We start from the raw sequence: 72,089 nt of genomic DNA, 5'->3' as shown, positions 1-72,089 counted from the left end.
TTCCTCAGGTTTTTTTTTTTTCTGTTTTAGTTTGTTATACCAAATTCACTAATCAATAAATATAATCCAAATATACAAACTAAATATATTTAATGGCATTTAATGAACAAGATACAAAGAAGAAACGTACTCAAATTGCAGAAGAAATTTATAACTATAATCAGATTGAGGCCTGCACGCAGTATCCTAAAACAGAAATTTCTTGTGTACGGATCTGTTTTGAGGATACAACAATCAACCAAGATGACTACTTCTTGATTCTGACGAAATTCTCTATGTTCCTTCTTCAATGAATAAGCAAGACGAATTTGTGTAAAACTTTGTTGTGGGTATATTTGTTCTCTCCATCAATGATCCTTATATAGGAACCTGAATTTAGTCAACAAGAGCCCAAACTAGTGATTATAAACAAAGTTATTTTCTTTCTTGCTTCCGATGTGGGATGAAACCAAGTAAACAAAGTTCCAACATATTCAACCCCCCCCTCCCCCCCCCCCCCCCAAATCCTGAAACGTATAGGGTACGTCATCCATCTTTTGCAAATCTCGCAAGTCGCATCTCCTTGAATTTAATCTGCACGAGAGCAATTGAAAAATGGTATCCTCTCGATTCGTGCTACCGGGGTGAACACCTCATCATAGTCAATCCCAGGTTGTTGCATGTATCCTTTCACCAAAGGCCACCTCTTGTGTTTATTTATCAATCTGTAAGCATTCCGTTTTACTTTAAATACCCATATAAAAAACATATATTCTTATAACCGGCCTTTTGCTAATAAATGTGTTTAAGCAAATACGAGCTCGGTTCATGTTCTATTCGATACCTAGAACGAATTCTCTTTATTTTCATCAGTAAGACTCCTTTGTTGTGTTTGCCTTTCATTGATGCACAAAAATAAGGGTGTAAATAGATGAATTGAGCGTTAACGATATCTACCTATTCTAATAAAGTAAAATAAATGTGGACACTTGTCATGTTTTGGTTAATTATCACAATTTTTTCTCTCCAAAACTAATATACACTAATATATATGTAATAAATCAATAATTATTCACTTTCCTTTTACACTATATTTATATAATATATCTATTATTTTTGTAAATATAAATATTAACATATTGTTTTACTATATATTTCAAAGTACTTGGTGAATTCTAAAAATCAACAACAAATCATGTTTTTCAAATAAAAAATTATTTCGGATTTTTTGTAGAACTTAAATTTGATTTTATGGGTCAAAAGTTGGTAAATAGATTGTTTGGTACAAGTTAAATACATTTAGGTCAAAATTTATTACGGGTCAAAAATGAAAATTTTGAGTATTTTTTAAAAGTTTGAGAATACAAAATAGATTTGTCGTAAAATTTGTTATGGGTTCAAAGTGTTGACTTTAAAATGTCAAAAGTAAGAAAGTTAGAATTTTAAACATGATTCGGGTTTCAAAATTATTTTTAAGATTATTTTTTGAAATAATCAAAAGGTTCGGGATTTGATAAATTGACTATTTTTCCATCAACTATTAAAATTTAAAAAAAGATTGCGAACACTTTCGTAACACCACCCCATGCCTAGCAATGCTTATAACTTTTATCAAATATTAAATATTTATGTCAACATTATTTTTTTTTTCAATTGTGATCAGAACGTTGTATGTGAAATATGTCATGCAAAACTATGCTCAAATGAAATAAAATATTCACAAAATTGAACAGTTTAACATGTTATTTTTTATGTTGTCATTATGACAAAGTCAAGAAGCTCTCTGAAACTTATCAAAATCTTTTTTATGGTGTAGCTCAGAAAAACATAGTTCTTGAAAAATATCCATTTTTACAATTTAATATTCTACTTTTCTTTGATGTGTGATAAATTGATAAATTGAAAAATATCCATTTTTTTCATATATACTCTGTAATTATTTGTTTACTTATAATTTTATAATTTAAATTATCCCGTGTGTGACACGGGCTCTAAAACTAGTTTTTATAATATAGAAGGCGATAAACTTTATTAATGAAAAAAGTGAACTAGAAACTTGACTTTGGCCCAGCTCGGGTAAACCCCAAGAGGAAAACACCAAAATGGCAAAACCCCAACAAGATGCAACGAGACATGTAAACGAAAGGAGCATTCAATGAGTCGTTCGGCGAAACACACGTTTATATTTATTTATTCAATAAACGAACAAACACAATCACATATACTATTAATTCATTAATGGTCGTGAATGAACGTTTAGTGTTTGTTTGTTTACATTTATTTATGTTTGTCAGTTATCGTCTACTCATTCATCTATATTCAGTTATATTGTTTGTTTACATTCTAGAACTGCTTGTTTATACTATTAACGAACGAAGATGAAAACATTCATTTTCTTAACAAACAAGAAACCCTGTTCGTTTAACCGTTCGTGTTCGATCATTTGTAGACGGTTAAAGTAAATTGAATAACATGAATATTCCCTGTCGTGTTCTTTCGCTTCCTTTACCGACAAAGATGTGGGCTAACAAACTAGAAAACAAAAACACCCATAGAAGAAAGAATGCACAACAATTGCTAATCAAAATATAAGATGAAGGCCCTAAAATAATTAAACTTGTACTACCACAATTCAAAATATTTAATTGGTATTGGTGACAAGATGGATGGTTAGGTTACACACTAACATGTTAGATGGGTTCATGTCATCATGTGGAAATCGGTGACTTTTTTTGTTATGAACCTATGGACCCAATCCCCGACAAGCTCAAACAGTCGGCCGAATCCAGGAGGCCCAACAAGCTAAAGTTGATCAACAGGATCTGTAAATAGCATCTGTGAACTGGCTTATGTAATTTTCTCTTTCCCGTCTTAATTATCTCATTTTCTCGTTACTTTCTCTTGTTCATTATAGTTTGTATCTCTTCTTAACTTAATATAAAAATGTTAATTTGAGCAGCTAGATTATCAATTACAGTTCATGACTTAGCTCATTTCATTGGTGCTTTCATTGATCGTTGGCACATATGGCTAACGAAACTCTAGTCCATGAATTAATAGATTTCTGCCCTTTTGGGGAAGTAGAAAAACGGAAAGAAAGAGAGTATTTGGGAGATTTTGGAAACCTGCAGAAAGAACTACCCAACTATTATGACTCAAAGAACTGGCACTTAGCAATTAACACCTCAGTTTATATTACATCCCTTCGGGGATATACGGTAACAGTGGAGCGATTAGTTTACATTTACAGATTCCAACAGATAAGGTCCTGGAATTGCACCTTCTGGACCACAAAAGTTGTTGGAGAGTAAGACATATGTGGTTACAAAATAGATACAACAAATAGGCTGATATACATGAAACCATTTAACATATGAAAAAGAAATGATCAAGGGATTTAGCATATAAGTTCGGTTTGTTTCAGAGAGAAATAATCGTAATTATATTTAACCAATGTCGTAAAAGTGATAGAGAAGGCAGAGTACTCTCGAGTAATCGCTACAAGGTATGGCGACGAGACGACTTCTTTAACTCTTCCTAGTTACTAGAAATCGATCAAATTTGGTGAACCTCAAACAGAAACAGATCTGGTCGGTCAGCTTAGACCGATTTTAACCATAAAAGTTAAAACATAATTCTTATTTCTATAATATTAAAAACTAATATCATTTTTTTAATTACTAATTAGCAATTTTTAAAATGATTTAGTATTTAAAAATGCATTTATTTATATTGATATTCACTTATTTTATTATAAATATTAGTAACTATGATATTTGACACTATATAATATATCCAAATACTAATTTTCTTTATATTTTATAATTTCCGAGTACTCTGAGTACACCCAACTTCCTAGTCGGCTTCCTAAAGTTCGCCAAACGACTTTTACATGTATTTAACCCAATCAATTATCAAATTACTTAACACTGATCATACAACATTAATTGATATTTGTAATTGCCTAACCCTAGATATATAAACATGAAAAGGGAGTGAAAGCATATATACCCTAAATTCTGCATGCCAGCCAAGTTAGCCACCTCACTTAGTGCTACCTTTCACCATGTCACATCATCCACCTTTGATTTTGTTGGTTCAACTGTTGTTTGGTCCGAGTGTAGAGCCCAACCCAAGAATTAAAAGAGGTTATTAATGAGTTTCTTAATGACCAAGTTAGGGTATTAGGTTTCCTGTTAGCCAAGTTAGAGTTAACATTATAAATAGAGCAACCAAGTTAAGGATTGTCAAGAAGATTAAATACAACCAAGTTTTGATTAATCAAAAGTCAAACCAAGTTAGGGTTTGAGAGTTGTAATCAGTTTTTTGTTTTTATTTTCTAAGTAATATAAGCGAGAGTTATTCGTTTAATTCGTGTTTGATAAACGATCCGAGACTTGAATTGGTATCAGGGCCAAGTTCAATAAATCAATAATAGACTAAGTCATAGCCGACGACAAGAAGACCGCTGTCGTCCGCTTACACTGTCGAGATAAGCCACGTCGGAAGAAGACTGAGTTCATAGGGTCGTCGTCACCGCACGTGCCACTGTGTTCTCGTCACCAGTTCTGATTCACAATTGAACAAGAAGGTTGGTTCGATCATTGCTTTTGAGTTTTGGAGTTTAGCCGTGTCTTAGTACGATCAAAACAAAGAAGACGAAAGGTGTTATTTATTTTGAGATTAATTGTCTGCTATTATATAATAATAAAAGTGGGAGGATTATGCATTAGCCATTTGTACATTATACATCCCACTTTGTACCATGTTATATTCTTTTTATATAACTTTCATATTTTTTACTTTTGATCCCTACACTTTTTCATAGTTTACAAATATGTCACAAAATATATTTTAGTTTCAGTCGTCAACATTTTTCCACTTACAACTTTGGTGCCCTATACTTTTCATCTTTTCAATTTTTTTGTTTAACGTTTACGTTTGAATTTAATGATTTAACGCGATGCAACGCATGTGTGTGGTTGAACGTTTTTATGTCTATTTTCCCATTTAACAGCCCCATGGCAACTCTTAGATGTTAAGTTAACTTAGTTATTTTTTTCTATATTTTATGTTTCGGTCTAATTTTTGTGTGTTAACACGATGCAATGAACATGTGTGGTTCAACGTTTTTACGTCTACTTTTTGTTCGGTTTCTTAATGGTTAACGTTAGTTTCTGGCTGCGGGAGAAGGGATGACGAACGAAGGCGGCGTCAGTGGTAACTTCATGCTTTTGAGTGGACTGGATGTGTAGATAAACGATTTTAAACCTCCGCCGCAACGCGGGGGATGTAAACACTACTACAGAAAACACTTTTAACAACGATGTAATTTATTCATTTAAAACGGTTTTATAATAATCGTTTTAAAATGTAAGAACCACTATAAAAAGTCATAATCATAAAAATAAGGTCTACTATTTGAAACGTTCAATATTTAGAAGAACAAATACAACATTATATAATTTTTAAAATGGTTATTTAAAACAGTTTTCTTTTTATTTAATGAAAACGTTTTATTTGGGTAAAGTCATTTAAAACGATTTTAGTTGAATCGCTTTATTTGGTGTTATTTAAATTTATATGTATTTGAATTTAATTTAACGTGCTTATTTAAAACGGTTTAAGTTGTTCCATATTATTTGGTATACTTATTTTTAATCAGGTTTAAAGATAAGGTGTTTTATTTGATATTTTGGTTTCGCCTTTTGTTGGGGTTATATAAATCATCCCCAAACATCAGAACTTGCAGCCACTACTTTTACCTCTTTGAGTTTTTTCCCACTATCAGTAACTTCCATAAGTGCCTCTATAACAACTCGGGTTTTTAAACAAACAAACTTATATCCATAACCCGACTCGTTTTATGGTTCGGGAAATTTTAAACACCGAATAATAATCCCGTTTATCAAAAAATTATTATACGATTTGTATTTATTTATTATATTTATTTAATATATATATATATATATAAACTTTGGAAGATGTACGTTTTAGCCCAAAACTAAACTCCGATTCTCTAATGTTTTCATCTCCAATCTTTGAAGACTAAATTGAAAATTTTGCATAATCTTTTATAACACAATTAACCCAAACCCGTAACCCATGGATAAAGACCCGTTTAACCCAAGCCTTGAACCCGTTTAGTTGCTTGAACCACAATCTTCATTCTAAACTCGGAATTAAATCATGTTTGTGATTTCTCCCACTGTATTCGGCCTAAACAAGTCATTTAATTAAGAAACAAGATCCAATTTGATACGTATTGGTATAATTAAAAAACCGTCTTAACCTAAAAATCTATTATATAAACTAGGCTTGATTAGAATTCAATTCATCGTGTCTGGAGCTCCTTTACAATCCAACGACCTAAACCCCTATAGTTAATTGGATTTTTGAAGTCTAGAAACACCTCGTTCGTCGTCCTCCCCTGCCGGCGCCGTTAAGCATGAGTAACCCGTGATTTATCAACGATTCAGGTAATAGATTATACTTCCGAGTTCATCGTGATCTTCTGATCAATAACCCTAACATTAATTAATTAAACGCTGAATGAATTGATCGATTGTGTGTTCTAGGGTTTATATCAAGTCTGGTCATGTTTGCATCTGTATATAAGGTTCTGCTTCCAAACATTAATCAACTGACACCCTAGCCCAGTTGGCTAGGGTGTGTGTGTTAAGCAATGAGCCGGCCGTCTAACCTGAGTTCAAGTCCTTGTTTTTGTTATTTTTATTTTTAGCTATTTCTAACTTATTTTAATGATATTTAATACATTATAATTAGTATTAATTATTAAATAAACAATATTTTTGTTAAACCGACATCATAAAATTGAAGTTTTGTGAAAATTAATCTCGTTACAAGTTTATATATATGTATATAGGGTAAGGTTAAAATGAAAACCCACTTGAGTTGTGAAAACCCGCGAAAACCCTATGTAACATCGTTTTTTTTGTTACATGTAATATATGTTGTAACATTTAATACAAAATATCGAAACATAAAAAAAATGTTTTGCTATTTTTTAACATTTTTTTACTAATTTTTATATATGTTTTCAGGAGAGAGAAAAAGTTATATTTATATTTACATTTATTATTCACTTTAATTGTGGACCACAAGATTTAAATATTAATTAAAAACATGTGGTTGAGAATGAGTTTCTAGAGTTTTAACAACTCAAGTGGGTTTTTATTTTATACTTAGCCTATGTATATATATATATATATATAGATATATAGATATATGAATTATAAATGTATGTGTATATTAAACTAACGATTTCTTTATTAGAATTTGACATCGATATTAGTGTTTCTCGTCGTTGAACGTTTCCTTAAATTTATTAATTATGTGTGTGTGTGTGTGTGTATATATATGGGTATAACAAACGCATTAAACATGTTACCTATATTTATATTATTTGTTCTTCGTTAAAATTTACTAGCATATAAATTTCATGATAAATATATATAGTAAACGTTTATTATAATGGATCTCAATTCATATTTTTTTTTTGGGTTAATTAATTGTAGACCCGATTTTTATAACAAACAATGATCTTTATAATTTAATAATAATAAAGGTCCTTAGAAAACACTCGTTCAATCCATAACATATAATCCATAATTGTAAATCAAATCACGTCGAACTCCTAAATTCATTATACGTATTTCATCATTCGTTAATAATATTATATTATTTAATTAGGGTTCTTGTCGATAATTCTCGAAGAGAAAATTTTGAGCATATTTTATACATTTCTATCGTGTGTGCGCGCACACACACACACTTCTATAGTAAGAATAAGCTAACTCTTGTCTGTTTTAGATAATGCATACTAATTGACTAATTTGTTGAAGATGCATTAGAGAAATATATTTATGAATATTATTAACCTGGATTGAATTTGGCTCCGCTTCTGTCAAGTTTTAAAGCATGAAAGTGTAAGTCTTTTTCTTTATTCTTTATTATTCGCCATTAATATTATTAGAATAGTAGTTGCCTTTGGTGTATTTATGTTTCACAAAGGAAAAGATTGAGAATTAATGTGTAATGTAATTTGTATATCACTAAACTTGTGTTGTACAGCATGTAAAGCCATTGTGTGGTGCTATATCTTTTGCTCTTGATGTTCCACTTTAATGGTGCAAAAATTAATTTAATATATGGCTCAATCTTTCTTGAGTTTAATGATTTATAGTCTTAAACTTGGTTCAATCTAACTTAATTTGCTTAATAGTTATTATTATTTCTCTTTTTAAATGTTAAAAAATGTAACATTTGACTTTCAAAAGTCATAGTGGACTTCATTTATGTAAGATTTTATTAACATAAGTAATGGTTTATTTTTGTGTTGATTATAGTGCTAATAAATTATGTTCACGTTTTTATTTTTTTGTTTCCAGGAATAGGTGTATAATCGGCTCCACATCAGGTCAGTTATTTAAACTGTAACTTTAATAACAAAAGATATAATAAAAGATATAACTAGTATTATATAATAATAGAAAAATACCTTTCGTTATTAAAGTTACATTTTAAATAACTGACCTGATGTGGAGCCTATTATATACCTATTCCTGAAAAAAAAAATAAAAACGTGAACATAATTTATTAGCATTATAATCAACTCAAAAATAAACCATTACTTATGTTAATAAAATCTTACATAAATGAAGTCCACTTTGACTTTTGAAAGCCAAATGTTAGAGCATTCTCATCCGGTTTCATATCCCTATATCCATATATATCATATAATTACATTAAAAACACTACATTTCTCTCTCCTGTTCAATTAAATAATATTTTTTATATCTTTTTCATTACGGTTTTCTCTCTCAACCCTATAATTTACAAAAAAATCACTACCTTTTTCCCCAAATTTACCAAAAATTACTACCTTTTCTCTCTCAACCCTATAATTTACACTCACTACCACTCACAATCCTACCCTATAATTTACAAACCCTCCTCACATAATTTTAAAGGATGGGTTAGGAATGCTCTTACATTTTTTAACATCCAAAATGGAAAATAATAATAACTATTAAGAAAATTAAGTTAGATGGAACCAAGTTTAAGGCTATAAATCATTAAACTTAAGAAAGATTGTGTCATATATTAAATTAATTTTTGCACAATTAATGTGGAACATCAAGAGCAAAAGATATAGTATCACACAATGGCTTTATATGGTATACAACACAAGTTTAGTGATATACAAATTACACATTAATTCTCCAACTTTTCCTTTGTGAAACATAAATACACCAAAGACCACTACTATTCTAATAATATTAATGGCAAATAAATAAAGAATAAAGAAAAAGGCTTACACTTTCATGCTCTAAATCTTGACACAAGCAGAGCCAAATTCAATCGAGGTTAATAATATTTATAAATATATTTCTCTAATGCATCTTCAACAAACTGGTCAATTTCATATTGACTAAGGGCCCTTGTGGTATGCATTATCTAAAACAGACAAAAGTTAGTATTAGAGAGAAGATATTATTAGAGAGAAGATATTGTGTGTAAGTTATGTATATTGCATGATCACATCATTATTTCCAAATCATTACTTAACTTATAATTGTGTATTGTATATATGTTATTGGAGATCAATGAGAAAGGCAAGCATTATTCTGCATATCATTCTACATATTATTATAACTCTATCATGGTATCACCCAAACCCTAAACTGAACCGCTGCCGTCCATATATGCGGTTCTCTGATCCTGCAACCTGTCTCTCTTGCCACCTTTCAATTCCATCTCCAGTGGCTACTATCCACCCTGCCCTTACTATAAACAACATCCGCAACTTCATTCCCAAAACCCTAAATCTTGAAAACGGTCAGTATACTTCATGGGTGGGTTGAATTATTCACGATTCATTGTACTGTCTTCGAAGTTCTTGATCACATTTTCCCCCCTGCTGCCTCCTCCTCTTCTGCCAACGATAAAGACAAAGACAAAAACCCTCTTCCCGAGCTTGCTTCTTGGGATCGGTTGGACGCAGTTATCAAACAATGGATCTCCAACAATCTTCTTATGAATATTATCAAACCAAAGGCCACGGCGAAACAAGCTTGGGATGCCATCGCTCACCTGTTTCAAGATAAAATAATAAATCATGGAATGATTTATTATTGTATTCAGTGCCATTGTCACATTGGATAGATTTTATATGAATATTAAATTGGGTGACGATAAATTTATGAAAATTAAGAAAAATTGAGAAAGTTTGTGACTTATTAGTGAGAGGAAAAGTCCATAAATAATTTGTCAAGTCATTTAGAAATAATATATAATATCGGTGACCCCCCGTGCTTAGCGCTGGAGATGTCACCCAATTTTTTTAAATGAATAAATTACATCGTTGTTAAAAGTGTTTTCCATAGTAGTGTGATCAACTTGACTTAAACTCGTTTAAGGGTATATTGGTCAACAAGTTTGACTAAATCAATTTCTCATGCTTCTGGTCGGAACTAGCTTTCGGTCCAGAAGACTTTTATTTTCGTATCAAGATTTTAAGACTACTGACCAAAACCCGACCCCCGACTCGTTGTTCAGATTCTGGTCAGTACCAGCCCGCTTAAACGTTTAATTTATCATAACCGGAGTTCTAGACATCTGTTTGGATCGATTCTAACGGCTATGTTCTCGGTTTTAATCATAGTTTATTATCTCTAAGTTTCAGATCTATTTGGTTTATCTTAGTTGGCACGTTAAAGGACGGTTCGTTCATTTAAACGTGTTTTCATTCTTATTTCTCGCACACTTGCTTAATCATCAAGGTGAGTTTTATCATTCCCCATTATTTTACTATTTTCATAATTTTTCGGGACATATGCGTACTAGTACTAATATCTAATTCATATTTCTATACTACATACCTACACAAAACTAGCAAACGAATGATTGTGTGTATTTCAATCAAATGTTATTTGTTACTTGCTTATGTGCTTACATTCTATCATATTCGGAGAGATCCATCAGAAGTCTAGCATGTCAATATGATCATACGCAGTCATTGTAGCCATAGCCCGTGTTCGTGAGGCATGGTTAATTGACACACTATTTGTTTACGGTTTGATTGTTCATTAGCGCATTTATTTCGTTTTACTTATTTACATATACTATTGTAACTTGAAAACCGGTGATAATCTCACTCAACCTAATGTTGACAAATTCTATTCTATTTTCTACACATATGCGGGTTACCATTTGACTTGAAGTTTAAGGTGAAGTATGCTTAGAAGGCTCTTAGGAAATCAATGAAGACTATTTATAATTCTATCATGTTTGGAATAATTTATTTGTTTTTGATTATTTGTTTATGTTTGGAACGTTTGTGCACTTGAGTTTAAAATAATTAATTTAATAGATATTGTCATATTTTATTTCATGATTAGTACCTTTGAGCTGTGAATAATCAGTTCGCGCCCCGACATTTGTGCCATAGGTTGGGGTGTGACAAGGCCTCTCATGTTTCCTGTTCCTTTTAAAACTGAATTTAAAGTATATTTGCATTTTAAACCCTGAACTTTCAGATGTCTTATAATTGTGATAAAAGTTAATATACTTGGATATTTCATATTAACCCAAAAATGTTTGCAAAGCGTTTAAACTTGTAAATGTTAAACCTTAAACATTGGAGTTTCAATAATTGAACAAAATGAAAACAAGACCTCGAATGAGAGATAAACATAAATCCTCATAAATATTACGTTAACAATGAACAATAAATAAGGATACACGTAAACGAAAAATCGGATTGATTTAACGAATTCATTAAAAATCAAATAATATAAAATACATTAAACGAAACTTGAGATATATATATATTTATATATAACAAAACTGAAATTTTGAAATGGGTCAGGTTTTCGGGTTTCAAAAGTAATGAATGTTACATATGTACAAGCTTATCTATGGGGGGGGGGGGGGGGGCTGCAAGAGTTACATCACTAGGTGGAGCTAAGTATTTTTTGAGTATTATGGAAGATTACTCAAAAAGAGCTTGGGTGTATGTTTTTAAAAGCAAAGATGAAGCTTTTGACAAATTTAAAGAATGGAAATCCTTGGTAGAGAATCAATCGGAAAAGAAGATTAAGAAACTTAAGACTGATAATGGTTTGGAGTTTTGTAGTGGTTGGTTCAATAGTTTTGTAAAGAGCAAGGGGTTTCCAAACATTTAACAGTACCGGGAACCCCTCAACAAAATGGTACTATTGAAAGAATGAACATAACTTTGTTAGATAAAGTAAGGTGTATGTTGTCTAAATCTGGTTTACCTAAGGTGTTTTGGGCTGAGGTTGTGTCAACTGCGGCTTATTTAGTCAACAGGTCGCCATCTGCTGCTATTGATATGATGACTCCCATGGAGAGATAGCACGGTAAGCCTGCTAACTATGACAGTTTAAGAGTATTTGGTGCTCTTGCATATGCTCATGTAAATCGGGGAAAGTTAGAACCTAGGGCATTGAAGTGTAGTTTTTGGGTTATCTTGAGGGTGTTAAAGCATATAGGTTATGGGGGTTAGATGAGGTCAGTCCTAGGATTATTGTTAGCAGAGATGTTGTATTCAATGAAGGGGTAATGTAAAAAGAAATAATGGCTAAAGGAAAGGATCATTTTGATCAGGGGCAGATTGATCAAATTGAGGTGGAGATGACACCTAATAAAGAAAAGTGTGATACCAATGGTGGTTCACTCACAACTGATGTTGGAGATTTTAGTGATCACAATTTGGCTAGAGACAGAACTAGAAGAAGAATAGTGAAACCATTGAGGTACAGGGGAGATGAAGAAGATATATATGCTTTTATGTTTATGACAGCGGAGTGTGAAGATGTGAATGAACCAATCTCTTACTATGAAGCAAGCAATTCATTCTAAGTACAAAAGATTGTGGATAAAAGCCATGGAAGAAGAGATGGATTCTCTTTTAAAGAATGAAACTTGGCAATTTGTGGATAAACCTGAAAATAAAAAACTAGTAGATTGTAAATGGATTTACAAGGTGAAAGAGGGGATCTAAGAGGTAGAAGCACCAAGATATAAGGCCAGGTTAGTGGCTAAAGGTTTCCACAGAAAGCACGTATTGATTATAATGAAATCTTTAGTCCTGTGGTGAAACATACATCTATAAGGGTACTTTTGTCTTTTGTTGCTAATCATGATTTTGAGCTACATCAGTTAGATGTTAAGACAACATTCTTACATGGTAGTTTCGATGAAAAGATCTATATGAGAAAACCTCTAGGTATTGTAGAGGAAGGACAAAGCAATAAAGTATGCTTGCTAAAGAGATCACTGTATGAGTTGAAACAATCACCTAGATAATGGTATCTTAGATTTGATGAGTATATGTTGTCACAAGGTTTATCAAAGAGCAATTATGATAATCGTGTGTATTGTAGAGAATGTGATAATGGGAATACGGTGTATCTATTACTTTATGTGGATGATATGTTGGTGGCATGTAAAAGCAGTGATGAGATCAAGGCTACTAAAGTTATATTAATGAAAGAGTTTGAAATGAAGGATCTAGGTGTTGCCAAAAAGATCCTTGGGTTGGAAATTGAAAGGAATTGGGGTTTGAAGGGTCCTTAAATTCTCACAGGGTTCATACACTGAGTAAGTTTTGTATGAATCAAAGCACACCTGTTTTGACTCCTATGGGTCAACAATTCTAGTTGTCAAACGGGGATTCTCCTAAGACTGATGAGGAGAAGTTACAGTTAGATGAGTGCCTTATGCTAATGTAATAGGCAGTCTAATGTATCTGATGGTGTGTTCAAGGACAGACTTTGGGTATGCAGTAAGTCTTGTTAGCAGATTTTTGTCAAATCTTGGTCAACAGCATTGGGAAGTATTGAAATGGATCTTGAGGTACTTAAATGGAACTAGAAATTTTGGTTTACTGTTTGGTGAAGACACAAGTTCAAGTCCTATGGTCTAATGTCATGTTGATGCTGATTTTGAAAAAGATTTAGACAAAGGCAGGTCAGTTACATGTTATGTTTTCAAAGTATGTGGAAGTGTTGTTAGCAGGAAGTCTACTTTGCAAAAGGTAGTAGCTTTGTCAACAACTGAAAGTGAGTATATTGCCTTAACTGAAGCAGTAAAAGAAGCAATCTGGTTAAAAGGTTTAGTCACAGAACTTGGTTATAAGGTTGATAAAGCATTGGTGTTGTGTGATAATCAAGGTGCATTGTAGTTATCTAAAAATCCAATGTTCCATGAAAGGACAAAACATATAAATGTCAAGTTGCATTTTATAAGGGAAGTAATCAGTAGCAAGGAGATTGAGGTTGAACATGTTAGCACTGACTGGAATGCATCTGACATGTTAACCAAAGTCGTTTCAAGTACAAAATTTGATTTGTGTTTGAAGTTGCTGAATATTGGTGATTAACAGTTTGTTAGTTGATCATGACATAAAGATGAGATTGTTGGAGGTGTTATGTGATGGTCAACTCAGGTCACTGTTAGTTAATACTGTTACATTAAGTTTAGGGGTTTATATTATCAGTAAGTAAAAGATACTCAACGCAATGAAAGAAGTTCAATGTAAGATTGTCACTGCTTGTCCTGTTTAAATTCTAATCCAATACCCGACGCATACCCAGTGGGTTCAGGTATACCGTCCCTTTTTTTTATTTCGAGCATCGGACTCGGGCTTTTTTACCTAACCTATCTTGTCCTGTTTGGACATAAATAACAATTTTAATAACATTATTTAATTGATCTGCATGTAATTACCAATTATCAATGGAGACTCAAGTTCAATTCTCACTTACAGCACTTTGGGAGGATATGGGTGGCTCTATAAAGGAAGACTGAGATCTTTGTGATTTTCAGTTTGATCCTGAGGGCATCCGGGTTTTACCACCAGTGGGCCCGTGGGAGGTGGGTTTTCCCCAGAACTGGAGATAACTTGTAGGTGCTTAAGAGCTCCGTACGGCTGGGTTGGGCCAACTGGCAGTGACCTTTTACTATTGGGTCGCCCCTTACGAAGTACCTAAGCATTCTATGTTTATTGGTCAAATTTACCAATTAATTACGTAATTAGGCATTAAATTACTACTAAAAAACACAAATCTGGTCAATTCACTATCCACCAATATTCACTTCACCTCTATATCCTCACTCGTAACTGCTTTGCTTTCTCTCTCACACACAAACACCTACCAAAATATAAAGCAAAATTCCAAACTAAAACTTCTTCTTTTTCCTCATCAACTATTCAATGTTCTCGTTGCTTTATTTCAGCTCTTTACTAATTAGTTTCAATTTGTAATATTATTATTATTATTATTCGATTAAAAATGGCGTTTGTAGTTGGATTAGTGCCCGGAATTGTAGTCAGAATTGGACTGATTGTTGTGTTCGTTCGCTCTGAGAATGCTCAATCTAAACAACGTTCTGCACTCGTAAGTTTGATTGATTTTACTTTTAGTTTTCTTCGTGTTCGTATTCGTATTCGCATTGGTAATTTAGATAAATTGATGTGTGAATTGTGGAATTAGAACTTGATAAGTTGATATAGTTTGTGAATCATCGTAATTGCAGTTGTATGCTTGTATTGTAGATTTTGCTATTGTTAGGTTAATTAGGTTTACTGTAGCTTACATGTTCGTCTGTTAAGCTTTTATCAGACAAGTGAACGGTCCCACGAACAGCTAACAACAAAATTTTGTGTTCGTGTTCGTTCTTTAAGGAAATGAACTTGTTTATGAACACAAGCAATGTTTTATTTGATTTGGCTAACTGAGAATTGTCGATTTCAATGGTTCAGTATGAGAATTCTCAATCTAAGCGTCGCTCTGCACTCGTAAATTCGAATGTTTGATTACTGTTAGTTTTGTTCCTGTTCGTGTTTTTATTTTAAATGACTTGACAATTATGGATAAATTGACAGTAACAACTATGTTAACATGCACACGACACACACAAACAGTATATGCATATTACTAGGGATGCAAATGAACTGAACAAAGGGTTGTTCGTTTTGTCTGTTAAGCTAAAATTGGGCAAGTGAACGGTTCACGAACTGTTAAGCGAACGGAATTTCTTGTTCATGTTTTTGTATTAAGGAAATGAACTTGTTTGTGAATGGTTCACGAACACAATCGAATGAACACAAGTGAACACAAAGTCACAAATAATTTTATTGAGCTCTGAATTATTGGGTTAATCAATCTGGCTTTAGTAGTTTAGTGTAGCTTTCTATAAACTACAATAAAAATCATTTGAATCACCGTTTCGAGATAAGTTTTACATTAGTTGACATGTATATTTCTTCCGATCAAAATCTCTGAAACAACGGTTCAAAATTTGGAAAAAACACTTAATGACGTTAAGTGTTTCTTGACGGAGGTCCATTGAGAGAAAAACGGTCGAAAGGTTGAACCGTTGATAGGGATTTCTAAAGATGTGATTATTATCGGGCAATACACAAAAAATGTGAAATTATTTATTTCCAATGTACCTTTTTTATTGTCAAAATTAATTTATAGTTATTTCTAACCCATTTTTTGAACCGAAGAAGCATCAAACCTTTTGAAATAAATTGTTGGACATTTTGTATTTAAAATCAAGTATAACTTTTATTTATTCTTTAAAAAGGTTATTTAAGTACACCTTTTATTTAAAAACTTATTAGAGCATTCCCATCCCATCCCCTATCTCCAAACCAAAATTACACTAAAACTTACTTTATTTTCTCTATCCATTTCAATTAAATAATACTTTTTATAAATTTTATCATTACCTTTTCTCTTTCCTTTACTCGCAACCACTTTCAAAATATATTAAAAAATTATATGGTATGAACAGTAACTTTTCAAATATACAGAAAAATCACTATTTTTTCTAAAATATAAAAACTCTTCACTCACAACACCCTGAATCACTCTCTAAATTATAAAAAAAACCGTCATATATATATATATATAATATAGAGAGAGAGAGAGAGAGAGGGGATGGTTTAGAGAGAAATGAGATTACTGTGGGAAATTCGAAAAATGAATACGGGCCACTAGTTTTATTTTAGGTTTTAAATCCTTAAAGATAAATGAGTAAAGTATTAATGTATGCTCTCTCTTCAATTAATATAACTAATGAATATAATAGTTATATATTCGATTAGTATAACTAATCAACTGATTATAATTGGAAAAGTATTAAGAATTCATTAATTTTTATAACTTATTTTTTTTTTCTTGAACTTTTATCCTACATAAGTACAATTTATTCATACATTAAAATTTCTTTCTATCCAAAACCAATTTCTTCCAACTCAATATATTAATATCCATCAACACGTAGTTACATTGTGATGAATAGTACAAAAAACTATCTTACACGTGTTTGCATTAAATATCAACAATAAAGTACAAAGCCTACACAAAAACATATAACCTACACTTATTCTAAGAATAAGAAAACATATAACCTACACACGAAAAACATATAACCGACACACAAAATTCAGCATCAACAAACTACACACGCACACGAAAAAGTATAACCTACACACGAAAAACATATGACCTACACTCGAAAATTTTATCCTGCACAAATACAATTTATTCATACATTATTTTTTTTATCCAATACCAATTTCTTCCAACTCAATATATCAATATCCATCAACACGTAGGTACATTGTGATGAATAATACAAAAAACTATCTTACATATGTTAGCATTAAATGTCAATAAAAATATACAGCCTACACAAAAACATATAACATACACTTGTTCTAAGAATAAGAAAACATATAACCTACACATGAAAAACATATAATCTACACATGTATAGGATATATGTATCTTTGTCCAGTTTATATAATTGTTGATTTCGAATTACATATGTATAAGTTGTATATTTTTTTGTATGTTGTACGTTTTTTATTACTCAAAACAAGTGTAGGTTATATAATTTTGTGTAGGTTGTATATTTATTGTTTATATTTAATAGACACATTTGTATGATATTTTTATATTATTATTTATCACAATAATTTTTCTAAGTATATCAATTGAAAAAAAATATTATGTTTTTGATATTTATTGTTAAAAATTACGTGTTGATATATGCTAATAAATTGAGTGGAGATAAATTGTGTGTTTAATAAAAAGAAATAGTATTATATGAATAAATTGTATTTTTGTTGGATAAATGAAGAGGGGGATAATAAATTATATATAAAACAAAATTAGTGTTTTTATCTTTTTAACTATTATAGTTAAATTAGTTAGGTATATTAACTAGAGAGGGATTTATTATGCTTATATTATTTGTATTAATTAAATAGAGAGAATGCATTTATTATTGCATTTACATTTTTTTCATTTAGTTTTAAACATTTAAAACCTAAAATAAAACTAGTGGCCCATATTAATTTCTCGCATTTCTCGTAGTAATCTCATTTATCTCCTGAACTTAAGCATAATATATATATATATATATATATATATATGAGTATCATTACAAAATTTTTAAATTATTTAAGAACTTGAACTCAAAATTATTACAGAACTCTTAAATTATTTCAAAACTCAAAAAAAAGTTAAACTTCTAGGAACTCTTAACAACCAAATATTTTTTTTATTTTTTTTCATATATTAACATTGTTTGGGACTAGTTTTATCATATTTTATATATAAGTTTTTGATTACATATATAAATCACAAATTTACATATGTTTAAAAATTATATAATAATAAATTTACGTATATGTAATAAAATAGATATGTGTAAAAACTAATTTTTATAATTGTAATCGTAAGTATAGATATAAAAGGTGATGAAACTATACTCAAATAACATTAACATACAAAAATTTAAAAAAAAAACGTTACCTAATAAGAGTTCTTTCAAGTTATTAAATAATTTAGAAGTTCTGTAATGTACTCATCTTTTATATATATATATATATATATATATATATATATATATATATATATATATATATATATATATACACGATCCCAAAATCCGTTATAACTCCCTAAAATTCCCAAGTGTTATATTTTTATTCCTCGTTTGGTTCGACAAATCATTTTATTCTAACATACTTTTATTTTAGGATAAACCATCGGGATTTTTCGCGTTACCGATCAACTCGCTTAAACAACTTCTCGCTACTGCTCCACGTACTATTCACGTAAGTTTTTATTACCCCATTTTTACTTTTATTATATTGCGGTGTAGCATGTATGTCTATTACCGAACCCAAGTTTTATTTCAAATTTTGTTACAAGTCCTTAGAGGAGAAGGGGCACTAGTATGGATAAGGTTCATAGGTAGTTTACCACATGACAAGTCCACCCCTTACTATGTGGGTAGTTTGTCAAATTACAATCTATGGCAAAAGTTTACCGTGTGTTTATATAACCATTGGAGATTTTTAAAGAAATTAAAACACCCATTAATACTCAATTTATTACATATAAATACCACTAACTTTTCATCATTTTTATTCACTCAAACATTTCATCATTTTATCACTCAACCTTCACCATTTCTATTCACTCAAACCCCCAACGGTAAATTTCTCAAACGATGATCTCGGGATATTCATCTAGAGGACGAAGACATATACTTGGCCACACGATCATCTAGAGGATGAGGTGAAGAAATTCTCTATAACCCGCAAACTAGAAGGGGAAAATATAATTGGCCAAAGGATTATCTAGTTTAGGATGTTGGTGTTTTAATTTTTTTGGTTTTGATCGTCATATTTTATTTTTCCGGTTTTCAATTATGTAATATTTTTAATTTTAATGAATTTTAATTTTAATTACATTTAATTGTTTTATTTATTTTCAAATTTTAACAAAAAATAAAAAAAAGTTTTAGGGTACTTGTGGGTAAGTGTTTCAGTTATTTTGAGGTTTGTGGGTATTTAAGGGTAGAAATGAAATAATGGTGTATGATTGACCGGTGCATGAGTAGTACCCAAGAGCGCCCCTTCTCCTCTTATGTTTTATATTCATCCTACACACTATGCTATGTGTTTGTTGTGTTTATGTGGTGTTGTGTCAATTATCAAAATGTTAGGTAGGTAAAACAATATTAGAGGATTAATCTGGGAGTTAGCTTGAGCCACAACACACAAGTTCTACTTCGTTGGAAGTAGAAGGGGGGGATTGAAGAAGGAATGGAATGGAGAAATCAGAAAAGAATGAAATACATCGTTGTCATTATTTGCCTTTGTTAACCAACATACGAGAATGAAATGAATTATTACTTTAGGTTGTTTGACAACTGCAAAAAAAATGCGGGAATGAAATAGAAATGATAACGAAAATACTACTATCTCAAATTAAATAAAAATTTAGAAAAGTGAAAAAAAAAATTGCAATGGCGAGACTGATGGTGGTGATGCATGTGACGACGATGGTCAGTGGCGGATTTAATGCTTAGTGACGGTGGGCCGGTGCCCACCGTCCGCCGGTCATAGTGTCGTGTTTGCGTGTACGTGTTAGTATATGATGAGACAACAATCGGTCAGTGCCCACCGTCAATAATCGATCAGTGCCCACCGTCAGACGTCAAGGCTGAACTAGGGAGTATTTAAAGTTTAGAGAGAAGAAAAGATAGCTTCGCCGTAGATATTTTCCGGCAATGACTATATCATATAAGAAGAAGACGGGGGCATGTAAATGAATGCTAGTTGACTTTATCTATTACTATATTTAATATTATTTCTTTCAATTGATATTTACGATGACTTTATTATTGTACGTCATCTATAATTGTACTTTTGTACTTCTATAGTTTTAGTCTAATTTTTTTTTTCAAAGTAATTAAAAGTTGGCATTCTTAATATTTCTATGTTAAATTTTTATTACTTTATTACTATTAGTTTAAGTTTTAAATATTTAAGTTGCATGAAACATGTTAGTTAAGTTGAGTTTTTGTTTTATCATTTTAAAATTACAACTAAGAAAATTTCTTGTTTAGTGCTCATGTAAAAATATTTCGTGAAAGTATATATTACAATTATTTTAAGACATGAGGTTCCAGAAGTTACAATTGTAGGTTGATACATTAATTGCTAAAGAAGGTAATTGATGTATACAAACAAATGTAAAAGGTTCTGTGTTAGCCCTCTCATTCAAATATTTTAGTTGCCGTTGATGACCGCTAGTGTAAGGTCCCGAACCCCGGGAACCCCACAGTTGGTAATCATACAAAACACTTAAGAAAATAATTAAACTTGAAAACGATTTATTCCATTAAAACAAACATCTCAGAGTATAATTCAGCGGAAAACATAAATAATAAAATAAGTTCCCAAAACCCAGGAAATTTTGCCCAAAATCAATATAGCTATATTTAAATAAAAACTTTTAAAAATAAATGTTTAATAGTGAAACTTCAATTTCCGTATGCCCTTCACCGTCCAAGTAGCTTCGTGCACGTCCAAGCGATAAGGCATCCTCTTCCTGAAACTCACACTAACATGCACACAAAGTCAGCTTGAGCTGAGTGAGTTCAAGTTTTAAGTAAATAATATCATTAAATAATAGTTATGATAGTCATACCAAAAGTTTTAAAACGTAAAAGGGTACATCCATCAAATCATCATTACCAAACTAAACATCCTCATACACACATATACAAAATGTATATGTAAACATCCTTTCAATTACATCTCTATATATATCACAGTATATATATAAAACATCCACGTATAACATCAGGGTCGAGCAAACGTACAACCCAAACACGTAACATCAATGCATGCAAACACAAAGTAGGCATACACAACATCAGTAGTCGAAACGACTACAACATCGCCAAATATAGGCCAAGAAATAATGTATATACATATATATATATATATATATATATATATCTAACATCCCAAGGCCTACCATATGCTAGCAAGCCTATATAAATTCATTTAAAACCTTTCATCATGTAAGAAAACATTTAGGTGTGCATGCTAGCCCAAAAGCAAAAGAGTAAAAAGGGCATCATGAACTCACCTGAAATCAACCGAACACCTACAACGAGCTAGGAAAATCCTAAGTGCACGATCACAAGCAAGGGCCTGTAAATTATACACAACAAATTACTAAACTAGACCGTAAGAACACTCTTGCCTAATGGCCCGCCCAAGGCCCAACACTAGGCCCAAGGCCCAACACCTTGGCCCCAGGCCCAACACTCGGCCCAAGGCCCAACACTCGGCCCAAGGCCCAACACTCGGCCCAAGGCCCAACACTTGGCCCAAGGCTCAACAACTTGGCCCAAGGCCCAACAGCTTGACCCAAGGCCCAAGGATAGTCAAATCGGGTCGAATGCGCGTGTAATAAACCTTAAAACCATTTGTTAAACGAATCAGCCCCGAATGGACCAAATTCCATTTTAAATCTTTTACTCATTCATCAAGATTATGTCACCCGAGTTGATAGGGTTGACGGTTCCTTTTTACAACTCTTACTTTAACGTTTTAAACGAAAATTCGCGCACCGCCGACTCGATTGACGAAGCACTAGCCACAACAGCCCCGAGCATCAAAAAAGTAATTTTTCCACAGCCCTTAAACCCCCCTAGGGCTGTACAAACTGATTCGGTAGGTCACCCGATCAATTAACGCATCAAACTCAACAATTTGCAATTCTATACCCGATAAACCCTAGTTTTCGAACTAAAATCGATTGACCGACCTAAACACCTCCATTGGCCATGAAATTATAATATGATGTACATGTTGTGACAATCGTCAATTTCAGGTTAACCCCGTTAACTCCGTTAACTCAACTCCGTCAATTCAAACTTAAAGATCACTGAATCTATAACGCACACCTCATTACATTTAAACTAGGGTTTAAATGACGCTTAACACTTACTACATGTGTAGTCTTTCGGGAATTGCACCGAAACGCAAACGAGTTGACGCAAACGATTGGTGAATAAACGAAAAACGTCAAAACAATAATTATGTGATAATTATGTGTTAGACTTATGTGTTATGTGATAACATTGTTATAAACGTTAACTCAATGTGCTAGAACTAGTTAATTAAGCTAGAAAAGTAACATTTGGAAGTTAAGGGACTAAAGTGTAACATGTTATTATTATTAATAACAATAAACCCTAACTCTCTCTTCTCCCGTTCACTCTACCCGACGGCAGCCCTCCCCCTCCCCTCTCTCGTGATCGGCAGCCTCACACACACACATACACACAAGATCTTTCAAGTTTGATCTAAGATTAAGGTGCTAGGAAGGTATAAACAACTATCCTATGCATTCTTCTTGCTTAGTTTCGATTTTTAATGGGTTAATTGTGAACCCTAGGTTCCGAAAATTTTCATATATGGTGCTCATATGATTTGTTTGATTAGATGATGTATTGATTGTGATTTGATAACTAGAATTGATGTTATCACATGTTAATTGTTTGTGTCTTTGATTTGAGTTCAAGCAAAAACCCTAATCATGTATGTAATGTGTAATTGATGTGCATGGATAGTGATTATGGAGTCTAGAGTGTTATATGAACGGATTATAGTCTATAGATGGTTAATATGTAGAGTTTTGTTGCAAACAGTTTCTGGACAGATTGTGTTGTTGATGTTCAATTGACTGTAACGGGGTGTAAATGTGAAAATTGGTTGAGATTATTGATACTACAGTAAACTAGGTTGAGTCTAGTTTCTAAAGAATATAAATTTGCAATTTTTGAACGTGTAAAAGTTAACTTTTATGATTTTACAAAAACGTTGTGCAAAGCTGAGTTGTTAGACCTGCTGTTAGGTTGTTTTGTAAATATTATATCTCATGAACTACAAGGCCAAATGGGTTGGTTCCACTTCTGGAAGTTAACTTGTTGAGTTAAGAACCAAACCCAATTGGTCTTGCATTTGTTGGATTTTTCATTTAACGGGAATTTCAAATAACATTCTGTTGCGCATGAATTTGACTGTTATAAGCTTGCTGTAATGTTTTGATCATTATGAGAAATCTATGTGGAATAAAAATAAAATAAAATATGTTCTGGAAACATAACAAATGCATGCATTTGTGATGATTTTTGGTAAATTAATTGAGATACTATGATCGGTGGAATAGTATAATCTTTCAAGTAGAATTTCTGTCTCGGTGAAACTAGCTGCTGAATTTTGTGAAAATGCATGAAACATGATAATTGCTAGTTAATTGTTATGATTTGACCAAATTTCCCCTGCTGGGAATACTTGCTAAATAGTTGTCGTGTTTTGACCAAATTGCCCTTGCGGGGAATAATTGCTAGTTAATTGTTATGTGTGACCAAATTGCCCTTACGGGAGTAATTGCTAGTGATGTACATTATTAATACATGACACGTAAATAATTGCTCACACATGTAATGTATCACGAATGTACTTGTTAAAGTCACACACGATTAACAAACGAAACACGAAACACATTGTGTGCATAGGTATTAGGTGCCGAGTCTAGAGACTCGATAATAGTTCCGACACTTAGAAAAATCTCTTTGTTGTTATAGAACGCTAGAGAGAGTTTTTCTGTGACGCGCATCCTTTGGTGATTTATTTTGGGAATTCTTCGCAAACAGTGAGTTCACTTACCCCTTTTAAACTGTTTTCAAACGCTTTCACTTGGGGGAGATAACATACTCCGAAAACGCTTTTAAGATTTTGTTAATATAAATTATATATCACTTGTAAAGACTAAGTGGCAAACGCAATAACTAAAGTCCTTCATTCACATCGAACCGTTTAATATTGGATAATAGCGAGTCATTGTTGAGTAGTACTACTGGGTTTGACAAACCCCACCCAACGCTAAACTCGACTGGAGGTCGAGTGGGTGTAATCTTGGCTAAACACATACCATGGTCGGGATAGACCTGGTGGCAAGGCAAATGATAAACAGTCAGCTTCGGTGTCGAACACTTAGTAATACTTGTTTTATAGGCTAGCTACCTATAGATATATAATTGACATGACACTATCTGGTAACGCAAAACGCTGAAACGCAAAACGCTGAAACGCAAAACGCTGAACGCAAAACGCTGAACGCAAACGCTAAACGCTTTATTTTATATAAACTTGTGAACTCACCAACCCCGTGTTGACACTTTTAGTATGTTATTCTCAGGTAGCCGAGGCGGGCGCGCGGTTTAGGATCATGCATTGCTTGAAACACTTTTAATTATGCAAACTTATTTTAAACTGTTATCATTGGGTTTTAAGTCGTCCTGCGTGACGCAACATTGGTTTCTATGGTTTTACGCTTCCGCATTTGATTACTCGTAAATGTTTTTATGGTTTGATTATAACTAATGAATCCGATCTTGTTAGTTCACACCCTCTGACGGTAAAACTCCGTTAGTGGATTTTGAGGGTGTGACAGATTGGTATCAGAGCCATTGGTTATAGCGAACTAAAAGCTGCATGCATACTAGACTATAACCGCGACGACCCATTAGTTATAATGATACGCACCGCATATGTTTGTGTAGTCTTTGTAATCTTATCTCTTTACCTCTTTCACTCATACGCGCGCATACACGGCTTACCTGTAGGGATGTCGACGCCACCATCATCATCATCCGATCCGATGACTCGTGCTCATGGGAAGGAACCGCAGTTACCTACCTCATCGCCACCCCGTGTAGTCCCGGAACTCGAAGCTACTGCACCGAAGAGGTATCGCTTATCCGGAGGAATGTACGAAAACGAAGTTAGCTGGGATTGGTACCCTAATATGATCAGACGTATGATCTATCGTGAACAAGTTCCCCCATTACCACCCCCGAACCATCCTGCTTACCCCAACACCCTACCACCCATAACCGAACCTGTAGAGCGAGTTCTCGCAGCTGTTGTTTCTTGTTTGGAGCGTGATGTTGGTTACATGCGCTATACGAGAGCAAACGTATCCGGACTGTTAAAGGATGGAACCGAAACTAAAGAGGAAATTTCCCGCCTAACAACGGCCATGAAGGAAATGCAAGAGGCTAGTGATCAACAGATGAAGATTTTGAGAAAGATGCAAGCCGAGATGATAGACTTGCAAGAACAACTCCAAGTAGCAAGGACTCGAACTGAGATAGCTTTAGAGCGTTGAGATGTCTTACAAATGCAAATTGCTCAGAACACAGCCGAACCTGAGGCAGAGCCTGAGGCAGGGCCTGAAGAGGAACTCGAAGAAGATCCCGAAGAGGAGCATGAGGAGGAACCCGAAGAGGAACCGGAGGAAGAACCGGCTGAGCCAGAGGCACACTCAGAGGTGTCCTCAGACGATGACATATGAGAATGATAACACCTAGATGTCTGGAAGAAACGCTGGACACGGACGTGGCAACATCAACTTGACTGCAGCAGAACTCCAAACTCTGCTGAACGACCATGCGGCGGCCGCTCTAGCAGTACATGTTCAGAACCAGGCTGGAGGTCCAATTGGAACGTGTACCTTCAAGAATTACCTTGACTGCAAGCCCAGTACATTTAAGGGCACCGAGGGAGCTATAGGCTTTCTGCTTTGGGCTGAGAAGGCCGAATCGGCGTTTGAGATGTGTAATTGTCCCCCTGCCAGTAGGGTCAAATTTGCTGCTGGAACACTCGAAGATTCTGCCCTCACTTGGTGGAATTCAAACGTGCAGATCCTTGGATTGGAACTGGCTAACGCTATGAACTGGGAGGAGTTCAAGAACATGATGCGAGAAGAGTACTGTCCTAGGGAGGAGATTGCAAAGTTGGAATCCGAGTTTTGGTCATTGAAGATGGTGGGTTCGGAAATCGAAGCCTACACCACCCGTTCTCACGAGTTAGCGGTGATGTGTCCACGGATGGTAGACCCGCCGAGTAAGAGGATTGAAATGTATATTGATGGGTTAGCACCGCAAATTCAGGGCATGGTGACGTCTTCCAGACCAGCCACGATTCAACAAGCGATTCGGTTAGCTCACAAACTAACGGATCAAGCAGTGACCCAAGGTGCGTTACCACCTAGGGGTTCAACCACTAAAGCCCGTGACAACCCGAGTACTGACAATAGCAGCAACAACAACCCGAGCTATGGAAAGAGAAAGTTTGACAACACCAGATCCTCATCCTCGAACCCCCCACAGCAACACCACTACCGTAAGCCCGAATTCACTCGGAGCTTCAACAATCAGAGTCACAACATCAATAACAACGGTGGCGGGCAGGGTTCGAACGGATATGCTGGGAAATATCCGAAGTGCAACAGGTGCAACTATCATCATGCTGGCCCGTGTGACCGTGTCAAGTGTCTGAGATGCGGAAAAATGGGTCACCAGGCAAAGGAATGTAGAGGAGACCTTGCGGCAAAGGGTGCTCCTAAACCACCCATGACAACCAAGGGATGTTTTGAGTGTGGACAAGAGGGACATTTTAAGAAAGACTGCCCCAAGCTGAAACAGAACGACAACAATGGAGGTAATGGAAGTGGCAGTGGTGGTGGAAACAATGGAAAAAGGAAGAGCTTTTGTTATTGGGTTGGGTCAAGCCCGCAATGATCCGTACGTGGTGACTGGTAAGTTCCCTGTGAACGATTGTTTTACTTCTGTATTGTTTGACACTGGAGCTGATAGGAGTTTTGTGTCGAAAGCCTTTAGTCAACTCTTAGACCTAACTCCAACTCCGTTAGATGCTAAGTTTCCTGTTGAATTAGCTGACGGTAAGACTATAGTAACGACTCATGTACTTGCGGGATGTAAGTTAAAACCGTCAGGTCATATTTTTGATATCGACCTCATACCTTTTACGCTTAGTAGTTTCGATGTCGTGGTCGGCATGGACTGGTTATCCGAGAACCGAGCGGAGATTATATGTCACGACAAGATAGTCCACATTACTACCCCTTCAGGAGAGATCATTTCGATCCGAGGTGAGAGAAGCGGCATGACAACCAGCGTCATTACCCTCATGAAGGCGTAGAAGTATCTACGAAAGGGTCATCCAGCAATTTTAGCGCATATTGTCAAGAAACCAGCGGAGGAGAAACGAATCGAAGATATACCGATCGTGCGAGATTTTCCGGAAGTATTCCCGGAGGATTTGCCCGGACTCCCTCCTATACGACAAGTCGAGTTTCAAATCGAGCTGACACCCGGTGCAGCACCCATAGCACGAGCCCCGTATCGGCTCGCACCGGCGGAGCTTCAGGAACTGTCCACTCAGCTGCAAGATTTGTTGGATAAGGGTTTTATCCGACCTAGCTCATCGCTATGGGGAGCCCCTGTCTTATTTGTCAGAAATAAGGACGGGACTTTCCGCATGTGCATCGACTACCGGGAGTTGAACAAGGTGACGGTCAAGAACCGTTATCCTTTACCCCGAATTGATGATCTGTTTGACCAGCTCCAAGGATCGAGTTATTACTCGAAAATCGATCTGCGATCTGGTTACCATCAACTAAGAGTGCACGAAGAAGATATTTCAAAGACGGCTTTCAGAACACGGTATGGTCACAACGAGTTTTCGGTTATGCCTTTTGGCCTAACCAACGCACCAGCCGTATTTATGGATCTCCTGAATCGAGTATGCGAGGCGTACCTCGACAAGTTTTTGATTGTGTTCATTGACGATATCCTGGTCTACTCAAAGGACAAGGCTGACCATGAGGAACACTTAAGGGTAATTCTGGAATTATTGAAGAAGGAACAACCGTACGCTAAACTCTCGAAATGCAAATTTTGGCTTCGCGAGGTTCACTTTTTAGGACATGTGATCAACGAGAATGGTATCCATGTCGATCCCGGTAAGGTAGAGGCCATCAAAAACTGGGAAGCACCTAAGACTTCGACTGAGGTGCGGCAATTCCTAGGACTAGCCGGCTACTACCGGCGTTTCATCGAAGGATTTTCAAAGATTGCTCAACCTCTCACCGCTTTGATTCATAAAGGCACTAAGTACAATTGGGGTGACGCGCAAGAATCCGCTTTTCAACTGTTGAAAACCAAACTCTGTAGCGCCCCTATTCTAGCCCTACCCGAGGGAACGGAGAATTTTGAGGTACATTGTGACGCATCGATACAAGGTCTCGGTTGTGTGCTGATGCAACTTGAGAAGGTTATAGCTTATGCCTCTCAACAACTACGGGTTCACGAGAAGAACTACACGACCCATGATTTGGAACTCAGAGCTGTGGTGTTTGCCCTTAAGATATGGAGGCATTACTTGTACGGTACCAAGCATATCTACGATCAGAAGGAGCTGAACATGCGACAACGTCGTTGGGTCGAGCTGCTTAAGGATTATGATTGTGCCATCAAGCACCACCCTGGCAAGGCCAATGTAGTGGCCGACGCTCTCAGTAGGAAAGAAACCGATAAACCCAGGTGAGTGCGAGCATTGCAACTCACGATTCATGTCAGCTTACCCGACCAGATTCGCGATGCCCAACTCGAAGCTTTGAAAAATGATAATCTTCCATCGGAACTCATGCGGGGCATGAGCAAGCAACTTGAAACCAAATCGGACGGGGTCCGATATTTTGAGAACCGGATTTGGGTTCCACGACACGGAGAGTTGAGAACTCTAGTGATGGACGAAGCTCACAAGTCCCGATATTCTATCCACCCTGGCTCAGATAAAATGTACCATGACTTAAAGGCACTTTACTGGTGGCCGAACATGAAAGCCGACATTGCCACCTACATGAGCAAATGCTTGACTTGCGCCCGAGTCAAAATAGAATACCAGAAACCATCTGGCCTACTACAACAACCGGAACTTCCAATGTGGAAATGGGAACACATTTCAATGAATTTTATCATGGGTTTACCTAAAACACCGACGGGATGCGATACCATCTGGGTGATCGTTGACCGGTTGACTAAGTCTGCACACTTCTTAGCGATTAAGGAATCGGACAAGATGGAAAGATTGACTCGCGTCTACATGAAGGAAGTAGTGTCTAGACACGGAGTGCCTGTCTCAATCATTTCTGATCGAGATTCCCGTTTCACTTCGCACTTTTGGAAGTCGCTATAGAGCGCACTAGGCACCCGTCTTGATATGAGCACAGCATACCATCCTCAGACTGATGGGCAAAGTGAACAAACTATTCAGACCTTAGAGGACATGTTGCATGCATGTGTGTTGGATTTCGGAAAAAGTTGGGAACCTCACTTACCTTTGGTAGAGTTTTCGTATAATAACAGCTACCACGCAAGTATTAAAGCAGCGCCGTTTGAAGCACTGTACGGACGGAAGTGTCGATCACCTCTCTGCTGGGCAGAGGTGGGTGACAGCCAAATCATTGGTCCAGAACTGGTACTCGAAACTTCGGAAAAGATTGTTCAAATCCGAAAATCGCATGGCAGCAGCACGAGATCGCCAAAAGAGTTACGCCGACAAGCGCCGAAAACCTCTCGAATTTCAAGTGAACGATCAAGTGTTACTCAAAGTCTCACCTTGGAAAGGTGTGGTTCGCTTTGGAAAGCGAAACAAACTCAACCAACGATACGTTGGTCCTTACCGGATAACGGAGCGCATTAGTCTGGTAGCGTACCGACTGGACCTACCAACGGAACTCAGTGGCGTACACAATGTATTCCACGTATCTAATTTGAAGAAATGCCTATCTGATGAAACCCAAGTAGTCCCTTTGGATGAACTGCAAGTTGATGAACAGTTACGCTTCATTGAAGAACCAGTTGAGGTTTTGGATTGGGAAACCAAAACGCTCAAGCACAGCAAAATTCCAATTGTTAAGGTTCGTTGGAACTCAAGACGTGGACCGGAGTTCACGTGGGAACGCGAGGATCAAATGATGAAAAAGTATCTTCACCTTTTTGAAGGGCTGACCAAACACCGGAAACCGCGAAACTCGGCAAACCGTCAGAAATCACCGGAGGTATGAATTAAATTTCGGGACGAAATTTCTTTCTACTAAGGGATGATATGACAAACTGAAAATTTTTCTTACTTTTTCAGACACTCATCACGACTTGACTCAAATTTTCGGGACGAAAATTCTTTAACATGGGAATGATGTGACAATCGTCAATTTCAGGTTAACTCCGTTAACTCAACTCCGTCAATTCAAACTTAAAGATCACTGAATCTATAACGCACACCTCATTACATTTAAAATAGGGTTTAAATGACGCTTAACACTTACTACATGTGTAGTCTTTCGGGAATTGCACCGAAACGCAAACGAGTTGACGCAAACGATTGGTGAATAAACGAAAAACGTCAAAACAATAATTATGTGATAATTATGTGTTAGACTTGTGTGTTATGTGATAACATTGTTATAAACGTTAACTCAATGTGCTAGAACTAGTTAATTAAGCTAGAAAAGTAACATTTGGAAGTTGAGGGACTAAAGTGTAACATATTATTATTAATAACAATAAACCCTAACTCTCTCTTCTCCCTTTCACTCTACCCGACGGCAGCCCTCCCCCTCCCCTCTCTCGCGATCGGCAGCCTCACACACACACATACACACAAGATCTTTCAAGTTTGATCTAAGATTAAGGTGCTAGGAAGGTATAAACAACTATCCTATGCATTCTTCTTGCTTAGTTTCGATTTTTAATGGGTTAATTGTGAACCCTAGGTTCCGAAAATTTTCATATATGGTGCTCATATGATTTGTTTGATTAGATGATGTATTGATTGTGATTTGATAACTAGAATTGATGTTATCACATGTTAATTGTTTGTGTCTTTGATTTGAGTTCAAGCAAAAACCCTAATCATGTATGTAATGTGTAATTGATGTGCATGGATAGTGATTATGGAGTCTAGAGTGTTATATGAACGGATTATAGTCTATAGATGGTTAATATGTTGAGTTTTGTTGCAAACAGTTTCTGGACAGATTGTGTTGTTGATGTTCAATTGACTGTAACGGGGTGTAAATGTGAAAATTGGTTGAGATTATTGATACTACAGTAAACTAGGTTGAGTCTAGTTTCTAAAGAATATAAATTTGCAATTTTTGAACGTGTAAAAGTTAACTTTTATGATTTTACAAAAACGTTGTGCAAAGCTGAGTTTTTAGACCTGCTGTTAGGTTGTTTTGTAAATATTATATCTCATGAACTACAAGGCCAAATGGGTTGTTTCCACTTCTGGAAGTTAACTTGTTGAGTTAAGAACCAAACCCAATTGGTCTTGCATTTGTTGGATTTTTCATTTAACGGGAAATTCAAATAACATTCTGTTGCGCATGAATTTGACTGTTATGAGCTTGCTGTAATGTTTTGATCATTATGAGAAATCTATGTGGAATAAAAATAAAATAAAATATGTTCTGGAAACCTAACAAATGCATGCTTTTGTGATGATTTTTGGTAAATTAATTGAGATGCTATGATCGGTGGAATAGTACAATCTTTCAAGTAGAATTTCTGTCTCGGTGAAACTAGCTGCTGAATTTTGTGAAAATGCATGAAACATGATAATTGCTAGTTAATTGTTATGATTTGACCAAATTTCCCCTGCGGGGAATACTTGCTAAATAGTTGTCGTGTTTTGACCAAATTGCCCTTGCGGGGAATAATTGCTAGTTAATTGTTATGTGTGACCAAATTGCCCTTACGGGGAGTAATTGCTAGTGATGTACATTATTAATACATGACATGTAAATAATTGCTCACACATGTAATGTATCACGAATGTACTTGTTAAAGTCACACACGATTCACAAACGAAACACGAAACACATTGTGTGCATAGGTATTATGTGCCGAGTCTAGAGACTCGATAATAGTTCCGACACTTAGAAAAATCTCTTTGTTGTTATAGAACGCTAGAGAGAGTTTTTCTGTGACGCGCATCCTTTGGTGATTTATTTTGGGAATTCTTCGCAAACAGTGAGTTCACTTACCCCTTTTAAACTGTTTTCAAACGCTTTTCACTTGGGGGAGATAACATACTCCGAAAACGCTTTTAAGATTTTGTTAATATAAATTATATATCACTTGTAAAGACTAAGTGGCAAACGCAATAACTAAAGTCCTTCATTCACATCGAACCGTTTAATATTGGATAATAGCGAGTCATTGTTGAGTAGTACTACTGGGTTTGACAAACCCCACCCAACGCTAAACTCGACTGGAGGTCGAGTGGGTGTAATCTTGGCTAAACACATACCATGGTCGGGATAGACCTGGTGGCAAGGCAAATGATAAACAGTCAGCTTCGGTGTCGAACACTTAGTAATACTTGTTTTATAGGCTAGCTACCTATAGATATATAATTGACATAACACTATCTGGTAACGCAAAACGCTGAAACGCAAAACGCTGAACACAAAACGCTGAACGCAAACGCTGAACGCTTTATTTTATATAAACTTGTGAACTCACCAACCCCGTGTTGACACTTTTAGTATGTTATTCTCAGGTAGCCGAGGCGGGCGCGCGGTTTAGGATCATGCATTGCTTGAAACACTTTTAATTATGCAAACTTATTTTAAACTGTTATCATTTGGTTTTAAGTCGTCCTGCGTGACGCAACATTGGTTTCTATGGTTTTTCGCTTCCGCATTTGATTACTCGTAAATGTTTTTATGGTTTGATTATAACTAATGAATCCGATCTTATTAGTTCACACCCTCTGACGGTAAAACTCCGTTAGTGGATTTTGAGGGTGTGACACATGTAATACCTAGTGGGATGTTAATGCAAAAACCTCACTCGAAACAGTCCCGGAAAAGCTCAATTGGGCAGCCACCCGGTTAGCATACAACACGACGTTTTTCGATCAATACGCGCAATATGAGGACCAATTAACGTGAAAAAGACTTGGGGAATCGTAGTACATACCTTGAATTGAAGTTCTAAGGTTTAGAATTGGCTGCAAAAAAGAAAAATCGCGGGTCTTGGCCTTGATGTTCCTGCCGATCGCAAACAGCCAAGGGGGCTAGGGTTTTGTTGTGTTATAACATAAGATATTACACTCTAGTCCCTTCAGATTGAGGTGTAAGGCAAAACGGAAGGAATAGTTAGGTTCTTTAACGTATCGGGATGACGTAAAGGCTTCCGAGAAACGTTGGTTAAGTCCCGAGAGTTATACATACTCTACAAGCTTTAGTTCTTGAAACCGGAATTAACGGGTGTTACAGCCAGTTATAGAATAAATTAGAGAGCAAACATAAATAGTAGTTAATGATATATTTTTTTGGCAAGTGAACCGTGAAGTGCCTCTGAACTTTGAAGAGAAGATGAAGGAAGAAGGTGATGAATGCGACTTTGTTTGAATTAAAAATGTCTTTTATATATATATATATATATATATATATATATATATATATATATATATATATATATATATATATATATGGAGGAAGAAGATGATGAATGCGACTTTGTTTGAATTAAATATGTCTTTTATATATATAGATATATATGTGTGTGTGTAATATGTATTTTAAAATTTAAAGGGTGGTGTGTAAAAGAGCAATATTGCCCTTTCATGTGCCTCGAAAAGTTCATTCCGCTTTTCGCCTCCAGAATGATTGGTCGGTCATGTTCTTATTGACTCAACCCATTTTTAACCTAATCCATTTTGAGCCAACCCTAACAAAAATTTCTGAACCCGCATCTGACAATGGAAAAACATGAATGATATACTACATGGCATTTGAGATTTCTTAATGTTAATAGTAGTGTATGTCCGGTTTGGACATAAATAACAAATTTAATTTAATAACAATAACAATAATTTATTAGAGCACGTAATTACCAATTAACGACATAATTAGTAAGCGTTAAATAGTAACATACGGAAACAACAATATTCCTTTGGTCAATTCACAGTCCACCAATGGCCAATTCACTTCTATCCTCTATCTTCTCTCTTATAATAAATAAATAAAAACTGTCAAGCTTTCTCTTTCTCTCTCACACACAAACACCACAACACCTACCAAAATATCAAGCAAAATGCCAAAATAATAACTTTTTTCTGCTGCTCGTAAACTGTTTGAAATAATATTAATTCACCTTTCTTCTACAAATCAGTTTCAGTTCATATTATTATTATTATTAGAATACAAATGGCGTTCGTTGTAGGATTAGTGTCCGGAATTGTAGTCGGAGTTGGACTGATTGTTGTGTTCGTTCGCTCTGAGAATGCTCGATCTAAACAGCGTTCTGCACTCGTAAGTTTGATTGATTTTACTTTTAGTTTTCTTCGTGTTCGTATTCGTATTTGTAATTTAGATGAATTGATGTGTGGATTGTGGAATTGGAACTTGATAAGTTGATATACTTTGTGTATCATAATAATTGCATTTGTATGTTTGTAGATTTTGTTACTGTTAGGTTAATTAGGTTTACTGTAGCTTACATGTTCGTCAGTTAAGCTTTTATCGGACAAGTTAATGGTTCACGAACAGCTAACAAAGAAATTTTGTGTTTGTTCGTGTTCGTTCTTTAAGGAAATGAACCTGTTTGTGAACATAAGCAATGTTTTATTTGATTTGGCAGTCAGTGCCAATGGTTCAGTATGCAGTGGCGAAGCTTGGACTAAGACACCGGGGGGCCGAACTCAAAACGTATACAAAATTTCACAAACGAAGGGGGCCGTGCTCAAATTTTCGGCCAAAAACGGCTAAATTTAAACTACGTATAAAAAAATTCGGCCGAAAACGACTAAATTTACACGACGTATAAAAAATTTCGGCGAAAATGGCTAAATTTTACACTACGTATAAAGAATTTCGGCCGAAAATGGCTAAATTTACACTACGTATAAAAAATTTCTGACGAAAACGGGTAAATTTACACTACTGCGTAAAAAACAGGGGGGGGGGAGGGCACCCCGGGCCCTAAGCAACCTTCACCATTGTCAGTATGAGAATTCTCGATCTAAGCGTCGCTCTGCACTCGTAAATTTAAATGTTCGATTACTGTTAGTTTTGTTCGTGTTTGTACTTTAGATGACTTGATGTGTGAATTTTGGAATTGGAACTTGGTAAGTTGATGCAGCTTGTGTATTGTAATAATGGCTGTTGTTAGGTTAATTAGGTGGTTTAGTGTAGCTTTCATGACCTAAAACTGTTTTGAGTTTATGTTAGTGATGAATTTGTATGCAGTTATGGATAAACTGGCAGTAACAGTTATGTTAACACACATACACAAAAAGTATATGCATATTACTAGGGCTGTAAACGACTGAACAAGGGGTTGTTTGTGTTTGTTTGTTAAGCTAAAATTGGACATGTGAACGGTTCACGAACTGTTAAGCGAACGAAATTTTTGTTCGTGTTCATTTATTAAGGAAATGAACTTGTTTGTGAATGGTTCACAAACACAAACGAACGAACACAAGTGAACACAAAGTCGAACAATTTTTTTGAGCTTTGAATTTTTAGGTTAGTCTATCTGGCTTTAGTAGTTTAGTGTAGCTTTCATGACCTAAAACTTGTTATGAGTTTATGTTAGTGTGCTGAATTGTATCCGTAAATTACCAGTTATGTTAACACACACAAACAGTATGTGCATATTACTAGGGCTGTAAATGAACCGAACAAGGCGTTGTTCATGTCTGTTAACCTTTTATCGGACAAGCAAACGGTTCACCAACAGCTACCCAAACGAAGTTTCTTGTTCGTGTTCGTTTATTAAGGAAATGAACTTGTTTGTGAACGGTTCACGGACAAAAATGAACACAAACAATGTTTTATTTGATCTGGCTAACTGAAAATGGTCAGTGTCAATGGTTCGGTCCGGCTACTGAGTTTGTGTGTTTTTTAAATATTTATATTCATAAGTAATCCATACTCTTTAATAAAAAGCTACAATATTTTGTCATTTGTCATTCTGAAGTTAATCCTCACAATTTGGAACCAACTAAATCCTTAAAATTATTCATTACCACTTTTTTGTTAATTGATAGCTAGTACATATTAATTTGAAGTGCAAAAGTAACTAAACAAATGCTAAAATTCTTTTACAAAATACTGTACAACGGTTGTCTATTGACAATGTATGATAAATTTATTGTTAATTGTATTTCACTTTATTATTAAATATTATTTTTTTCATCAGTTACATGTGTTGTACACGGGTCTCAAGCTAGTTTGCATATAAATTAATCATATATTTTTGTTTGATAGTTAATGATTTTGCTTAAATGTATATGATAAGAACAGAAAAGTCGTTAAAAATATAAAACAACCTTTAATGAACAAACATAAACAAACAAAATTCACAAACATAAACGGACGTAAACGAACACATTATTGATTGTTCACGAACACAATTGAATGAATATGGCCTCTGTTCGTGTTCGTTCATTTAGTTAGTTGAACGAAATTTCTTGTTCATGTTCGTTCATTTATTAAACAAACAAATATAAACCAACTTCCTGCTCAATTCACGAACAGTTTGGCGAACGTTCGGTTCTTTTATAGCCCTAATGTTACCGAATGTGTGCCCTAAAACATGACACTAAATATATGTATCTAATTTTGGGCTAAAATGCATGATGAAGGCGGTGACAATTGCAAGTCTTGCAAGAATGACTGTTGAAGATTCAAAGAAGTTGCTGGCACCAGAATATTATCCTTCTTGGGTTGTTTTCTCACAGAGACAGAAGTTGAGTTTTTTATAATCCTCCTGCGTGGTTGCTTTATGTCAATGCTGTTTATATTTCTGGGGACTGATTATGCTGTTTAATATTTCAGTTGACCTGGCTTAATGCTCATCTTACAAAGATCTGGCCATATGTTGATCAGGTCAGTTTTGCACATACTGACTACATTTTTGCAACTAGTATGAAAGTATTATTAAAAACTTATTATTTAGCATTTTGCTTATTATGTGATTTTGGATTGTCATGTAGGCAGCATCTGAACTTATAAAGGCTAGTGTGGAGCCAATTCTTGAGCAGTATAGACCAATAGTATTATCTTCTTTGTCATTTTCCAAGTTTACCCTTGGCACAGTTGCTCCACAATTCACAGGTATGATGTTATTACCAGTTGCTTCTATTCTTATTTGTTTTCATGCTTTAAGTTCTTTCATTTATTTCACTAGTTATAGCAATTAGGTATCAGGGCTGTGCCATGACAAAGGTATTAGGGCTGTAAACGGACCGAACGGAACAAGGCCGTGTTCGTATTTGTTCGTTAAGCTTTTATCTGACAAACGGATGGTTCACAAATACATAACTGAACGGAATTTCATGCTCATCTTCGTTCGATAGGGAAATAATTTGTTCATGTTCGTTTGTTAATTTTTTGAGCGAACTTGCACGAACATAAATTTAGGGTCAGTGAGTTAAGTTGGTAAAGCGCTAAAAAATAAAAATTGTAAGTGTTTAAATAAACAAGTATAAAAAGCCTTTAATGGACAAACAATGAAACAAACATGAATGAACGTAAACAAACAAACATTAACTAACACATTACTGGACTTTCATGAACATAAATGAACGAGCACGACCTTTGTTCATGTTCATTCATATGAATTTTGATTAATCAAGCCGAATTTCTAGTTCACGTTTGTTTGTTTATTAAATGAACTTCACGCCGAACGTATAGCTTCGATTCGTTTACAACATTAGGTAGTAGCATGCTTGGAATCTAAGAAGATTTCACCTAATTGTCATGTATAATGTTTAGGAGTTTCTGTTATTGAAGATGAATGTGAAGGAATAACTATGGAATTAGAGATGAATTGGGATGGAAACCCGAGTATAATACTCGATATCCAGACCCGACTTGGAGTTGGATTACCTGTGCAGGTAATTTGGGTACCCAATATCCTTTTTTTTTAATTATTTTATAAGAAATACAATTGGTTCTAACTTTGTTTACCAGTAACACCAATACGAAATACATATTTAATCTTATTTATGAAAGAGTTTTCTTTTTTCTTAGCAAGACATTATATAAGAATGTTTTGATGTGCCTAGTAAAAATGATTATCGCAATTGGTCATCAAAATATTATCAAAGATTGATTATATTTATCACAAGATCATGAGATGCCATAACACATACAAAAATGAGAATTTTTTTTTTGTATAGGTGAAGAACATTGCTTTTACTGGCGTTTTTAGGCTGATTTTTAAGCCTCTAGTTCCCGAGTTTCCTTGTTTTGGAGCTGTGTCGTTTTCCTTGAGACACAAGGTACGTATTCCTTCTCCATTAGTCTTTTACTTTTGTTACACATTTATTAACAAGAGTAAAATGACTTTTTTCCCCGAATTTTTACAGAAAAATTTGGATTTTAAACTGAAAGTAGTTGGTGGTGACATTTCAACCATTCCTGGCGTTGCTGATGCCCTTGAGGTACCGAAATTTTTTATCATCTTCGCTCTGATCATTTTGGGTTGCTAATATGAGATCCAAAAGGTGGGTCAAATGTGTTGACCCATTGTCCAACATGTTCTATTCCATCAAGTAATTAACCTATTCACATAATATGTCATATAACCAGACACAACTTAACAAGGCTAAGATTTCTAGTTGCATTGCAACTCCCGAATAGCATATGTTTGCATTTTGTTCAGAAGTTTTCTTGTTAATGCAGAGTACTATACGCGATGCTATTGAGGATTCAATCACTTGGCCAGTTCGAAAAGTTATTCCCATTTTACCTGGAGATTACAGGTATGTTTGCGATATGAAAACTTAGACCATCCTACTTTTGGATGGATTAACATGGTAACGGGTCAAACGGGTCGAAAAGTATTTGTGGTGCATAAGTCCTTTTACATTTTATAATTAAAATAATTATGTTCTTATTGAAATAATTTAGTTTCTATGTTCACTTTTGGCACAATATTACTATTAAAAATTGATGGTTTTTTAGCCTATGAGGAGACAATCTTTTTATTTTTGGGTTATGTTTGTGGTAATCGGCTATCACAAAGATAAGATATGGAGAAAAGAGTGAAGTAAAATCCTGTTTTGAAGATGTAGCTGCAAAGGTTGTTGATTTCCCACAGATTCAACGGCTGGATTGCCTTGAATGTTGGTCAACGGCGTCACAACATCTGAGCGAATATGTTTAACGATTGGGTTGAGTTGATCGGCTCTGAAGGTCCGAGTTTCACAGCCTTGTCTGCTATAGTAACTTTGTTTCATGATTCTTCTCATTTATCTTTTGTTTTTTATTTCATATACTTGAAGTAGTTTGTTCTTAGTATATGATGATTATGTTGGTAATCAGAGAAGCATAAATTGAAGAAACAAAAGATAGAAAGAACAAAAGTGTGATAACAAACTTCTGATGTTATTACTTGCAGAAAGGAAAAGCAAATTAAAAGTACATCTAGACATTGAACCTACCATGCTATTTATAATTAAGAAAACAAGTAACATAAGAAAGTGAAACATCTTCACATTTATTTATTTCTTGACCTTTCTTTTACCCAATCTTTTGACATTACCAGCTCTTTAACTGCCCAAGTCAGCATTAAGTCACACTCTCCCCCTTAATGTTGACCTGGATCTCCAAGAACTTCAAGACCCATCAGTGCTCTCATATCCATGAACTTGACTCGAGGTAGTGCCTTTGTTAATGTATCAGCCTTTTGAAGTTCACCACTAACATGTTGCACTTGAATTTGTCCCCGTTCGATACACTCTCGAATAAAATGATACTTTGTATCTATATGTTTGCTACGACCGTGGAACACGGGATTTTTCATTAGTGCGATAGCCGACTCGTTATCAACCAGTGACTTCACCCGTTGGGGTTCTTCTCCTGTTAAATCACTTAACAAACTTCTCAGCCACAACGCCTGACAAGCGGCTGATGTAGCAGCCATGAACTCCGCTTCACACGAGATCAACGCGACACTCCTTTGCTTCTGCGAGGTCCATGTAACCAAACTATTTGAATAATAAAACACCATACCTGAAGTTCCTCTCCTGTTTTCCACATCCAAACCATGGCTGCTATCACTATACCCCAATAGTTTACCATCACCTCCTCTTTTGTACTTTAAACCAAATCCAATCGTACCCTTCAAGTACCTTAAAACCTGCTTCAGTGCTTGGAGATGACAAACCTTTGGTTTTTCCATAAATCTGCTCAAAACACCAGTCGAGTACCCTAAATCAGGCATTGTGTGGAGCAAATGACGGAGGCTACCGATCAGACGACGATACATAGTTTCGTCCACACATTCACCATTCTCATCTTTAGTTAACTGTAGCTTCGGATCCATTGGCCACTTTGAGAGATTACAATTCTCCAACCCAGCTAAGTTTAGAATTTTTCTAGCATACCCGGACTGATTCAGACTTATTCCATCTTTATTTTGGTTCACCTCAATCCCAAGATAGTAAGACAACAGGCCCAAATCACTCATATCAAATACTTTCATCATTTTTTCTTTAAACCTTTTAACCTCTTGTTCACTTGTCCCGGTCACGATGAGGTCGTCGACATAGACCCCTACAATAAGAAGTGAGTTCGAACACTTATTTTTGTACACAGCTTGTTCTTGAGCGCATCGCGTGAAACCGAGATCTTTGAGTGATTTGTCTAGACGAGCATTCCAAGCCCTCGGAGCTTGTCTCAACCCATAAAGTGCTTTCTTGAGCCTTTGTACCTTATTTTCTTTTCCCTTCACGATAAAACCTTCAGGTTGCGAGACGTACACTTCTTCTAGTAAATCTCCATTAAGAAATGCGGATTTAACATCAAGATGATGCACAATCCACCCTTCTTTAGCTGCCATCGACAATATGAGCCGGATTGTTTCTAACCTAGCCACGGGAGCAAAAACCTCTTCGAAATCAATTCCTTTTCTTTGGACATACCCTTTCGCGACTAATCCCGCCTTGCACTTTGATATCTGACCATCTGCATCTTTTTTCAATTTGTAGACCCATTTCAGACCGATAGGCTTGTGACCTGCTGGTAAATCAACTAAGGTCCAAGTATGGTTCTTCTTAATTGATTCCAATTCAGCCTGCATTGCTTGTTGCCAATCAACATACTGCACGGCTTCATTAAATGTTGTGGGCTCATCATCTGCCAGCAATAATTCTTGGTCATAAAGGTCTCGTACTTCCTCATAGTCATCTGTGTGGTCCTCTCGTAAATACCTTGAACTGATCGAAACCCTTGTAAAGGTGTGTGATCGAGAACACTAGGTGATTGCTGGATGTTTCTACTTTGGGTTGAACTCGACACCGGAGTAATCGGGGTCTGCTGTTCGTTTGAGGTTCCTCAACCATCATGATCAGATAGAAATGGGGATGAATTCGGGTTAACTGGTGTCACAGGTGTTGAATTTTGACTCTCTTCATTATTGAATGAGTTGGTTTCAGTGGTTCCCTCCTCTTCATATCCTGGAACGTTTATACAACCCACCTTGGGTATGGGCTGCACTTTATCAACATTACTCCATTCCCATCTCCTCTTTTCTTCAAAAATAACATCTCGACCCACTACAATCCTTTTTGCATTTGGATTGTATAGCCGATACACTTTACTACCCGCTTCGATTCCCAAGTTTATCATTGCAACACTTCTGTCGGCCAATTTCGTCACTTGGTTCCCATCTTCTTCACGTATGCAACACAACCAAAAACTCTAAGGTGTTTGAGTGTCGGTTTTCTTCCTTTAAACTTTTCATACGGTGTCATGTTTTTCACTCTTCTTGTTGGAACCCGGTTGAGAACATACACCGCATGTCGAACAGCCTCGCCCCACAAAGTTTCTGGCACACACATCGTCTTTAGCATAGCTCTAGTTGTTTCAGTAATTGTACGATTACGTCGCTCTACTACTCCGTTTTGTTGCGGAGTGCGAGGAGCCGTTAGTTGTCTTCTAATTCCTTCCTGTTCACAAAACTCTTTAAACGAATTAGAATTAAACTCACCACCGCGGTCTGATCGAAACATTTTGATCTTGTGAGAACTTTCTTTCTCTACCAGCATCTTAAATTTCTTGAATATAGACAATGCTTCATCTTTGTTTTTAATCAAGTATACCCACATAAACCGGGAATAATCATCAACAAGCAAGAAAAAATACCGGTTTCCACCTTCTGTTTGTGGCGTTATCGGACCAAAGAGATCACCATAGATAAGTTCTAATGGGTGATTAGCCTGCCAAAGTGATTCTTGGGGAAAGGGTTGTCTTGCCTGCTTAGCCATTACACACCCTTCACAAACTTGATTTGGGTGTTTAATTATTGGTATGCCATCAACCAGTTTCTTTCTTCCCATTGTTTCTAAAGCATGAAAGTTTACATGCCCCAATCTTGCATGCCACAACCAAGCCTCGTCATCCAAACTTGCATGTAAACAAACAGGCTTAGTAGCTTTGAGGACAATTTTGTACAACCTGTTGACCGACCGTTGCACCTTCATGATCAACCGCCCTGGTTCGTCATGTACAGTTAGGTGTTCACCCCGCATTCTCACATCATATCCCTCCTCGGTCAACTGTCCCAAGTTAATAATATTGCTATGCAAAACAGGAATGAAATACACACCTGTGATGACACGTTGTTCGCCATTCTTGCACTCAAATAGAATGGTTCCTTTACCTTTGATCTGAACTTTCGACCCATCGCTGAAACGTACCGATCCTGTTATCTTCTCATCCAAAACAGAAAACAATTCCTTCCTTCCCGTCATGTGGTTGCTTGCCCCATTATCGAGGTACCATGTGTCGCGGTCCTCACCAACCCGTCCTTTTTATTGGTTTGGAACCACTTTGTCTTCATTTAATAACACCATAGTGGGCATTTCTTCTCCATATATGCTTAACATCACTGCACCCTCTTCTTCTTGTGCATCAGTTAAGTTTGCTTCTTCCCTTCTTTCTTTTGTTTCTTTGCAATCCGATGCATGGTGACCATATTGTTCACATTTAAAGCATTTAATGTGTTTCTTATCTTTGTTTCTTGAGTTGTTTCTCTGATCATTTTGCCCAGCATATCTGCCACGATTACCCCTGCCACGGTTGCTACCTCGCCCTCTTGAACCACCTCGACCACCCCGGTCGCTTTTCCCTCGAGTACCAGAAAATTGAGTCCTCCCCGGACCCTTTGAACTCGAGTAGTTTTCTGCTTTCATGAACAGCAAACTACTATCACTACTTTGATTACTTTGGCGAAGCCTCAACCTATCTTCATACGCCTTCAGTCGACCGACGGCCTCTTCGAATGGCATATCATCCACATCCGTTGTTTGTTCTATCAATGCCACCAACTGAATGTATTTTTCAGGAACCGAATCTAACAATTTTCTTACCAAAACCTCGTCCTCGAGAGTAGCCCCAAGGCTACTATATTTTGAGATCATCCCACTTAGTTTTCCAGCAAATTCATCAATCGACTCACCGTCCTTCATCTTCAGGGCTTCAAACTCACTCTTGAGTGTACGTAGGCGTGCTTTCTGCACACATTCAGCGCGTACGTACCTTGTTTTCAATGACTCCCAGATCTCCTTCGCCGTCCTTTTCTTTGCCACCTGCAACAGGACGTCTTCTGGGATTGCTTGAAATATAAATGCACGTGCAGTCTTGTTCATATTTTCGTCAAGAACTGCATTGAGCGGTGGTTCAACAGAGTCCCACAACCCTTGTGCATCCATAACAGCCTCCATCTTGATGGCCCAAGTGGTGTAGTTTGTGGATGTTAAGGTGGGTATTTGTAGTGAAACTGAACTGGAATCTTTAGGGTTACTAGAGGTTGTAGCAACAAACATGTCTTCTGTTCGGATGTATTTTGGCATAAGCTGGACTGATCAACCGAGCTCTGATACCAAGTGTTGGTAATCAGAGAAGCATAAATTGAAGAAACAAAAGATAGAAAGAACAAAAGTGTGATAACAAACTTCTGATGTTATTACTTGCAGAAAGGAAAAGCAAATTAAAAGTACATCTAGACATTGAACCTACCATGCTATTTATAATTAAGAAAACAAGTAACATAAGAAAGTGAAACATCTTCACATTTATTTATTTCTTGACCTTTCTTTTACCCAATCTTTTGACATTGCCAGCTCTTTAACTGCCCAAGTCAGCATTAAGTCACAGATTATTGTATGCCTCTAGCCTGGAGAAGACTTTTTATTGCTCTAATATTGGTGATTGGATTTGAAGCGACTAGGAATCTTGTGGTTTTTACTCCCATTTTGAGGGTTTTTCCATGCTACAATCACAATGTCGCTTTATAATGCAACTAAGATTGCCCCAAAACAATATAACTAACTATAAAGAGACATCGGAATTTTAGCACGGAATCCCCTGAAAATGAGAGTGAAAACTACAAACTACTAGAGTTGCTTCAAATCCACAATCATTACTATTAGAGCAATACATATTTTTTTCACCCATTCGAGAGATATACAAATCATCAAATACTTGAAACAAACTACTTTAAGTTTTTAGAATAAAAAAACAAAAACATGTACGAAGAATCACTAACCGAAGTTACTGGAGCAAATGACGATGTGACACTCGGACCTTTGGAATTGATCGGCTCAATCCAAAAATTGAATATGTTCACACAGACGTTGTGAATCTTCTGTCTAAAACTCAAGACGATCCGACCATTGAATCTCAGAGAAACTAACAATCTTTGCAACTATGTATTTAAAATGGGATGCTACTTCTTAAAAGACAAACGTATATTCTGTTTGCCTAATCTACGTGGGTTTGATCATTAGTGACCTTGAACTAAAGCCCATTGGAACACTCGAGGTGAAACTCATTCAAGCTCAAGGTTTAACAAATAAAGACATTATCGGGAAATCCGATCCTTTCGCTGAGTTACACATACGTCCGCTACGTAACAGAACGCAAACTAGTAAAGTTATTGTAAGTCATCTCTTTTACAGAATTTCCAGTCTTTTTATAGATATATAAACACAATTAATATTTATCACATTATCTTCAGAACAACGACTTGAATCCAATTTGGAACGAACATTTCGAGTTTGTGGTTGAAGATGTTTCCACACAACACTTGACAGTTAAAATATATGATGATGAAGGGCTTCAAGCAGCTGAACTTCTTGGATGTGCTCAAGTACAACTGAGTCAACTCGAGCCCGGTAAAGTTAAGGATGTTTGGATAAAATTGGTTAAAGATTTGGAACTCCAAAGAGATAATAAAGATCGGGGGAAGGTAAGTTTTAATTTTTGTAACGGGTTAACACGTAGCAGGCTTGTGAATGAACTGAACAAACACGAAAATGGCGTGTTATTTTGTCTGTTTAACTTTAACCGAATTAATGAGCGAACACGAACAGTTGAACGGATGGGATTTTCTTGTTCTTGTTTGTTTTTTAAAAAATGAACGTGTTTATGTTGGTTTATTCTCGTTTCTTAATAGTATAACCGAACTGTTCAATAATGTAAACGGACATAAACGAATGAATATGAGCATGGCATGTTTGTGTTTGTTTGTTTAACTTTAACCAAATAAATAATCGGACATGAACAGTTAAACGAACAGGGTTTTCTGTTCATGTTCGTTTATGCCATTCGTTAGTAGTATAAACTTGAGTTTTGTCCGAAACTAGTGTTGGTGGAAAAACTATTTACCATTTTAGTGTTCTTTGAAAACTATTTACCAAAATAGTGTTTTTCATTTATTTTGTATTCACCTTTAACTTTTAAATTATCATATTATAGTTGTTTTTAATTATTTTCTATTTACTTAATCTTTTATTTATTTTGTAACATGATTCTTATATATTTTTATCTGATCAGTCCAACAAATTTTTTTTCACCGATCAACCTTTGTAACTAGTTATAAATCTTCTCTTGTTTTTTCAATTTGATTTTTTTAAGTATATTTACTTTACGAATTTTTCATTTGAGTTTAGTTCAGATATTGTAACAAGCCTAACTGATGCCGACCGAATTCGTGTCAAATAGCCGCCGCAACGCTCGGGTTTCTACCAACGCATTGTTATTTTTTATTGTTTTAAATATGTTCATTTTACGAATTTATTTTTGGGTTTCGTTCCGGTACCATAGCGAGCCTAACTAATACCGACTGAATTCGCGTCAAATAGTCATGCAACGCCTGAGTTTTACCAACGCCGGGTTTTACTGATTTTTTTTGTTTTAAATATGTTCATTTTACGATTTATTTTTTTGGGTTTGTTCTAGTACGGTAAGGGAACCTAACCGATACCGACTGAATTCACATCAACTAGCTCCGCAACGCTCGGGTTTAAAACATATTTAAAACAAAAAACGATAAAACTCGGGTGTTGGTAAAACCCGAGCGTTGCGGCTGCTGGTCGATGTGAATTCAGTCGGTATCAGTTAGGTTTTGTTATGACACCGAATTTAAACCCAAACCAAAAAATAAATTAGTAAAATGAATTTATTTAAAAATTTAAAAAAAAATAGTAAAACCCAGTGTTGATAAAGCGTAGGAGTTGCAGAGACTATTCGACGCAAATCCGGTCGGTATCGGTTAGGTTCGTTATAATACTGGACCTTAACCTTATAAATAAATTCATAAAATGAACATATTTAAAGAAAAACAAGATAAATAGGTACAACCTTGGTAAAAACCCGAGCATTGCGGCGGCTATTTGTCGCGAATTCAGTCGGTACCAGTTAGGCTCATTATGGTACTGGAACTAAACTCAAATAACAAATTCGTAAAATGAATATACTTTAAAAAGAAATAAAAAGATAACGTTAGTAAAAAAAAGGTTGATTGATAGAAAAATACAAAAAGAAAAACATATGTTGGATTGATCAAATATATAAATTAAAAAAAATGATACAAAAATAGATAATACATTAACTAAACATAAAAGTTAAAAAGACTACATTGTTTTAAGAACTTAAAACAATGTTAAACTGGAAAACATAAATGAATGTACATTAATGAAATTAAATAAACGAACATTCAAGAACGTAAACGAACGAACGTGACATGTGCTCATGTTCTTTCGTTTAACTAAACGAACATTCCTGATCTTGTAGGTACACTTGGAATTACTATATTGCCCATACGGAATGGAAAACGGGTTCACGAACCCGTTCTCTTCAAACTTCACCATGACATCACTAGAAAAAGTTCTTAAAACCGGAGAACCCGAAGATGGCGATTTGGTGAATAAAAAGAAAACCATAATAATAAGAGGAGTGCTTTCGGTCACTGTAATTTCTGCTGAAGACTTACCACCTACAGATCTTATGGGAAAAACCGATCCTTTTGTTGTCCTCACTATGAAGAAAACCGGGATGAAAAACAGCACCAGGGTATGTTTTCACCCCTTTAACGAGTTCCCTTTACGGGGTTGTTTTACATTATTCGTTTCTAATATTTATATACTTTTTGGATTTTAATTTTATTTATTGTAAGGAAGTTAATAATATACTTAGGGTATGATGATGAAAGAGTTTCACAAATAAGTGAGATGTTATAACCCGATTTAAAAGCTATTTGGGTCTGGTGAGACCCATGATCCGCTTATTTTTTTTACTATAAAATTGTTTCTTAATAATATCTTTTTTAAAAAAATCAATACTAATTTTTAGTATATCCATATTTTATAAAATTTAATATCAAATATTTGGTGAGATTAATTTTTTAATTTAATGAGATGTTATAAACCGTTTAAGGGCTATCTGGGTTTGGTGTGACCCATACCCGTGAATTCAGGTCAAATATATGAGAAGCCTCCATTTACAAATAAAGCAATTTGATTGCTTGATAAAATGTAGGGAGGTTTCGTTTATATATATTTAAGATTGTATTTTGTTTTTTCTTAAAAAGAATTTATTTACATGTTTAAAGGTTGTGAACGAGAATTTGAACCCGGTTTGGAATCAGACTTTTGACTTTGTTGTGGAGGACGGGTTGCATGATATGCTCGTTGTTGAAGTATACGACCACGATACATTTGGGAAGGTACACACATGTCATAAAATTATGTTAGGGACAAGTTCATATATACCCTTCATATTCGAAAAATAACATATATACCCATGCAAAACTAAAAATATAGTAGTTAGAATATCAACTATACCCAATTCATCAATAGCAATTTAATAAATGACCATTTTACCCTTATTTCTAAAACTTTAAAAATTTCATATATGCCATCTTTTACTTCATCCATTTTTGGCTTATATTTCTGTTTTACCAATATTTAACTTCTTTTCTTTTCTTTCTTTTTGTTTTAACCTTTAACAATTTTCGTTTATAACAAAAACAAACAGAAGTTGGTAAAAAGATGCGATAAACTAACCAATGCGATAAACCGAAGCAATAATATGCCTTAATGCGATAAACAAATGGAGATAGATGCGATTATACTTGGTTCGACTATCTGATTCGAGTTAGATTGCTTATCGTTCGGTTATCATGCGATTATACCTAGTTCGTTTATTTGATTTAAACATACAGATTCGATAGTTCGATTATCTACTGTTGTGAGAACAAAAGAGGAGAGACGATGGTTCGGTTCTCGCTTTCTTATCCTCATTGTCGCTTAAAATCTAAATAAAAAATATGGTTTAAGCAAATATAATGGAAAGTGCACTAGAAAGGTCATTAAGTTAAAATTCATTAAAGTTGGGTATATGTGATATTTTTAGTTTCCGTCCGATGTATTACGAAAAATTTCATGTTTGTAAGGGTATATATGAAATTAGCGGATTCTATTATCTGAGCCTACAGGACGTGTACTAATAAACCCTGGTAAAAACAATTAATATCATTCTCAACAATGTGCAGGACTACATAGGAAGATGTATATTGACACTAACAAGGGTAATATTGGAAGGAGAATATAGAGACTGTTTTCCGCTTGACGGTGCTAAATCTGGTAAACTTCATTTGAACCTTAAGTGGATGGCTCAACCGATTTACCGTGATCCTTAGGATTTGAACGCTACACGAACTTGTGATCTTAAAACGGCTGTCGAATATCGAGGTACACATTGTGCACATAGTCTCTGAAAATTGTGGTGAAAACATAGGTGCTATTGATTTGGATTGAAGATAATAAGTACATTTGTTGAGTAGTAAGATTTTGGTTTTGTATTCTTGTTCTTTATAACTTCTGCAGTTTTTGGATTTACAACCAATGGCACACAATCTTCATCGTCTTCGGTCTTTCCCTTTAAATATTGTTGAAAGTTGCTTATAAAACAACGGAAAATTGGATTTTAATAATCCAAACGATTACCTATTGGCCAATAATAATCCCAACTACCAATCTAATCAGTGTTAATTCCAACTTTCAGTTTTGTTACCAATAACAATCCCACACTAACGAAAATTAACTCCGTTTATTTTTAAATACAAAAGTAGCCCCTCACATTTACTCATATTATCTATTTGATAAAAAAAACATAAAAAACGCCATTGAATCTTTATGAGAAATAGATATGTTTATCAAGTTCTCTGTTTTTCTGGTCACCACAACCACCGTTTGCAATCAGCTGCCACCTTGGGCATGAACCGCCAATTTGAGCTCGAAGTTCAGTCGAGAAAGAAAAACTAACAACAGTTTGTATCAAATTAGGTTTTCACTCATGTATTCAAATTTTCACCGATAACAGTTATCAAATACAAGGATCTTCTGTAAAACATATTTTCACACCTAATAAGAATTCTATGAACATGAAAGTCAAAGAGGTGTACTCGATCAGATTTAAAACCATTGAGCACTCAGCTTATTAAAATTCAATTTTCCTATAACATACGAATAACGAAGGGGAAATATGTAATTAATTTCTTGAATGAGACCCACAAAATAAAGAACGGAAAGAACTTTTTAAGCTCTTGAATTTCGAATCATTTATCATTGTAAACTAAGATCAAGGATTAAACAAGATTTTCACAACAACAATCAAACCCAAAAGGTGCCACACCAACTTCTTCAAGTTCTAAAGCACCCTTTACTTAAATCAATAACTACAAAACTTACAATTTCCCACACTCAAAAAGCTTTTTTCCAAGCTCAAAGAATGTTAGATAATAATATTCTATAAAAAACACATGTACATCTTGTTAGGTTAAGTTTGAAAACGATGACGTCAAAGCGTATGTCACGTCAGCAAGGGGCCCACGTTGGCACGCCAAGTCATGGATGTCCCTAACAATGTCAAACACCGCCTCCGGTTGAGCCAACTTGAGTGCATTTTCAGACATTCTCTTGAGCTCGTCTACATTGGTGCTGAACCACCCTGCCACTATCTGAGCCGTCTCTTTTGGGCTACGGGTGAAGGCACCTGCACCATTGTTCACCACATACGGGACGTTTCCTTTTTCCTATTGGTCCAAAATGAAACAAATGTTAATGACATTTTCTTGCACAATATGTTATGAGAAAATCATCAAAAATTTAGAGGTAGTGTTTTATATACTTGTCCGGGAATATAGTCATTGAGGATAATCGGTAGCCCTCTGATCAACGCCTCCGCTATCGTGCCCGGGCCCGCCTACAAAAACCAACAAAAAGAATTAAAATCCTGAAACTTTTTACTGGTTTAAATAATAATATAAGTAATAATGTGTAATGAAAAATATAGGCAAAAAGATTGTACCTTTGTTATAATGCAGTCACAAGCACCCATCCATTTTTGCATCTGAGTCTCAAATCCTCTAACCTACAATAAAATAACATGAAACTAAAAGATGAAATTTCAAACCATTTAATTGTTACTTAATTGCTTCAAGTTATGTTTTATCACTAGCAGGTAAAAAATATATTATTTTAAATGTTAGCTTAAAAGGAAATAGTTAAAACTAGCCCAAAACTTTATTATTGAAACAATATAGTTTTATATATTTTTAATCATATTTGACACACTTATTATTTAGAAAACACTAAAAAAATTTAACAAAGGTGTTTTGTTTTCATAAGGCGTAAAAAATAAAATTTTGTTTACCCGACGTAAAAATATTTTTTTTACCTTAACAGGGATCTTCCACTCTAAGGACTCGAGTGAAGAAGCTAAAGATTTGTTTCGACCGCATATTATAACCATTTGTCTCAATGGATTCCCCGTTTCTTTATCGAATAAAGAGTCTGCAAGAGCCTTTGCGGTTTTCTTCACGGGCCCCATTCCTTCACCACCTCCCATTAATAAAACCGCAGGTAGTATCGGATCGAGTTCTAGCTCTATTCGTAAGTCATCCTGTAAAATACCCATATTACCCTTAAGAAAATATTACCATGACAAAGAAAACTGGCAAATGAAAATAAGGATCATACTTTCAAAAATCTAAACTTAGGGCGCGTTCGTTTCACAGAATTCGTGGGAATTCAAAGGAATTGGAATTAAAATCCCATTACATGTGTGTTCGTTTCGTTGGAATTGGAATCTTAATTCATGGGAATCTAAAATGGTGTGTTCGGTTGTCAAACAATTGGAATTGGAATTGGAATTCAATTCCTTCAAATTTCTTTAAATCAAGGGATTCAAAATCCTTCCAAAATGTGGAGGATTTCAAGTGAATTCGTTGAAATCTTTTCTCGAGTTTATTTATTTATTTATTTATTTTTTTTAACGAGAACAAAAAATAAAACATTTTAGTTTTTTTTTGTTTTCGATTTATATTTTGAGGGGTTGTTATGAATTTTTTATTATTATTTTTGAATATTTTTTTGAGGGGTTTTCAAACCCCTCAAAAAAATATTCAAAAATAATAATAAAAAATTAATAACAACCCCTCAAAAAAATATTTAAAAATAATAATAAAAAATTAATAACTCAATATATAAATCGAAAACAAAAAAGTAAAAAAGATAAAATGGTTCCGCCGTTATCCTCGTTAAAAAAAAAAAAAAAAAAAAAAACCGATTCCAATTCCTTTGTCAAACGAACAAATCAAGAATGAAATGGGATTTCAATTCCTTCAAATTCCAATTCCTATTGGAATGTTTAGATTCCAAATCCAATTCGTTCCAATTCCAAATCCTATGCAAATTCCAATTCAAATTTCATTCAATTCCATTCCGTGAAACGAACACGCCCTTAAGGTAATTTGTACAGGTTATCAGGTTAAAAAGAAAGTGATTACGTGGCGGTGACAATTGAGCTCACACCTTAACAAAAACCAAAAAAACTGGTTTTTGGGATTTTGAAAATTGTTAAGATTCGGTTTTACCATTTGCGCTTGAAAATTTTGGCCCCCCAAATGAATTCGGGCTTAAAACTTTTGGTAAAATGCTTTTTGTTAGTTAATGATAATTGATTATTACAATTTGGACCAAACATCTTTAGGTTACATCATTTATTAATTTCTTATAAATTACTTAAACTTGGGTTTTTCGATTCGGTTTTTGGCTCATGCACATCCAAAAACGAACCAAGAAATCAGTTTTTGATAGATATAACCAAACCCTCAGTTTTTTTTATTGGGTTCGGTTATTTTGGTTTTGTGCACACTCGTCTTACAAATACACCTGGCGCTGTATTTCTCTCATCTCTTTACATGTCAGCCTTTTTATCAAATAAACCATAATATTCTCATCCTTTTGATCCTTTTTACATATCAGTCTCCTACATACCCTAATTTTAAGACTAGTTTTGACCAACTTTGACCCAAATGTACATGAAGCACCGCCCGCCTTGGGTGCGCTATTTAAAACTAAAGTCACATTGAATTAAAAATTAAATCGAAGTTACTTAATTGTTTATGCAATAACCATAAGAAAAATAAAGAAAAAGTGGTAACCTTATTAAGAACAGCACGTGCAAACGAGGGTCGAACTGGCAATCCAAAAACGCGTACTTGGTTAGGTTCTAAAAGGTCCAACAATGCCCTCTTTGAAACCTCTTCGGAAGGACAATAACATCTTTTGACACCCGGGTGAAACCTAGTTACGTTACATTAATTTAAATATATATTTAGAAAGATCTAATACTATAAAAAAATTAAAAGCTTAAAAAGGTTTAATGACAAGTTATATATGTATGTCCTTTACCATGTCCGGTGGCATGTATTAAGATCGGTTATAACCGTCACAAAGATAACTTTCTTTTGTAAGCCTTGCCACTTAAGAACCCGTAACGGTATGTGTTGCATAAGTGGATGAACACTGATGATAATGTCGGGTTTGTACTCCATTAAGCCCACTTCAACCTCCCTGAAATTCAAGATTTCCCAAAAACATTATTAATAGTCAAAGGAACGGGTCGAAATGAGTTGACTTTTCTGCAAGTCAAACGGGCCACCAGGTTAAGCTGATCTGTAAACAGCTTTTTATCCATATTTTTGTATTTTTATAATTAATGTGTTATATATGTTTAAAAATACTAGACTTTTATAATAATAATCTTAGTTAAAAATAACGGTTTAGGAGGTTTTGATGTTTTGTGCATTTAATTTTTGATCCGTTGGAAATAATAATAGGATGAGGCTAAATATATACTTGGCATAGAAGGCGGCAATGGCAGCAAGATAAACACCATGTATCCATCGAGGAGAAGTGCCGTGAAACGCTACATTCCAAAGTTGGACATGTTTAACCATGAACTTGTACTGGTTTTCAATGTCGTTTAGCGGCCAACCCGTGTATTCCTTCCAAACATCCTTAACAAATACCTACAAAAACCAAACAAATGTATAAGTGTGTTTGTTATTATTAGCAATATGTTACTTTAATCAATATTCACAATCAGTAATTTGCCTTGATTTACCACCCAATGATTTGATGCAAAATAACCTTAGAAAATGATTAAATCTGTTGGCTTGATCAGATACAGATACACAGTTACATAATGGTCTTATGTATTGAAGTTAAAGCAACATGTACAAATATAGTTTTATGTACTCAACTAGTTGATTTAAAAAAGTGTGTAACACTCTGGTGCTTTTGATCCCAAAAGCTAATGCCAGTCGCAAAGTGGTAGTTACTGAAAAAAACTAAAAAAATACTCTCTCCCGTCCCATTAAAAGTGTCATGGTTTGAAAAACACAAATTTCAAGGAAGATTGAAAGATTACCTTTTTTGCTTACAAAATGATAATAATGCTAGTTATGTGTGTTTAAGGGTAAACTTGGAAATTGGCTAATAAATTTTGAAAGTGCACATTTGTAATGGGACAACTAAAAAAGAAAATATGGACACTTTTAATGGAACGGAGTAAGTAATATTTATAGTTAATATTTTAACTTATTAACCTTTAAACATTAAAATATAAGATATTCTGATCATACCTTATCAGATTTGTTCAACCAAAAATCTAATTTGTTCAAATGCTCAAACTCATTGCTCAATCAATGGTTAGAAACATTCAATCAGATTTGAAAAACTCAGACCTATCACAATTGATGGTCAAATGTGTTCAAATACCGGTCAACCGTCAACTGCTTAAGGCAAACCGCTTCACGCGCCTCACGCGCCTCATACATGATGTCGCCTCAGGCCACATCATGTGATGTGTGCATTTTAAAATCAAGCTTATGTATCAAAGTTAAATAAACATGTATAAGTGTTTATATAGTTGTTGCATTCTATGCTTAAACAATGTTGTTGAGACTGGCCGGTCGAACCGGTTTGACTGGGATTCGGTCCACCGACCGGTCCGGTTCTATGCAGCTAGTTCGGTTCCTAAAAAACCGGCCGGTTCGAACTGGTTCACCAATCTGACCGGGGAACTGGACCGGATGAACCGGTTTACTATGAAAAAAATTACTTTTTTTTTTGAAAATTCTTTTTTCAAACCTTAACGTCATTTTTGGGGCAAAAGTTGTTCGGCTGGTCCAACCGGTTACCCATCCGGTTCGCTGTCCGATCCGGTTATGAAAACATTGCTGAAATATATGTAAATCTTGGCATGGTTATATTATTACTGAAAATAAATACGTACAAAGAGTATAGATATATCCCTATGCAGGGGAAGAAACTTGTACCTTATATTCATCACCAAATTCCATCTTAAACGCATCCCGAATCGCCTCAGCAGACGCACAGTGGCCACCGCCAGTGTCACTCATCAAAATAAGCACATTCTTGGTTCTCTCAGCACCAATCTGCACCATTTCCATGGTATCATCTTCATCATGAATCTCATACCTCACTCTTTTCTCACCGAAACCATACACTCCCACTCTTTCAAAAACCGCCTTTATCGAACTCTTCGGTGGCGCCACCATCATCACCATCTTCTCCACCACCACCACCACCACCTATATATAATAATATATGTAATATACAACTAAACTAACTATATGTATATATATTGAATCTTTATTAAATAATTTAAAAAAAAAAAATTTAAAAACCCACATCAGATCTTTTATTTTAAGCAATACCCAGAAAGGAAAACTTAAAAAGATCAATATTTTATAACTTTTGACAAATGGGTTTCTTCAAAGAAACATTAATATTTGTATCTTTATTCAATAACTAGGCTATAGCCCGTGTAATATATGAGTGGTTAAAAAAATACAAAAGAAAAATTAAATTTAATAATATACGTAATAACATACATTGCCGTCTCAAAAGCATATTAAAATATATGTATATGTCTACAAATATGTTTAATATAACATATTTTTATCTTATTGATTAATTTATAAATAGATTAAAATTAAATAGCTTATTAGGTATAAATTACAATTTTGGAAATTGTTTGTGTGGAATCTTATTTAGATAGCATAATTTAAAAACCATATTGCTTTAATATAATAGTTAGATTAGATTTTTAAAACCCACATCAGATTTTTGATTTTATGCAATACCCAGAAAGGAAAACTTAAAAAGATTAAATGTTGATATGATTTGACAAATGGGTTTCTTCAAAGAAACATTAATATCAAGAAAGACTCAACAAAGAAACTGGGCCGGTTTTTCAGTTAACATTTAGAGGAGAGAGAAAGGGTTTTTCAGTTATGCTGGAATAAAACCTTTTGTCATTGATGGCAGATTTAAAGATTTGTTGTTGAAAAATTAACAGCCGTACGATTAGGGTTTTGGGGTCGGAATGTTCCATTGTCTAGATTCGGATCTTTTTTGAGTTATTTGTATTATTATTTTGAGGTAATATATTATTATTAAATGAATAGTGTAATGATGGAATCAATAGTTTGAAAGGAATAAGTATCATGGTTTTGTGAAAAAACTATGTGATTATAATAATTTAATGTTGGAAACATTGCTATTATGTCCTTCAAGATTTGGTGATTTCTAATGTTTTGAAAAACAATATTAGATTATTTTTGGGTCCTATTAGGGACACCCTTCGCACCCCACTAATACGCCACGTATAGCCATATACGCGGCGCATTGGTGGATTTGACAACCTAGCCGGAAAAAGCTGGGCTAGGTTGTCAAATCGTACCCTAATACGCCGCGTATAGACCTATATGTGGCTTATTATTGTTATGAATTATTGGAGCCCGGCTCCCCTCCCTTCCCCTCCTTTCCTTTTTTACATTATATATACATGCACTCCTCGGTTCTTCGATGTTCAACCAACAAACAACATAACTACCCACAATGTCTTGGTTTAACCATTTATTTCCAGAGGAGGAGCCGGGTTACGCCGCTAACGATCAGCCTGGCACGTCGTGGTTACCCGACTTTTCGTTATATATTTATTTTGTATAAAGTTGGTAGTTTTTTTTAACTAACACTTGCTACGTTACGTTTTATTAGGAGTATGTCGGGTATGATACTCAGCCCCAACAACCTTACGGTCAGGCTAGCTCGTCGGGCTTACCAAATTTAAACCAGATTTCGTTATTTGTATTTATTTACTATGAAGTTGTTAGTTTTCTTTTTAACTAAAGCATGCTACATTACGTTTTGTTAGGAGCAAATCGGTTATTATAGTCAGCCCGAACAGTTTTACGGTAACCCTGGCCCGCCGGACTTCCTAAATTTGAACCAGGTTTCCCGTACTATTACTTTTATTGTTTTTTTTATACAGTATTACTAGTGTTATTGTTAAAATGTGATTGTTATTAAAATATTATTATTGTAATATTATTATTATTATGAATATTATGATTATTATCACAATATTAGTATTACTAAAATAATATTATTCTAAATATATTGTTATGTTATTATTATTTTAATATTATTATTTATTATTAAAATATTAAATTTTATATTATTATGGGTATTACAATTTTATTATTATTATTATTATTATTATTATTATTATTATTATTATTATTGTTACTAACATTGTTGTTTGATTTTCTAATTTGTGCATGTTAGGAGTACTTCGTGTCGGATTATGTAGATCAGCTAGCTGGTGTTTACGGTAGTCAGCCGTCGTACCAGTCACCTGTCGTCGGGTCGGATTATGGAGGCCAGTCTTCTTCATCGTACCAGAGTACACCAGTAGCAAATGATCCGTTTTACGAAACCGAGTCTTCATCGTACCACGGACGAAACGATCATGCTGGGGCAAAACTAAATGATGATGATGATGATGAGGATGCCATGGTAAACCCAAATAACGAAGATGAGTACGACGATGACTACATACGCGAGGTGACGGTTTCGTATAAAACAGATGTTGTAAGACACCGTGTGTTTTGTTTAAGTTAATATTACTTATTTGTGTATTATTTAATAAACGACTTAATAAATAGCGTAAAACTGTTTCAGATTTTTGAGAGCCGCGAGGAGCTGAATAAATGGGTCAAAAATAGAGGATGAGACCATGGGTTTGTTGTTGTGGTCCAGCGGTCAAAGAAAAACAGATGTTGTAAGACACCGTGTGTTTTGTTTAAGTTAATATTACTTATTTGTGTGTTATTTAATAAACGACTTAATAAATAGCGTAAAACTGTTTCAGATTTTTGAAAGCCGCGAGGAGCTGAATAAATAGGTCAAAAATAGAGGATGGGACCATGGATTTGTTGTTGTGGTCCAGTGGTCAAAGAAAAACGGTGTTGACCTTGCATGCAATCGTGGAGGCGAACCGAAAATAAAAGCCACGGTGAGACGTACCGGCAGTATTAAAAAATGTTGTCCTTTTAAGATCCTGGGCAGGTACGACTCGAGGGGTGCATATTAGAGTTCAAGTGGTAAACGAGACTCACAACCACGATCCCGTTGAACTCAAGGAGGGGTGTGCGGCTTTTAGAAAAATAAAAAGCGAGCAGCTGGATATGGTTGCGAGTTTACACTTGACCGGCGTGAAGCCCCTTCAAATCCAAGCAGCCCTCCGCGTAAAGTTTCCTGGTCTGCAACCCGCACTAAAGGACATATACAACCACACGGGCAAGATTATAAGGGATGCGTTACTTGGTGATACCCCTATGAAGGTAGTTCAAAACCTTTGTAGTTTTACTGTGTAATTTACGTGCTTATAATATTTACTAAAGTTTTATTTCATCCAATGCAGGCGCTGGAAAACTTTCTCGCAGGCAACGGTTTCACATTACATACCTGGGAGAATGTAACCGACGACAGGACGGAGGAAATTTTCTTCTTTCATAACAAGTCACATAAGATGTGGCGTACGTTCCCCAAGGTGTTGTTGATCGACACGACGTATGACACCAACATGTATGACTGGTCGTTGGTTCAGTTTATCGGTGTGACGTCGACATCACATTCGTTTTGTATCGCCCACGCGTTTATGATCAGGGAACGACAAAGGAACTTCACCTGGGCTCTGGAGAAACTTAAATAAATGCTCGAGGATTGCATTGAGCCACGCGTGATTCTGACTGACGCGTACCAGGCCCTCATGAACTCCTGCGACGAGGTCTTCCCTAATGCCACCAAAAATTTATGCAGGTGGCACATATTCGAGAATATAAGGAAAAAAATTGAAGAGTCTATACAGGACGGATATGGGGGCAGACTTCGCGTACTGGTGGAAGGCATGTCCTTAAAAAAATTTAACAACTCACTCGACACCATTGCCAAGCATGTCCTTAAAATGGTCAACTCGCAGATGAAATAAATCGGTCGATCTTTTCAAGACTCCCGTTCCAAGGTCATGGAAGGACATTGACAGCATGCCTGGTTGAAGAAGCTACTATACATGGTGTCGATTCACGCTCTGAATCTACTTGTGAATGAGTATAAGTTGATACACAAGATGCGTGACCACGGCGCTTCATGTGACCACCATTTGTATTCGTCTTCATGGCTGCCGTGTGCTTGTCGGATTGAGGGATACATAGTTAACGACACGTATATCCCAATAAAGGATGTGGACCCGTTCTGGAGGAGGCTTAATTTTGATCCAGCCTATCCGCCGAACGAAGAGCCAGACTATGAAGCAGGTCTACGGGACATCAGAGATACGGCATCGTCCATAGATGACCCTAATCAAAAGAAAAGTTTTTTCTCCAAGCTCATATCTGCTATTCCAGGGAGATCTAAAAAGTAGGAGCCTGAAAAAAGAGAGGATCCTCAGGGGCGTCCCAAAAAACCAGATCCCCCGAGGCACAGCTCATACACCCCCGCTCCAGATCTCCCTAGACATAGCTCCTACACCCCATCTTCGTCACAGGGGCCCAGCCAAGAAACCCCCACCCCATCCTCGCTGTCTTGTTCGTTGTCCCAATCAGCATCGCGGTTTAAAATTCCTCGGGGGCGACCTAAGACATCGAAACCTACGGGAGCTCACATCGGGTTTCCTTTGATGGTTTCGCCAGCACAAGTACCGGCGATAGAAGTGTTTAAGAGCCTCATTCCTAGCTGTGCACAGCTGTTCGTCTCAGACATCAAAGACGTACGCCCAGACGGTAACTGCGGTTTCCGAGCAATCGCCGTGGGTTTGGGGAGGCATGAGAAATACTGGTCGGATGTTAGGCGGGCAATGCTGAATGAGATGGAAACGAACGAAGGGTGGTGGAGGGCGATGTTCAAGAAAGAGGATGACAAATTGTATGACTGGGTTCGTTCCAGCCTTCCATACTACAACACGGTCAAACCGGCGCCGCCGAGTCGTTGGTTCAACGTACCCGGTCACGGGCACGTGGCTGCTCAAACATACGAGTGTGTGTTAGTAAACCTGCATGGCAATGACACCGAATGTTACTTCCCGTTGAGACTCGGTCCTGACTCGATTCTGGATCCGGTGGTTATAGGCCTCGTGTAAGGCCCCGTTCCCGGTAACCCTACTTTGGCGTTGGATTTACTCATCAACACAGTTCTAAAATCAGAGTTAATTAAAAACTTTCGCGGAATACTAAAACATCAACCATTAATTTACAAAACTACAAAATCTTGTCTTAACAAAAGTTGAATCGTCTTAACATAACATCATATTTCATAACATTTCTTCCCCGAGATGCCAGTCTCTTTAGTCCATGCCATGTGTTCCTCCTCAAGCCAGCTGCCTCAACCTATTTTCCTGCATGTATACTAAAAGTCAGCTACGCTGAGTGAGTTCTAGTTAAGCAGGTAACATACATTACGTTCATATTCTTACACATGTTTATATATATATATATATATATATATATATATATATATCCGAAGATACATATTACGTTCGTTCTTACTTTCATACTTCCATATATTCATATCTTTACTTACCTTCATTATTTTTATACATACATAACTGTTTCTACGTTTTAAAGAGCCTTTCGCCCTATGACCTTCGCAGATACTATTAGGGTCTGCAACCCTTTACTCTTCGCATATACTATTAGGGTCTGCAACCCTTTACTCTTCGCATATATTATTAAGGTATGCAACCCCGTACTCTTCGCATATATTAGTAGGGTATGCAACCCCGTACTCTTCGCATATTAGTAGGGTATGCAACCCCATACTCTTCGCATATATTAGTAGGGTATGCAACCCCGTACTCTTCGCATATATTGTTAGAGTATGCACCATTTACCCATTCAACCATACCTGTCTCATCAATCATTCATATAATCATCATATAATAATAACATTCAATACATGGTCATACACGTATCATAAACTTACCATTCAAGTAAGTGTATTATCTATCACATAGGAGTATGCACACAGCCCCGAAAATATAACGCATAAAAGGGGCTAGAACTCACCTGAAGTCGGTTTCTCTAGCCGTTAACGGTAATGCTATTCCTTAACTGTACACGGCTAACTGTACAACACATTACGCGTGTCAATTGTCCATTACTACTACTTCTTACATCTAAGTTAATGAAACCCTCAGCTAACGGTGGTCCGGGGGCAGCGCCCCTGATAGCGGGGTCTAGGGGAGGTAGCCCCTAGCAGGGTCCAAGGGTTAGAGCCCTTGGCTGGGGTTGAGCTGCCAAGTCAGCTCGGAAAAATTTTATTTTCGTTAACAGGTCCTTCATAAAAAACGCATCAGAAAATGGATTTCATATAATTTCGCATGGCCATTTCGCTTGGAATTTCGCTTCGCATGGACCATTTCGCTTCGCATGGTCATTTCGCTTCGCATGGCATGCGATGCGAAGTACTTAGATTTCGCATGGCATGCGATGCGAAACCCTTTTCGTGCGAAATAGACCCGATTTACCTTATTTTGTTAATTTAGAGCCATTTTACCCGAGACTCTCCCTTAGAATCCGTCTTAGACCTTTTTATGGGTTTCCGGTTGTACCAACTTTGTATACCCGTGTTTCTCATAGTCCAACCATCACCTTTTTAGCTTAAAACGCACCCAAGAGGTTATAACTTACCAAGTTTATGTTTTTCTTATATTTTACAGCCCGATCTACCATTCTATCAGTTTGCATGTCGAAACCGACCTAAACTTAACCTTTTTAACCAAAACCCACCTTCGGTTCCCGGGTTCGGTTCAGATTTGAAACAACTCGAGGACCTGGACGTGATTCTTGATGTTTGATGGCGTTCACACACGAGGTTCTTTTTTCTTTTAGCTCGGGATTGGTTTCGGGTGTTAGAGGGAAAGTATGTGTTTTAGTGTGTGTTATGGTGGAAAGAAATGGTGAAAGGAATGGGAGATGGATTTATATAGGAGGCTATGGGCCCCACCATCTACTTCCATACCAACCCAATCCTTATCCAAATACAAACACGCACACACTTAAGCTAACGACACACCGCTAATAATAAAACTTTCCGTTATTTATTCAGAGAAATGCGGATGTTACACGTCGCTAACTGGGAGGTGATCACTGGATACATATCAAACTGGTAGGGGATTTCCCAATGCCGACGCCGGACCGTAATTGGGAAAGAAACGCCGAACCAGCAGCGCTAGAATGGAAAACACGGTACGGACAACGTTTGAACGAGTACGAACAGATACGCTAGGGCTGGCAAATGGAACCCTCTAACGTAGATCTAGACATCTTGTCGTAATATCATTTGTATCAACGTATATGTATAGATATTCACACACACACATATACATTGAAATTTGTTTGACAATAATACAAATAAGTAATAATAATAATAACAATAATAATAATAATAACTAATAAATAATAATAACTAATAATAACAAATCATGATAATAGTACATAAATAATAAATACTAACAATAATAATAATAAATAAATAATAATAATAATAGTAGTAGTAATAAATAATAATAAAATTAAATAATAATATTAATAATAACTAATAAATTATAATGATAATACTAAATAATAATAATAAAAAAGGACAATACGCCACGTATAGATCTATACACGGCACATCCTAACCCTTATAACCCGATCGTCTGCTCCTGTCCCCCATTATATTCATATTTGAAACACCCACTTCCGAGCATCCGAGCTTAGGAGATTTGACCCGACACCGACACCGACACAAGCCTCTATTGGACCAGCACCACACGACACGAGCCTAGGTGATTTGACCCAACACCGACACGGCATGGAGGTAATTTTTTAATATTATGTTGATGATGATGATGATGATGTTGTTGTTGGGATGATTTAAAACCGTCGGACGGAGACCGGCCGTAATATGGCCGGACTCTGGCCGGCGGTTTTACAGGGAAGGTCATACGCGGCGTATAGCCCTATACGCCGCCACGTCTGATATATTTTATTTAATTAATTTATTTATTACTATTATTATTATTATTTACTATTTATTAATTATTATTATTATTTATTTATTATTATTATTATTCTTTACTATTATTATTATTATTGTTACTGTTATTAATATTATTTATTATTATTATTTACTATTTATTATTATTATTATTTATTTATTTTCATTTATTATTATTATTATTATTGATAATATGTATTATATTATAATTGTTTATTTGCTATTATTGTTATAGTACGAGGACGATGAGATTGAGATGGAAATCGAGCAGGAGCAGGGCCGGGGCCATGGCCGTGGCCAGGGCCAGGGTCGTGGGCGGGGCCACGGCCGGGGGACCCCAGAGGGTGACCACGTGTTGGTCAACTACCCTCATTTGCAGTTTACGGAGGGGACCCCAGAGGCTATACGATACACACGCCTGCGACAGATGTTCCTGTTTAACAACACGGTCATCTGTTGGCCGTTTTTGGAGTCCTGCGACGTTCACCAACAGGCGGCTGGGTACATCGGAGAGGGTACGCCCTGGAGCCGGTGCTTCAGGATGTCTTTATCAGTGCACCGGGAGCTGACACTGAAGGTTTACTCCACGATACTCATTAGGTACGCTTACTTCACATTATTATATTATATTATATTATATTGTATTATATTGTATTGTATTGTATTGTATTGTATTGTATTGTATTCTATTCTATTATTTTATATTATATTATATTATATTATATTACTAGGATATAGCCCGTGTAATACACGGGTGATTAAAAAAATACAAAAATAAAAAGTTAAATTTAATAACATACCTTGCCGTCTCAAAAGTATATTAAAATATATTTATATGTCTAAAAATATGTTTAATATAACATATTTTTATCTTATGGATTCATAATAACATACCTTATGGAAGGATGATTTTGTTTTAATAATATAAATAAGTAGATTAAAATTAAATAGATTATTAGGTGTAAATTATAATTTTGGAAATTGTTGAGGTGGAATCTTATGTGGATAGCTTAATTAAAGGGCATGTGGAAACCATGTTGCTTTAATATAATAGTTAGATATTCACCAAACATTGGGAGGTTTTCTTCCGCAAGTTCGGCCAGGATGTCCACCTTTCCATGGAGGAGTTCGTGGAGGCTCTGGGCTTATACATAGAGCAGGAGGTACGCCTCCCGATATACATGGAGAGAATCCACCATATGCCGGTCAAAGACCTCCGGAACTGGTGGAGGGCCATCAGCGATCATCCGTTTGGGAGTAGGGCCTTGGACACCAAGGCCAAGGTCTCGGCTATCAGGGATCCGCTGCACAGGTACATTATTATATTATATTATATTATATTATATTATATTATATTATATTATATTATATTATATTATATTATATTATATTATATTATATTATATTATATTATATTATATTATATTACCTACACAGGCTGATTGCGACGTCCATCGTGGGTCGCAATCAGGGTGCGGAGCACTGCAGCCTCCGCAACCTATTTTTTTTGAGGTGTTTGCTGACTGGCACGCACTGCAACCTCGCTACGGGGTTTGCAGACTATTTTGCAACCTACTTCCACAGGTATGCACGAGGGTCCTTGATGGGTAGCGGGTATGTCACCCTGGTTGCGATCTCTCTGGGCCATGGAGACCTGGTGGATGGCCTGGTTATCGCCTCGACACCTCCGAGCCTGTTGGACTGCAGTTGTTGCACCAGCATGCACATTGTGCGTACGTTCCACAGGCCCAACAGCCAGTACGACAGACTGGTGGCCGGGCTGGGGGCACGTTCCCTTTACGTCCCGGTGCCTTTAGTCGAGCCTCCCCCGCTCGCGGCACCGGAAGTGCATATCATCGATGAGCCTGTCAACCGGGGGGGGCAGGGATTCGGACGACGGTGGTGACGGAAATGAGGATCCGGCCGCACGTCAGGTGCGTTTTAATATATTATCGTTTTACTGTTTCTTTTAATTCGTCTGCTTATTAAACCTATTTTTATTGTTTTGTTGTAAGGCGCTGCCGCAGCACGTTCCATGCACATATCGCGCGGTGCATCTGGATCCCACCATCGACGCCAGGTTGCAAGCCGTTGAGTGTCGATCGCTGAGCACGGAGCGGGAGTTGTTGCGACAGGGGCAGCGGATGGACCATATGGGGCGCCAGATCAGCTGGATGGTCGGCTGTCTGGCGGCTATGCATTCTGGACAGCACTACCCCGTGCCCGTGCCACCCCCTCCCAGTTTTGACCACGAGGCGAGCACGTCTGGTGTGAGACACGGACGAGGCAACGACATGGATGCCGTTGGTGAGGTTTCGGGGGCTAGGCGCAAGGCAGAGGACGACGCCGACGTTGGCGACGCGGCGTTCAGGGCCCCCGACGACGTCTTCGACGACTTTGTGTAGATTTTTATGTTTATTTGTTGTATTTACTTTTATCTGTATACTTTATTTATATAACACTGGTTTTTTGTGTATATATGTGTTAATTGTTTTGACCGAACTTTTACCAAACGATTTCGAATAATAATAAATAATAAATAAATAAATAATATTTAATAATAATGATAAATAACAATAATAATAACAAAATAAAAGAAAACAAAAAAAAAACATAATAAGACAAAATTGGTGGTGTTTTCTAGAAACAACAATAACTTTAAACATTCGAGCTATTAATTAAATACTAATTAATTAAATTTTTTCACTTAGTCCCTTTAACTTTCTCTTTTAACTCCTTTCAAGATTAACTTTCAACAATTCAACATCCTAATAAGTAACTTTAACTATGTAAGACACATGCAAATCCAATGGGCAATGAGTAGTGAATACAGAATGGGTATGAGACCAACATTGAGACGCATTTTTGTAACTGAGTTTGAGAATAAAATTACCACATTCGTCTCATATAGTCATACCGAGCCAACGTCATTCATATTTATCATTAAATTCAAAATTTTTTTATCTTACCGATATTTAATGTAGTTGTTTTGTTTTAATTTGGCACATTTAACCATACTTGCTTGTATTTGACATGTCAAACGAAAAATCATAGGCTATTGCATAATATACAATATAAATCACAGGCTAGCTATTGCATAAAATACAATAATAATTAAAGATTTGTTCAAATTTAACATTCTTCATTTTAACTTACGATATTTAATTAAGATAATTTGATAAACCTTCACCAAATTAAAATTATGAATGCATATGCTTTTTGGATCACCGTTGTTTCTTTAAAAGAAGACGTTATAATGTCAAGTATCAACATTTAGGGGCATAAGAGCAAAATGCTTTCCAGGTTGGCTGCCAACTGTTTAATGGGTCTCAGGTTCAACTAAATAGTGACAAGCCAAGAGGCAATCCGTCCCCTTGAGCTGGCTAAAAGCCAAGTGTTCAAGATTATGGAAAAATCATAAAATTTTTTTAACTTTTTATATTACTGTCGCAATTGTTTTTTTTTTACAAAATCTATAGCTAATTTTTTTAAAAGCTTTCTGAATTTTATAAACCTAATGCATAAAAAATGTTACGTAACCAAACTAAAAATATCTTTCATCATCGCAACCAGCATTATTTTTAAAAATTTTTATACCGTGTTATCGATAGTATATAATTAATAAGCAAGATGTATTTTTATATAGACCAAACAAACTCTGTCAAGCAAATATTTGACATAGACCAAGTTGGCATCCTTTGATGGGATCATGTACTTAAATTTTGTATGAAAGAAAAAAAATGTCACATTTAGATCCGCTCACGCTACCAAGAACATTTTAGTAATAGTTCCACGGTGCTAACAAGTTTGCTAATTCGATTAGAAAATGAATGCTTGTTTTATCATTATTAACTATATTGATTAACTATATATATTTTGATCATCTATGATTAACTTCTTTTGTTTTCTAGGCAATGTAATTTTGTTTTCTAGCTTAATATAGAAACTATTTTCTTAAAATGGAGCTCATTGTTCATTCACCTGGCAATTCAAAACATTCAATTGATGTGCCCCATGTGATTGATGTGATAGTTGGCACTTGGCAGGATTGTTATTGAAGAGGTAGGTCCCAGCAGAGCCCAGTTGGACCCGCAGGACTCACCTTAAACAGGGACGTCTGCGCAGAAACCAACAGGATCCGCAGGACCAACCATGCTCAGAGACGTGACGTCCTTACGCGCAGTACGCAAGCTGTTCCAGCAGGAAATGCCTCCCATGGTGAAGGACTCCGCCTGTTCCCGCAGCCTCGGATACAAGCCATGAGGGAAGGCCACCCGCGCAGCAAGGCTACACGCACAAGGCACTTAGCTCTCAATCACTCAGTGTCACCTGAAGGAATGAGCGAAGCCGGGAACAATCCCGCACAAGGGCGGGAGGGGGAATACTCCCGCCCAAATAAGCCAGTCCGTACGATACAGGAAGATCTTCTGTACTGTACCTGACGAGGTATGGGAAAAAGATCTGACTAAAGATACGACAGCTTATGGACAACAGTATGGCGAGCAGCATGCTCCTACACTGTTTGTCACTGTTAGCCGCTGCCTACTCACCAACTCTTGTCATACCACGTGCGTAGCTGGCAGTTGGTGGAAAAGGAATAGTATACAGCAGGTCTGGTCACTATCAGCCGCTACCTACCCACCAACTACCAGCAGGACACGTGCGTAGGCTACTGTTGGTGGAACAGGAACACTGTTGCAGCCGGCCATACCTCCTTGGAAACCTACCTTCGGCTATAAATACCACAAATGGTATGATCATCTTATCTATTATCTTAACACATTATCATCATATTATACCTGATATCTGCTCTAGCAATCTCTTAATATACTTTTATATTTAAAGAGCAATCTAGTCTGATTCTCACGCCGGAGGGTGGTCACAAGGAGGAACCCCCCCTTCTCAGTGACGAGCTCACGGTGTCTGTTTTGCAGGTTATCAGAAGAACCATCTTCCAAGGGTCTAACCCCTCGTGGGAAACATCTCTCCAACCCCCAGGTTACCAGTAATCTGCCCGGGGTCCGGTTAGTGTTTCTTCATTGGCGCCATCCGTGCATAAAGCTAGAACTTTATTTTTCTCCAGTTTTTTCAAACTTCTACAAAGATGGTTAGAGAAATTCCGGTAACCACAACCCCAGCTACTGGGGTGAATACCGGTAACACAGTTTTTACAAACACTACCCCGGTTTCCCAAGCCGGGACAAGTGAAGTAAATTTTACGAACACTACCCCAGTTACTCAAGCTGGGGCAAGTGCAGTAAATGATCGCCTACTGGGATCCACTGATACCCAGCTTGAGAAACGAAGACTCCCCCGCCAAACTCTCGATGAAGTTAAGGCATGGGCGGAGGCACGACAAAAAGAATTCCAGGATGAGTTGGACGAACGCTTACGTTCCGTACAACAGACCGACGAACTCGAATATTGGGAGGATGACTCGGAGGAATCCGACTCCGACGCGAACCCTCGCCATAAGGCAAAAGGGAAGCGTAAGGAAATGGAATCCCAACCGAAAAGGCAATTTGGACAAGCCTTCAAACCAAAAAGCACAGGTGGAAGTGCACGAGACTTCTCCAAGACGTTCAGACCAAATGTAGCAAATGCGGGAACGTCCAAATTTGCAAGGGACATTGCGGAAGCAATCGCCCCAAGGAGTGCCAAACAAATGCCTAACATAGGCACATATGACGGTATATCTGATCCAGACGATCATTTGAACAGGTTCATAGCAGGGGCAACCGTCAGCAATTGGACGGAACCCACGTGGTGCTACATGTTCCAAATGACGCTTGTTGGGGCTGCTAGAGCTTGGTTTGATCGCCTACCGGTCAACCACATCTACGACTGGGCAGACTTCCAGCAGAAGTTTAGCCAACACTTCAGTCAGCAACGGAAGTATACCGAGGAGCAATGGACAATCCTCAAATGCATACGAGAAGAAGATGAATCTCTGCCAAACTTCATCACTCGCTTCAACTCAAAGAAGCTAAGTTTGGGCAATATCAGCGAAGATCTTGTTCGCGCTGCCTTCATCCAGGGCGCGCATGACCCAGAGCTCATCCGCACCCTAACGGGTAAAGATGGCATGCCATCCACATGGGATGCCATCATGACAGCAGCAAAACGCTATGCGGAAACGGAGAAGCAACTGGGTAGAGATCTCCCACAGAGCACAAACCTCTACACTCAGAAGACGAGAGAAGACAACGTCCTCTCCGCCCGACTAAATAAAAAACGGAAGCAAGGCATTTGGCAGTCAAGGGTAAACTTTGACACCTCATCCGGCTTGCAACATCGATTGGGCGGAAGGGATAGTGCACAGCCGCACCGGAACTCCAGATGGACGCCACTCAGCAAAAGCGTCACTGAGATATTCGCCACTGAACAGCTCCCGTGGCCAAAGCCTCCAATAATCCGACATCGTCACGATGCTGATCGGAGCAAATACTGTGACTTTCACAAGACAAAAGGCCACAACACTGAAGAATGCACAGACGTAAAAGACATGGTCGAAGCATTTGTCAGAGATGGGACGCTCGCGCACCTCGTGGCGCAATAAAGGCTGAGCAGGCGGGTGCGTGTAGAACCCCAGCTGGGGAAAACACGAATCAATTCCAGCTTCAACGAGACTACATGCTGCGTAAAGAACGAGATCCCGAACCAGGTGCGTATCGGCTCGATGGCACTCCCATCCCAACAACATGGAAGGGAGCTCATTTACACAGTTTGCATGTAAATCAATTCCAATTTGTAAAGAAAAGGCCAAGAGCCACTTCTAATGGAAATGATTCTCTTTAAGAACATCGAAGCTGATGATTTTACATTTATACTTTTCTGAACGCTAATATGCCGGTTTTCACCGCATAATTACGTGAAGTCATTGCATGGGAAGGCGGTCCTACCCGCACGAACCCAATAACGTGACAAACCTTCACGCAGGTCAGTTGAAGGGGAAAAAGTTCAGCACCCAAAAATGAAAGTGCCGGTCTATCCGCATGAATCATTAAAGGAAACTGAATAATAACCTATCAACAACCGCGCGTCGAACGGTTAAACTATGAAACACTGGTGACGGAATTCACATTACGTGAAGTCGTTGCGTGGGAAGGCGGTCCTACCCGCACGAACCCAATAACGTGACAAACCTTCACGCAGGTCAGTTGAAGGGGAAGAGTTCAATTATCCCATTAAATGAAAGTGCCGGTCTATCCGCATGAATCATGAGGAAACTGAACACTAACCTATCGACAACCGCGCGTCGAATGGTCCAAAACAAAACTCTCAAAAGGATGAGGAAAACCTACACGCAGGTCAGATAAGGGTAAAGTTTTGCCATCCTACTAAGTGCAAGTGACGGTTCTACCCGCACAATCACGAAAGAGGAAGCAAAACTTCACACCTATTATCAACCACGTTCAAAGGTTAACTTATCCTCAAAGGATGAGGAAAACCTACACGCAGGTCAGATAAGGGTAAAGTTTTGCCATCCTACTAAGTGCAAGTGACGGTTCTACCCGCACAATCACGAAAGAGGAAGCAAAACTTCACACCTATTATCAACCACGTTCAAAGGTTAACTTATCCTCAAAGGATGAGGAAAACCTACACGCAGGTCAGATAAGGGTAAAGTTTTGCCATCCTACTAAGTGCAAGTGACGGTTCTACCCGCACAATCACGAAAGAGGAAGCAAAACTTCACACCTATTATCAACCACGTTCAAAGGTTAACTTATCCTCAAAAAGATAAGGAAAACCTACACGCAGGTCAGATGAAGGTTAAAGTTTAGCCATCCGACTAAGTGCAAGTGACGGTTCTACCCGCACAATCACGAAAGAGGAAGCAAAACTTTAACCCATTATCAACCACGTTTAACAGGTTAACTTATTCTAAACACTTGGAAAATTGCTAATTTAAACTAAGTATGCAAGTCATAAGCTTATAAAGCAAGGAACCCAAAGAAGGAAATAACAATCTTATACGCAAAAGGATTTATATTTCACATTAATTATTACAAGAATGGCCGGGTAACTACCCGCCTACAAAAAAAAAATACATCTGTACAAGACTATCCTAGCGATGGGAAGGGATCTTCAGGATCAAGCCTCAGGGCCGCCTCCACTTGGACCCGCTCCATCAGAACGGGGCGGTTCGAGGAAAGCTTTAAGGACAGCTAACCCATCATCAGCAGCAGCTACTTGGTTCACCTTCTCCACCACTGGATGCGGGAAG

At 36.4% G+C, this 72,089-nt stretch overlaps 2 protein-coding genes across 5 annotated transcripts; one reads left to right on the top strand and one right to left on the bottom strand.

Moving 5' to 3' along the window:
• The first annotated feature begins 15,320 nt into the window (after window positions 1-15,320).
• LOC143534977 (synaptotagmin-5-like) lies at window positions 15,321-49,896 on the top strand. 3 transcript variants are annotated; one of them, XM_077029338.1, is made up of 13 exons: window positions 15,321-15,428; window positions 37,457-37,565; window positions 37,654-37,700; window positions 37,808-37,928; window positions 38,589-38,710; window positions 38,996-39,097; window positions 39,185-39,259; window positions 39,501-39,580; window positions 45,611-45,761; window positions 45,841-46,071; window positions 47,898-48,176; window positions 48,715-48,828; window positions 49,657-49,896. In XM_077029338.1, exons 1-13 carry the CDS (start codon window positions 15,324-15,326, stop codon window positions 49,801-49,803), a joined length of 1,683 nt encoding a protein of 560 aa, XP_076885453.1. In that variant the 5' UTR covers window positions 15,321-15,323; the 3' UTR covers window positions 49,804-49,896. The 3 variants fall into 3 exon arrangements, with proteins under 3 accessions (XP_076885453.1, XP_076885452.1, XP_076885454.1); XM_077029337.1 differs by lacking the exon at window positions 15,321-15,428 and adding an exon at window positions 35,004-35,120; XM_077029339.1 differs by lacking the exon at window positions 15,321-15,428 and adding an exon at window positions 35,823-35,849 and having other exon boundaries at window positions 49,657-49,895.
• An 868-nt stretch (window positions 49,897-50,764) lies between these two features.
• Window positions 50,765-56,095, bottom strand: LOC143534976 (monogalactosyldiacylglycerol synthase 2, chloroplastic-like). Of its 2 annotated transcripts, XM_077029335.1 has the most exons (8): window positions 55,792-56,095; window positions 54,308-54,480; window positions 53,861-54,022; window positions 53,611-53,752; window positions 51,843-52,067; window positions 51,474-51,536; window positions 51,294-51,368; window positions 50,765-51,198 (listed from the first exon to the last, which is right to left on the bottom strand). In XM_077029335.1, exons 1-8 carry the CDS (start codon window positions 56,041-56,043, stop codon window positions 50,938-50,940), a joined length of 1,353 nt encoding a protein of 450 aa, XP_076885450.1. In that variant the 5' UTR covers window positions 56,044-56,095; the 3' UTR covers window positions 50,765-50,937. The 2 variants fall into 2 exon arrangements, with proteins under 2 accessions (XP_076885450.1, XP_076885451.1); XM_077029336.1 differs by lacking the exon at window positions 51,843-52,067.
• Between the last annotated feature and the right edge of the window lie 15,994 nt (window positions 56,096-72,089).

The sequence above is a fragment of the Bidens hawaiensis genome, unplaced genomic scaffold, assembly GCF_021521415.1.
Source record: "Bidens hawaiensis isolate Kalapana, Puna unplaced genomic scaffold, B.hawaiensis_p1.1 tig00010383_1, whole genome shotgun sequence".
Lineage (NCBI taxonomy): Eukaryota > Viridiplantae > Streptophyta > Magnoliopsida > Asterales > Asteraceae > Bidens > Bidens hawaiensis.
The sequence above is the reverse complement of the archived record's forward strand: the minus strand, read 5'-3'. Positions and strand labels throughout refer to the sequence as shown.

Excerpts from the sequence above, each read along its gene's own strand:
- LOC143534976 (XM_077029335.1), bottom strand. The coding sequence starts at position 56,043 with ATGGTGATGATGGTGGCGCCACCGAAGAGTTCGATAAAGGCGGTTTTT. Across the intron at positions 53,753-53,860 it reads AATACATGCCACCGGACATG|GTTTCACCCGGGTGTCAAAA; the intron begins GTAAAGGACATA and ends TAACGTAACTAG. Across the intron at positions 51,537-51,842 it reads AGTGGAAGATCCCTGTTAAG|GTTAGAGGATTTGAGACTCA; the intron begins GTAAAAAAAATA and ends ATTTTATTGTAG.
- LOC143534977 (XM_077029338.1), top strand. The coding sequence starts at position 15,324 with ATGGCGTTTGTAGTTGGATTAGTGCCCGGAATTGTAGTCAGAATTGGA. Across the intron at positions 15,429-37,456 it reads CTAAACAACGTTCTGCACTC|GCGGTGACAATTGCAAGTCT; the intron begins GTAAGTTTGATT and ends TGCATGATGAAG. Across the intron at positions 38,711-38,995 it reads GAGTTGGATTACCTGTGCAG|GTGAAGAACATTGCTTTTAC; the intron begins GTAATTTGGGTA and ends TTTTTTGTATAG.